General features: G+C 32.1%; 1 protein-coding gene and 1 long non-coding RNA gene across 2 annotated transcripts; one reads left to right on the forward strand and one right to left on the reverse strand.

Moving 5' to 3' along the window:
• The first annotated feature begins 8057 nt into the window (after positions 1-8057).
• LOC123657905 (neurotrimin-like) lies at positions 8058-48708 on the forward strand. The gene is made up of 11 exons (XM_045593395.1): positions 8058-8127; positions 31669-31728; positions 38374-38477; positions 40119-40326; positions 40875-41030; positions 41572-41700; positions 41966-42103; positions 47469-47633; positions 47707-47781; positions 47850-47933; positions 48537-48708. Exons 1-11 carry the CDS (start codon positions 8058-8060, stop codon positions 48653-48655), a joined length of 1308 nt encoding a protein of 435 aa, XP_045449351.1. The 3' UTR covers positions 48656-48708.
• A 20813-nt stretch (positions 48709-69521) lies between these two features.
• LOC123657906 lies at positions 69522-69709 on the reverse strand. Its single transcript, XR_006743799.1, has 2 exons — positions 69623-69709; positions 69522-69592 (listed from the first exon to the last, which is right to left on the reverse strand). It is a non-coding gene; the product is annotated as an uncharacterized LOC123657906 (long non-coding RNA).
• Between the last annotated feature and the right edge of the window lie 2380 nt (positions 69710-72089).

The following is a 72089-nucleotide window of genomic DNA, read 5'->3' on the forward strand; positions in this document are numbered from 1 at the left end:
AAGGAAGAGAGATAAACAAGACTTCTATAGTTAAAATTTTTATTTTTTTATTTAATTGATGATGATGAATGATCAATCCACGCAGATGACGTAGCTGCAATAATAATATCAACATAAATAAATCAACTCGATTCATGAAACCTAAAAATAAGATTACAATGTACGAGTATTGTTTATAAGAATTAAATGATAGGAATAATAAAGTACCAGATAAATATCAATAGATATTGCGACCCATACATAATATACTTGAGTCGAGTGACTGAGTAAGAGTAGAATTCATAGCTTCCAAGACAAGCTAGTAAAATAAGTTTGTTACAAACAGTCCCGGCGTCGCTATGTCTGCTTTCGTAACGACACTTTATTGATAATGAAATTCGACATAGAAAGAAGCTATTTAATTACGTCGAGGGGTATTGATCGAACCTCCTTTACGTGTTTACTGAGCTGCACTATCATGATTAAACATACTGATGTGGCATTATATAACTGTTATATTAAATATTTTTATTACGAATTCCAAAAATAATATATTAACATAAAATAATATATTCATCACACCTAAACAACCGTTCTAAACTTAAATTGAGCGTAAAATACAAACAATTTTGTAAATGTTACAAGAAGAAAAACAGATCAATGATTTAGAAGATTGCATTAGAGTGCGAAAACTCGCATTTTTCGCAGTAAATCCAAACAACACAGAACACGCAGTTAGTGTCCGTGACGAGTGTGAATGAATGACGACGCATTTTTCTCGCTAACACCGCGTCGCCTCCGCAATAAAACATTCATGAATTCTGAATGTTATTCCTCACTATGGAGATAGGATAGGGGCACGATGCTTTTCAAATCTGACTATGGTATACACATATCTTTATATATATATTTCTTGTGTGCGTGTGTATGTCACTGAACTCCTCCTAGACGGCTGGACGGATTTTGATGAAATTTTTTTTGAGTTCAAAGGTATTCGAGGATGCTTTAGATTCATAATTTGGTCCACTGGAAAATGTTTATTTAACTAATTTTTCATTTGTAAGTAGTTGTTAATTTTGGAATGTTACGAATTTGTAACAAAAAGTTAAAATAAAATCAGTAACCCTAAAATTCACTTTTACAGACTATTTCTGCTCCATAAGACCACAGAAAAAACTATCTAAAAAGAATCATAATTTCAAAAACTATAGGCGTAAAATAAATATCTTAAACATTACTGTTGAAATTTAAAAACGTAAATATAGCCTATATTTTCCGAACACCTGCAACAGGATTACTCAGATTCAACGCCAGTTAAATGCAGCGAACTATGCACGCCTCGAGGATGGAATGCGGACAATTTCACAAAAGACCATCGAGTGAGACATTCTATTGTGATAAGCGTAAAGTAAGCTAATAAAACTACACGCTCAACAGAATGCGCAAACATTATTAAATATCTGCTAGTATTTATATAAATTGTAATAATAGCATTACATATAAAATTTTAAAATGACAATTAAAGTAAATGAACTAGAGTTTGAAAATAAACTCCTAAACGTTTGAACGCAAACATGTTTAGACGTCAGATTTATGTTTTCTGATCCATCTGCCATGCTGTCTCGCATAATATTGCGGTCGGACTTGGAAAATAATAAAGGCAGAGATATAAGATTTTCGTCAGTTGAAAGAAACGTTGAAATTGACTTGGGACAACTTTATTTTTCATTTTCTACAGTAATATTTCATAGAAATACGTTATATGCTACGTTTGTAGGACTGATGTTATAGAAATGTAGTTAATATTGTTATGACTATAAATGAATGAAAAGTCATTTATTTTAAATATAAAAGTTACGATATTTAAATATTAAAAAATACTATAAAACGAATTCATTGATTCCACAAGACGATTAAATCAAAATAATTCAATTATAAAATTCAATTATAATCGAAAAAAAAAAATCGACTTCAATTACATCGACAAGTAATACAACGTAGGTAGACGAAAAAATAGTCAAGTAAATACGCGTTATCACAGATTACTCAAAAAATTGTTATCAGATCTCGATGGAATTTAAATGTGACCACATGATAAACATCAGCTTTTGATTAAATTAAAAATCATCAAAATCGGTAAACTCATTAAAAAGTTATGCGGTATAATACGACGTAGGTCGACGAAAAAATAGTCAGGTAAAAACGCATTATAGTTGTTAGATCTTAAATAAATTTAAATGGGACCAAATGAAACACCACCTTTCGATAAAGAAAGTTTTTTGTCAAAATCGGTCCACCCAGGCATAAGTTCTGAAGTAACGTACATAAAAAAATGTAGTCGAATTGAGAACCTCCTCCTTTTTTGGAAGCCGGTTAAAAAACCATTCATATCTTATGCACATGATATCATTATCACTAAACTAATGAACCTATAAGACTATTTGTCACTAACTTAAATAGATATGTAAAAATCATTATTACTCCAACAAATTGGAAGAGATCTTCATATTATTTATTTGGTATTATTGTATATTGAAAGTTTCTTTTATTCCGTCGAACGGATACAGCTATCATCCACGACAATATTGGGCCAGAGATTAAAACATCCATAACATGTGTGATAACCTATGTGAAACGAAATAATAAAAATAGGTTTTAGTGTAGCAAGTTTCTTCGTGCAGTGGAGCGGCAAGAGGAACCAATTTCTGAGCCAATGCGAATCGTTTTGTTGGAAATAGCTTTCCTTCAATCTGCATTTTCTTGCTGATTTACCAACTTTCATAGAGAACTTTCACGAGTTATATTCTGAGCAGACAGAACTCCGGACGAGTCGACACATTAAATTATTATTAAACTTATCTGGCAACACTGAAATTCTCAAATTATCCAGAGCTAACTTTACTAAGCCAACATTTCAAATGAGCAAAACAATGTAGGCACTGGTTATGATCTGGACATTAAAAAGTAATTAGCTTAATTGTTATCAAAATCTCTATATTTTATACTGCAATGAGAGAATTTCGTACTGATAATTATCCAGATTGAATAACAATTCGGAAAAGTATAGCTAAAAACCAACAAATATGTATAGCTAAAAACAAACACAAAGTTTCTTTACACTTAAGGTAAAGTGACGACGCGTTGGCGTAACGGTGACAGCACTGGTTTGTGGCTGTTTCGCTGGCGATTTCAGGTTCGATCCCCGCACATGACTAACAAATATTGCCGTGGTGTGGGTATTTGTGCATTTCTTGTGGGTCTCCCCACCGTTCGGAGAGCACATTAAGGCGTCGGTCCCGGTTGTTATCGTGTACACCTGATAACGATCTTTACTCTAAGTAGGGAATACATCTGCATTGGAGCAGCGTGGTGAATTAAGTTCTGATCCTTCTCCTATATCGGGAAAGAGGCCTATGCCCAGCAGTGGAATATTACAGGCTGAAGCGTACAGTAAATTACTTGCAGTATTTATGAAAGACGAAATTCCTTTAGTAGCCTCTTCTCGAATCAACCAATGGAGTGTACGTGATCAGAATTATTGTTACTTCTTAAAACACGGCTACTATGAAAATTAGCTTTGTAGCGCCAAATTATTCTTAGTTAATATTCAACAAGTACGTAGAACTGTTAATTTTTGTTCTCTCTTATGGATTTTAATTAAACGAGATTTTTAGCACACAGATTAAAAATATTTAAAGTGACGAAATGTATAAATAATTCAAATTTTATGTTGAATATGTTGTATTGGTTCGTATCTTCGCACTAGGGTACTATGGCTTAACGCGGTATTAAATTAATTATTTTATAATTTGATAGTTATTGCCTTACACACAATTAAACACGAAGTATTTAAATACCTAACCAAAGAAAAATTTATTTTATTAATCTCAATAATAAATTTTAAAACTATTTTATACTATTACAATGCGTATAGTAAGATTTAGATAAAGATATAAAAATAATTAAAATTTAAAATCAGTTAAGAGTTGATGTGTCCTCCAAATTCGGACTAAAATTGTACTGTCCTTTGTATTTCAAAAGATGTTCATGAAATATTGACTCGAAATTCCGTACTTAGTATGTTTTATAAATATTTAATAATTTTACAATTTATATGTATTTGTATAAAAATAATTCTATAAAATCTGTGAATGTTGCACGTCACTTGTTATGTTTATTACGTTTATTTGATATGTTTGACTCATATTAAATATACTATTCTTAGACCCGTAAAAAATAAAATACACAAAGTAAATCGTGGCAAGCATAAAGCATTTTCACGTCAATGCAGTGCTTTTATTCCGTTCATAGTGTAAAGAGAACAAGTATTGTTACTTATACAAAACAAGAAAACAATTTGTGCTACTAATTACAACATTAAGAAACGATTTTACATGAACACGCACAACTGAAATATACAAAGACAATAGCGGGCATCATATTCAGTTTAAAACATACATTGTAACATGATAACTAGCAATTATTTAATACACATCAAGTTCTAGAAAAGTACGTTAAAGGAATGGCGGTGGTCGTAACAAACGTCGTTATCCTACATTTTGGGGTCAATAGACGTCGAAGCGGCAGCGACGCGACAGTAAGGCGGCGACCCGCCGGCTCACTTCAAGCCATTACTTAATCAAGGCACAAAAAAGAAGTAGTTCATAAATTTTCTTGTCTTGTCCTATATCCTAGTCACTAAATGACTTGATATAGATGGAGGGTCTATATGTTTGCTTAGTCGTTCTGTAGGTATTGACACTGATCCAAGTCAAATTATTGATCTACAATGACGAAAACTTTGTGAGTTCCTAGTTTTAACTCAGGTAGGGCATAGCAGAAAATATCCTGTTTAAAATCTGGAGCAGCCCGTCTGGGCAAATACTTCGACCTTACAGAAGATCACAGCTAAATAACATTGCTCTCAAGCTGTAGTATTCCCATGGTGAGTAAGGTGACCAAAGTTCCTGGGCCGATTGTAATAAGGTCGAAATCGCTTCTGGTGTTGCAGGTGTCTATAAATTATGATGATCGCTTACCATCAGGTGAGCTGTACGTTTGTTTGTCGATCTAGTTGTAAAAAAATATTTTGATGTTACTTTCATTATTGTTTGATATAGGTAAGAGAAACAATACTTTCGTCAATTTACTTATTACGTTTATTTCTAAGTAGATATCTCAAATAATTTTTAACATTATCTGGAATGTACGGCTCTTCTAGGAATAGGACTGCCTTTGTACATGTATTTTTTTTAATTTTTTTAATACGCTTCAGCCTGTAATATCCCACTACTGGGCATAGGCCTCTTTCCCCATGTAAGAGAAGGATCAGAGCTTAATCCACCACGATGCTCCAATGCGGGTTGGCGGATATATTCCTTACTATGAGTGACGATCGCTATTAGGTGTATATGATAACAACCGGGACCGACGGCTTAACGTGCTCTCCGAGGCACGGTGGGGAGACCCACAAGGACTACACAAACACCCAGACCACGGCAAACACCTGTATGGCCAATGTGTGTTGTGTTGAAAAAAAAATGTTTGTCATGTGCGGGGATCGAACCCGCAACCGCCAGCGCAATAGGTACAATCCATGGCTGTAACCGTTGCGCCAACGCGGCGGCGTTTTTTAATAATAAGTATATTACTAAGAGTGGGTACGATTATTGCATCATTAAATAGATATGTAATTTTTCACTAAGACGACACTAACTTCATTCATAGAAGTGCTACAAATACTACTGAACTACTGAATGAGTTTATTTTTACATATCTAAGAGCAAGATATTGGTAAACACTTCGCTGAAGCTGATAACCTTCATGTTTTCCTACTCTTCGATAATAGTGCTCGGGCAGTGTAAGGAACACTTACACTTTAAGAACATTATTGCTATGTCGCGACGGTTTCACAACAGAGATCGCCTCTAGTGAAAAGAGCTGTTGACTACATAGAACAGTAATAATCCTGCACATAAGACCTTGCCACTTGCTTTGGTTACGGTTTACACAATTGTAGAACAATATTTTATTTAGAAATTTATTTTACAAGTTAAACTGAACAAAACAAAACTTAATCTAATAATAACTTTTTTTTTATATTACAATTATATACACACAACAATGATGCATGTCCGTTGTCGGCGACGACTAAATACCGACGGTCGCGGGTTCGAATACCGCTCGGAGTAGATATTTGTGTTTATACAAATATTTATTTCCGGTCTGGTCCTTTTGGGCCTCTCTACCGTGTTTCGGAGAGCACGTTAAGCTGTCGGTCTCGGCTGTTATCGTGTACACCAGATAACGATCGTTACTCATTTAGGCAACATACTCGCTAACCCGGCAGAAGCGTAGCGTAGTAGAGAGAGTAGTAAGCATAAATAGACACGGAATTAGCGCATTGGTCTTCATATCTGGCTGAATTGCTAATCGATTGGTTTATAAAAAACGTTCCTATAATTGTGTTATACAAAAAGTATATTGCAGTCAATACGCTTATGTTTAAATCACATAGCTTCTTGAACGTATCCTAGAACTCTTTCTTATACGGTCTATTAGGTTATCATCTACTATTAAAGCTTCTTATTATACAGAACAAGTTTTTTTTAACCCTTGTAAGATCACAGAAAAAAGATCCCAGTCTCACACTACATAAGTAGAAATAGTTTTATGATTAACATTTACACATATATTTCAACATGAAAACGCGCCTCTGTATGTTACCTGTAGAGCCGCTGAGATAATGAATATAAATCTATGAGAGCAATTTTAAGTTTTGATATTTAAAAAATTTGAAAATATTTATTTCAAACATAAAAAATGACAACTTTTACCATAAAATATTGTTAAAAATCAACCAGATATTCTAGCTACAAAAATGGCGTAACATTCCATTCGTAAATATTTTTTTACGTACAATCTAACAGAATTCAATTTATGACGGATGTTTTTGTATCACTAGTGATGTATTTTTGAAAATACTATTTTACTCATTAAGGAATATCCTATATCTGTGCGTGTTTAAATTTAGTTAATACATATATTACGTATACATATAAACATTACACACACTCTTAATTATGTAATATAAATTATGTTTAACACACTGCTTTTTATTTTAATTTTTCACAAAGCTACCTGATTTTTTTTTCTAAATGTATGTCTACATTTTCTATATTTTCTTGAAGTAAAATTTCTTCTTACTTATTAACATGGATTTCAAATAAAATTGAAGTGCATAATAATACGTATTTTCATTTTTCAAAATTTCATTTTCCTTTCCATCACTGCGATAAACTCTGGAAAAACGCGTATTTAAATTAATCAAACACGTTGCGCGTGTCATTTCCCGCGTATTCCGAAAATTCCGACTGATGAATTCGAAATTTAACAAGAGTTTCATATTCGCTATTAATGATTAGCTATCTGTGAATTAAGGCAAAATTATTATTGTGAGAATTACAATTTCTTTGTAAGATACATATTTATTTACGTATTACACCGATTCTTGTAGAATATTATAAAACCAAATCTTTTTAAAATCAAAAAAGAATCGAAACCGTAAACTACTATAAATATTTATTGCCTTTTGTTCAAACACATTTATCTAACACATAGAATTCTCGTTATATTGGCTTTACAAATAAAATTAACTACACTAACAATGCATTTTTATCTGTCAGAATAAATCGCGCGCAGTGTATTTTACTCAACTTAATCCAACAATCGTTTATTGTTTGGATTATGCATATTTGACAGCGAACAATCTAGAGCAATGGATCGCTAGCCTGTTATTCGTCTTTTGTTTTATTTTATTGTACCATTATTCTATACCGACTATAAAGGCTAGCTAGACAGTTTGTCTGCTTGTTCCCGGTTTCCTCGGCCTTGTTTATCTGGCTGGGGTAGTTAGCGCGGAGTGGCGGCTTGCACCCCGCGGCAGTGCTTCCGCAGACCGCCTAGCGATGGCACGCGCGTTCCTCGCTGTAGTATACCCCACACGCTTTCGCGAACTACATAGCTGAACTTTGACTTCACTCGCATATTCACGAAATATAACTTTTATATTATTAAAAATGACTCTTTTTATATATTTATATTGTGTGATATGGATAACGCTTTTGACGGTCTGCTGCACTACGACAGGTGAGTGGTGAATGCAATTAGCATTTTTATTAAGTTGATAGCAACTTATAAAAAAGTTTTTGTTATTGATAGGTAAAATAATAACACTGGCGTGCTTAATTTATTGCTGTATTTTTCTTTGGAATATGATAGAAGAGTATCTTAGTACTTATTCTCTGAGTGATAGAGATTTGCTTTTAATACGATTATTTAAGTAAACGTATACGATTTAAACAATTTATTCGTTTATTTAATAACAAATAAAAACAGATATAACAAAAATTTAAAAAAATCAGAAATAATTTTAAAAGCTAGTTTTGTTCAAAGCCTCTCGCATTAAGTCGAGTCGGTTATTTTAATTAGAGACCGCAAAATTTAATTTGATAAGCGTTACGAGGGTAAAATAGAGATGGTCTAAATTATAAGCACGAGATGATGATTCCACTCAGAAACGAAAAATTCGTCAAAAGTAAGATTTATTCAGAGGGTTCGAGATAAGAAGCTCTTGTATTTCTTAAACATAATTCAGTTAACAAGGGGAAGAATCACAAACAAAACGGACGGGGGTCGATCTGTGAGTCATCCGCGGATATCCGCTGGCATCTCGTACAGTTATGGATGTTATCCATTACTGCAATAAATAAAATAAAGCTGAGTAATGCCATGTAACTCTTCGTTGTTGTGACGTCAGCTATGTTTGCTTTGAATATGTAATGTTATTACGTAATATAACATGTTTGAAAAAAAAATCGACTATGAAAAAGTATTTGTAATCAGTATTGAGGATTTTATTTTAGTCTTGAAACAGAAATAAGTAAAAAGGATGTCACGAATATAAACAGCATATAGATCTATATATAATGTAACAACATTACAAAAAATATATAATATTTTTGATTTTTCTTTACTAGTTTTTGTCTACATTTGACTGCTTTTCCGGTCATACTTTTAAAAACCTAACTTTGATTATATCTATATTATTTTTCTAACCTAAATTTTGATGGATTTTCAATATGGTACTTCACTTAGAAGCGGAGTAATAAATTGCGTCAGTCTATAATAACACAAACAATAACAGATAACAAAAATACTGAAGTGGGTATACAGGTGACCGGCGAAAGCTCTCAAGATTTACTTTTATATCAGAAGGATGGATTTATAAATATAATATTGAAAAGCACATATAAAACAGAAAACGACAAAGAAAATAAATAAACGAAAATAAAATTATGATTGTACAACAAATCGTCTCTATCGCTCAATGGAGATAGTTCATATAACCTTAGGGTTAGAATTTATTTTTAAATGTGTATAAAGGAGAGAAGTATTTGTATGAACCTTTGTTATTTATATATTTTATCATGTACAATTCAACTACACACAGGACTAGGGAAGCTATGACAACACATAATACAACAGAACTGTCAAACATAAATTTTGCAATGCTTAGGTTTTGATGAAAGCTAGTTGCAATACTGATTGTAGCAATCAAAACAAATGACGCAACATACATGTGTACAACATACATGTTTTCACACAAAAATATTCCAACGATATCGCTGTATTCCTGTGATTAATTTTAGTTTATACCATTCATCAATGATATATATTTATTTATTTATTGCTACTTTATTCCGCAATACATTAAAGAATTGTACAAAAGGCGGGCTTAATTCTAAAGGCATTCTCTACCAGCCGACCTTAGTACAAGAGCGGATGTTTTAAGGTGTGCAGAATTGGGTATTACTAAAATTTACATAAAGAGGAAAAAAAGGGAGGAAAAATAAATGTAGCTATGTTTGTTCAAAAAAACCGACTTCAATTTAAATCGACAAGAAATACAACGTATTTGAAAAAATAATCAATTAAATACTTATTATAAACGGTAACTCAAAAAATACTTGTCGGATCTGATCTGACAAGCACCAGCTTTCGTTTAAAACAGTAATCATCAAAATCAGTACCCACTCCTATTCATTTTTTTTTAGGTAACACTTAAAAAATACAATCGAATTGAGAACATCCTTCTTTTTTTAAGTCAGTAACTTAATTTACATTATGAAGTAAAAAGATGAGATTTTATTAATTATTATTATTTTTTTTTTCTTTGTTAAACCGTTTTGTTAATTCTTTCAACAGACGGATTCTACGTTATAACTGAGTGACATAGACTATTTAAGCTCGTGAGCGAAGCCGCGGTAGAAAGCTAGTATATTACAATATTTATATAATTATTACTCACTATCCTCCATAGTATACTCCATAGTAAACATTCTTTTGCATTTCTATTATATTATGATGAAGCGAAAGTTTTCTTGTGTAATTACAGATAAAGGAAAGTAATTTGATATTAATGGCTATTTGTTTATTGCATTCTCCATTTTTTTTAATATTATTATTTATTTTATATTATATTTATAATATTTTAATAATATTCTGTTTAATTATTCAAAGTAAAAACGATTAAAACAATAAAACTCTAAACTAAAATTACAAAAATTACGCTTGTTATTAGTATAGGTAATGCTGGTATGTTTACATATTGCTACAGCTAAAAGCGCTGTAAATCGTCACTTTCCAACATCACTCTTAGCGTCACTGCTGTTTCATTGTTTCACTCCTCATATTTTTTCATACCGCGTGACTTATATCGTTTTTGTAGAAGTAAATAACAAAAAAATCAATAGTAACTTCAGAAAGAAGCACCAGCAAACAAATGTATCACACTACACTACCATACTGTAATTTATATATGTTTAGTATAGAAATACTATCAGGAAATGATTAACAAAAAACAGCAGTCCTAAATACGAAATTCCAATATTCAACGTCTAATCGTAAGGAAGTTTGCAAGATAAACATGTACACACTGAACAGTTAAAGTTACTCCGAAGTAAGTCAAATTAGGTACAGAGACGGTTTAATTTTTTTTAAGCGACTTCCAAAAAAGGAGGATGTTCTCAATTCGACTGTATTTTTTTATGTATGTTAGTTCAGAAAATTTGAGTGGGTGGACCGATTTCGACAATTTTTTTTTAATCAAACGGCGATGCGTGTCATTTTGTTCCATTAAAATTTATTTAAGATCTAATAACTACTTTTCGAGTTATACTCGTATCTACTAATGCGTTTTTACTTGGCTATTTTTTCGTCGACCAACGTTGTATTATATAAAATAACTTTTTACGGGGTGTACCGATTTTGATGATTTTTAATTTAATCGAAACCTGACGCTTATCATGTGGTCACATTTAAATTTTATCGAGATCTGATCACAACTTTTTGAGTAATCTTTTATAACGCGTATTTACTTGACTATTTTTTTCGTCTACCTACGTTGTATTACTTGTCGATGATTGAAGTCGGTTTTTTTTTTTCGTTTTTAGCAAATACAATTTTTTTTTGTAGAACTAGTTCGCAAACAAGCGTATGGCTATATGGCCTGTATGGTAGCTTATAAGCGCCTGCAACACCAGAAGTATCGCAAGCGCTTTGCCTATCATAACCCCAATCTTCCTAGGAACACTAGTCACTACTATCTACAGGAACACACAACTACTTGAAAGCAGTATTATTATCGTACTATGTCTGTGATCTTCTGTAAGGTTGAGGTACTTCCTCAATCGGACTGCTTCAGATTTTGAGCAGCATATATCCTGCTGTGTCCTACCTCAGTTAAATGAATAGGTATTTTTATTTAAATAGTAATAGTACAAGAATTGGAATTTCAAACATGAACAAATTTTCATTACCTAATACAATCTTCATATATTTATATAATGACGTCAACTATTATCGAAAGGTGAACATATGTTAACACGTGTTTTCTGTTCATATCTCGTTACAGATAACTGGAAATGATTTAATAATATTTATAAATCCGATGCGCATATATGTAACTATATTTTTAAATGTTATTTAATTGTATAATGTGTATCGTATATCTTTCAATTATTATCATGAAATTAACTGATACCAGATATCTTCTTTTGTATTATTCGAACGTCTAGGTGGCCAAAGGTATCTTCTCTAATAATCTACCTGAGTAGAAATTTTTTCATGTTCCTTGGAAGGACCGGACCGGGCTCCTGGATCTGGATCTCCTCCGGGATCTGGATCGGATAAGGTATGTAACGCAGAAGATTTGTCTGGACCTGATCAGGATAAGATGATATTTCCTGATCGGGTCCGGATCAATCATATCTGCGTTACATACCTTGCCTGGTCCGGGTCGAGTATGCCCAGTCCGGTACTTTTAAAAAACACAAATGTATATTCTTGAAAAAATTGTTTATTACATTATAAATATGTTACTTAACATAATTATTATTATATTGTCTGGACCAGACCTGGTCTTGATAAGGCTTGCCGGATCTGGCATACCTCATTCTATCCTGATCCAGTCCAGATACATGATCTGGTTGAGCCTCATTTTTTTTCTAGTCGCGTAATAAGAGGAGCGTTGTCAACAATCCTTTGATTAAACAATAATTTCAATTTTGTAATATAAATTAACTAAGATATTTTCTTGTAATGTATGTACAAAAAAAAGGCATAATATATTATTATACACATTTATACGATATATTTACTTTATGCAAATTAATAAAAGCCTATCGAGAAATAGATATTTTGTTTTATTTTGTATAGACTATCATATTTTTATATGAAACATGGTTACTGAGAAAAGTGGACGAAGAAAAAATTACTCACTTACAAAGTAAAATCGAAAAAACTATGCTTGGTATAAAAATATCAGATAAGGTTAGCAACTTCAGCGTCAGGAATAAAACAAAAATAATAGATGTAAGGAAAAGAACAAGCCTCCTCAAGTGACATTGGGCAATACACATCTGTAGAATGAATAATAAACGATAGACATAATTGTGTTTGCTGGCAAACGAAAAAAAAAACCGACTTCAATTACATCGACAAGTAATACAACGTAGGTAGACGAAAAAATAGTCAAGTAAATACGCATTATCAAACATTACTCCAAAAGTTGTGATCAGATCTCAACGAAATTTAAATCTGATCACATGATAAATATCGGCTTTCGATTAAATTAAAATTCACCAAAATCGGTACACCCTGTAAAAAGTTATTAAGGATTTTCGAGGTTTTCCATCGATTTTTTTGAGATTCCATCATCAGATCCTGGTTTTCTTATCATCGTACCACACTTAGGATATCTTCTTTCCAACAAAAAAAGAATTGTCAAAATCGGTTTATAAATGACGTAGTTATCCCCGAACATACATAATATATAACCTCCTCCATTTTTGAAGTCTGTTAAAAAACGCCTAACAGAACCAAGAAAAAGGTCAAGGAGAAAAGGGAGACCAATTAAAAGGTGGAGAGATATCTTCTACCAGAGATGTGGACCGCTATGGATACGGAAAGCGCAGGAATGGGATGCCTGGAAAAGTTTAAGAGAGGCCTACGCCGCAGAGGCGACTATTATTAATATTAATTAAGTTATGTTAAAAATTGATTATATAGAACCAATAATCATATACATAGTTTAATATATACATATGTTTATACTTTACAATACTTACGCTGGTGTTAATTGAAAATAAAAAAAATAGAATTAAGGCTATTTTTATTTTTTATTGTATGACAGTTTTATGTGTGGATGAAATAAAATATTTTCCGAAACGCTTAATCTTATCGATCACGTAAATTCAAACTAGACGATCCGTGGGAACTCCAACGCGTGTTAACTTTACTCTACTTCAATTATCGAGTACTAAGAATTAGTATTTAAAAGTCGTGCTTAGAAACAGTTTTGCTTAAATTGTATCGAACTTATAATGATAGCTAACTAATTATTTAAACACACACACACACACATACAGACATACAATCACGAACACGCACACACAAAATATCGTGTGCGCTTTTTTTTGCATTTTGATCATGCAATTAAACTGATAAAATTTAAATAGCAAATGGATTTAGAAAAGTGACACCTTTAAAACCGCAACACTTTTTTATCCCAATAAATAAAAATGATAATTTTCATAATTTTAGATTAAAAGTATTGTTCTCAATATATCTTTCTTCAATTTCCATAATTATATTACTACACGAAACAGCTGAGACTTATATTAATTTTTATTGTTCCACTTATATATTATTGCAAAATATTTTTACAACCTAATGTTTTCTAATGTTTAAAATATAGCATCAGTAAGTTTTAAAATCGGTCTAATTGTTTTTTTTTCTGTAACATAGTAAACTAATGAACTAATGAAAAAGGGAAGAGAAAACATTTTTTTTTAATAATTATATAAATCGTTACTCCAAAACATAAACTTTGCTACTTATAAAAACACAAAAGGCGTTAAACTAATTTTTTTTTTCACCGAATGGGGCATTACACTAATTTTTCTTAATGACAAAGTTTCTTCTGGTCCAGATGGGATCTCAGGTCGAATATGGGTAAAATTCTTAGATGTTGACGTCATTAAACCTAGACTGAGACGATTTACTGCCCGCATAATTCAGGGTCATTTTCCTGGTGCATGGACGTCAGAGCAGCTCGTTCTTATTCGTAAGGAGAGACATAGTCTTTCAGCATATCGGCTTATTGTGCTACTCGACGAGGTAGGCTCTTGTGGCAGCTCGCATTGTCAAGTATCTAAATCCGGTGGGTCCACCTCTGACTAACAATCAATTTGGTTTTTGACGAGAACGATCAACACAAGATTATTTAGTTTCTTTGAGACCGCGAACGGTAAAATCGGTTGCTTGGGGTCGGTTTATTGTGGTGGTGTCTTTAGGTGTAGTCAACTAGTCAACGTTTTAATATTGTTCCGTTGGAGTGTATAGTAAGAGTCTTGAGATCCCACAGGATTCCGCTTTGTTTTTATCGTCTCGTTGAATCGTACCTTGCAAATCGCTCAGTGTTATTCAACTCACAACAGATGGAAATAACACTTTATAATGTGTTTTGTCTCTCAAGATTCTGTCCAGGACCCACTGTTTTGGAAAATCGGAAACGACTGGGTGGTGAGAGATAACAGAATAAGTAAAATGTAGTTGCTGTGCCATTCCGATGATAAGTTGACCCAAGGTTGTGATTTTAGAATAGTTCCTACTGTTTCCACCGAGGGAGTGAACCAGATAATTAACTCCCGCAATTTAGATGAAAGATGATGGAAATTCGAGGCTAAAGAATTGATATTTGACAAATGGAAGGAACAAGTCACTCAACTTTCTAATGGTAATTCAATAATCAAAGCGATTTTGCTTGATTTTGAAGCTGTTTTGAAGGAGTGTGTTGAATATAAAAAGCCGTAAATCTTCCTGTTGGTCCTTTTAGGGCATGGTTGCTTTGGGAAGTATCTTTAGAAAACCGCTAAAAGGAATCGACACCGCAATGTGATCTGTGTGGTGCTAATGAAGATACTGCTCTGCGCATTCTTCAGTATGGTCAATCATCAGAAGACCAATGGCAAACATCGATTGCCTTTGTGAGTTCCGATCTCTCGCTATCGGTTTTAATTTTTATTAAATCTAATGTTCGAAACAAGAGATCTTGCCAAGGTATGATGCTCGCTTACTGTGAGACTGCTATGTGAAAGAAGTTGGAGACAGAAAGACTTACAGTACGATGTCTCGGCCGTGCCTATTTGTCGCAAGAGTGTAAAGCCCTGACGGCTTGATAAAGCAAATTTAAGCAAAAGGATGCGTCCTCATTACGGGACCATGAGAAGAAAAAATGACAATCTAATTTTAGTTGACATGACCTTCGATATAGAAAGAGTCTGGGGAGTGAGGAGTTCAATTTCAAACGACACCAGGTGGGACTGTGGGAGAGTAGGAAAGCGTATCCACAATCCCGCTAATTGCGCTGTGACGGTACACCATAGGGTTTTAGCAATCTAAGACTGACATAACTCTCTTTTTTTTTCAAGCAGAGAGTATCCATGAGAATTTCACCATGATAAAAAAGGCACGAAAAAACTTAGGAGGCCTTGTAGTAAATAAAGTTGTAACCGTTACAGCAGAAACTCAAAGAGAATGTGATGCACCCAAAACAAACAAATATACGAGGATACTAACAGTAGTAAAGGTTAATAAAATAAGAGTTGAAATTTAAGAGAACTAGAATATTTATATATATATTTTAATTTGTCTAAAAAAGCGTAAATAAAAGAGTAAAATATTTTCACAAAAATTTAGGTTACATTAAAATTAAGTTCTTTCGTTTCTGCAAAAAATATACCTACTGGGTATATGTTTTTATAGGTTTGAATAATTTTATTTTTGTTTTGCCTTTCAGACTTGGTAAAAAAACAGATGGAGCCTTGTTTTAAATAAATAGCCCGATTGCTAGATACTTTTCTTATATTAAATGTATTTCATTGAAATTTTACAGCGCTAAATTCAGGTAGGTAAGTATGTTTTTGAATTCAACAATATTGAGCGAATATATTTAGTTTCATTTATGTGTAGTCACAATTATAGTAATGGTCAAACACTCAACTATTTGTCTTTGTTCATTGACACTACGGTTTAATGTTTGCATTCAGACATTTCAAACTCTCGTTGCAGGTATCTCAAAAGGCATCCATTATCCCTTTGTTTGTCGTTCACTGTCTATGACTTTACTAAGATTCATTGGTGGAATGTTACTAATGTGACCCGAGTAAGTTTATCTGTACCTACTAGTCAATATAAGCTGCCAAGTAATATACTCACATGAATGATTTCGTACCAATATATTGTTTGCCTTTTTATAAAAAGAGCTATATGTGAAAAAAACGTGGGAATAATACAAATTTTGTAGTAATTAGAAGTGTTACATATTACATTTTTAAGATAGCTCTGTGACGATTGATTTTGATCAACGTGCTAGACAGGACTCTTACCAAAACAAACTTATTTATTTAGTGTTATTCCTTGTGTCATTTGAACAAATACACAACGTTAAAATAAATCTAATTAAGACTTCATAATTATTATACTTATATATACTTAATATATTAATAATTACGAAGTAAGTATAATAATAGAAAGTTGTATAATAATAGAAGAAAGTAGAAGAATAATTATGAAGTAATTATAAAATATAAATAAGAAGTAAGCATGATAATTACGAAGATATACTCCACTTTAGATGTTACAAAGCTTATCTAATTTTGTTATGAATAAAATAATCAGTATCCATAAAAAGAGACGTAATTATGTTGTAATGGTGTCCATAGTTATAAAAAAGAATCGTGTTACTCGATAGTATACAAAATCCGTGTACACTAAGAACTTTATCATTGCTATTTTATGAAAGTAGCTCCAAGGTAGAGTATCTTGCCAGAGAGCCAGCGCCAGTGCTAGTTATCTCTATTTAATGATTCATTATTTAATTGACTATATTTCCATTTTTTTTTTATATCTAACCTCAGAACTTGACTGGATGGACCGATGCATTGTTTTTAAACGAGATGTGATACGTGCCATGTAGTTTCCATTTCAATTTAATTAAGATCTGACAAGAACTTTTTGAGTTATCGCTAATAATGCGTATTTACTTGACTATTTTACGTTGATCTACGTTGTATATCATCACTTTTTACTGGATGTAATGATTTCAACATAATTATTTAAAATATTATTCTTTTTATGATTGACCAAAAATATTTTAAAATCTTAAATCAGATGAGTTGATGATTACATGAGATGGTATATTTTTGATTTTTTATCCGCATTATATATACAGCCTAAGCCATCTCGCAAAATTAAAAATATATTTGTGTGTTTATATAACTATATCGGCAAAGAAGCGTACGGCTCACCTGATGGCAAGCGATTGCCATAGCTTTTAGACGTCTGCAATACTAGCAGCATCGCAAACGCGTTGCTGACCCTATCCCCAATTCCCCCTCAGGAGTTCTGGTCACAGTATTATTCAGCTGTTATCTTCTGTATGGTTGAGGTACTAACCCAGTCAGGCTTTTCTATATTTTGAACAGGAAATTTCCTGATGTAACCTACCTAGGTCAAAAAAGCATCATTCAAACTACTGCTTCTATCTAACCGGTTTTTTTTTGTCTGTAACCTAACAAATGTTGTTTGGTGGAATATCTGTCATTAGTATGATATAACTATATGTTTTAAAATATATGTTTTATATATTATATTAAATATATAATATAGTGAACATTAAATGTAAAATAACGTCACATAAATATAAAAAAAGACGTGTGGCACTCGGGGACTGCCGCGGTAAAGCTATTGCATAGCACTTTGTATCAACTTATGCAATTATAATTATTTATTTATTTTATATATGCAGTATTACTTTTTCTTTGATATTAATTCAAGTTACACTTTTTGAGCGTGGTGTCCGATAAGAAAACGAATTTTTTTCTTTTATTAAATAAATAAAAAGTTAATATTGCTTAAAATATTTTTATTAAAATTATATATTATATTATATAATAAATAAATATTATTTTACAATACATGTGGGTTTTATTATCTTACAGTAGCTGTTGGTTATTCAGGAATATTTATCATTGAAACTATAGGTTAATGATAACTGAAATAAGAAACATAAGTTTGCGACTTAATATCCTCATAAACAGCTGCTTATGTATTCGTCCGATTTCGGAGCAGCTCGTCTCGATTCGTGCGAGTTTCGTAGAGTCGTACAATAGGTACGTCTAATCGCACGCACACAACGCCGTGTCGAAGACTGCCGAACTGAAACGACGTTAGACGATGCACGGCCTTCAAGCCACACCTCCGTGCCCGTCGGAGTGGGGAGCGTGAGGTTTTTTCGTTACGGAATTTCTGGATTCGGTCCCCGCGCTCAAGGCCCGCGATAGAAGCTATGCAATAGCTTAACAACGAAATTGTTAAAGAGAAAACCGATATTTCATTTATGTAACGACCTTATGATAACAATGCTTCGAAACTAACCCTAGGCATGTAAAATTTGCTAATTCAAATACATAGGACTCACAGCAGTAGTATTTGAAAATATCTTGTCTCGAGTCATTTAAAATATATTTTTGTATATTACGAAAATGGTTTTTATAAATAAATAATAAATAAACAGATATCTTATAACATATACACACGGTCGTCTGTTCCTATGGTAAGCAACTTAATGCTTGTGTTACAGGTAACAGCCGACTGTTATAACATTTTTTTTGATAAATATACATAGAAATAATACATATATATAAATATAAATAGAAATATCGCACCCAGACTCAGGCGGGAATCGAAACCGAAACCCAGAAAGCGCGCCTGCGCCAACTGCGCCAACGGTCTAGTCATTATGTATTAAAAACCGCTCTGGTGTAGTGGTGCGTATAGTAATGGCCTAAAACACTGACGGCTTGTTGGTTCAATTTCCGCTCTAGATTGATATTTGTATTTGTAAAAATATTTATTTCCGGTTTGGGTGTCTGTCCTTATGGGTCTCCCCATCGTGCCTCTGAGAGCACGATAAGCCATCGGTCTCGGTTGGTATCATAAATACCTTTTTTTTTATCGCTGGAAAATGCATTTACGCACTGACCCCGCCACCCGCAGGCGACGGGAGTGTGAGGCTCCCGGCGGAAGGTGCAATGCCAGACTACTCACTAAAAACCAGCGGTGCCCTCGTCGTCGTCGTTGGCGTTGCTAACGCACGCAACCGTGAAGTATCATAAATACCTGACATTCAATCGATACACATAATAGGTAACATCCGCCAACCCGCAGTGGAGCAACGTGGTGGATTAAGTTCTTCTCCCAACACTTCTCCAACATGAAGAACCCTTGCCCAACAATAAGATTTTATACTCTGAATCGAGCTATGTATTAAATATAACGCGTCATCAAAATTTTATTTTTAGCCACCTAACATATTTCATATGCCTTATTTATGATAGCATATAATATAATGCTTGCTGAATGTATTTAAATAATCCTTAAAAAAACAATATGAAGTTCCTTGAAACGATTAACATTTTCTTGAAACTTGGGAAAAGTTTCTTCATAATAGTTTTGGTAGCGTTTTAATTATTTTTAGTCTTAATATCTCGGTGCTGAATTTTAACAAGATTTTAGATGACGTTATTAGCAAACGTTATGAGATCTTTAAATTACAATGCTAGGAATGTTTTATAATAATGCAGTAAATAATCCATACTAATATTACAATGGCGAGCTGTGTCTGTCTTTTACGCTTTCACGCCTAAACCACTAAAAGGATTTTGATGAAATTTAGTACAAAGATAGAGTAAACCTTGTGATTGGACATAAACTACCTTTTATTGCTTAAAAAAGCTTAAAAGAGTTAAATAGGCGATAAAAAATCGTGTGCTTTAACTACTAATGAAATGCTGACAACATCGCGGGTACCAGCTAGTGTTTTTATATTTCAAAAGTGAATTAGTTTTTAAACACTTGTGGATTTTATCATTACTAAAGAAAATCTGTTATTCTAGTTGAATAATTAATCTACTTAAATGAACATAAATAAAGTATAAAATGACGCTCAAACGTGCAAATTGTTATTTAATAATATTCGATTGCCTTTTTTTATAGACAAAATTCACACAGACTAGTGGCTTACATTGTCAATGTACCTATTCGTAAAGCATTTATCGTTAAATATCAGTGAAGCTTTTTTCTTTGTTTTGAAATTATGTCTAATCTACGTTAAGATACATATATTAACAAATTATATTGAAAAGCAAAATTACAATATAATTTTACAAAAATTATATAGATTATTCTAAAGTTATATCGATAAAATCTTATCATAACAACCTGTCGAATTGTTTCAATAAATCTACTAAAGTAAATACAACCCCTAAAATTTCGTATTACTGAATAAAAGCCTGCTCCTCTTTTAAGATGATGGATTTGAAGCTCGATCTGACCCGTCGCTTTATTGCGTGTTGCTGAATAATGAATTGAACTTTGAAATATAATTTGAGTACAAAATTATACAAGTATGTATACGTTTGTTAAATTAATTAATTTCGTTTTAAATCTCATTTAATATTTTTTACTATAGTCATACGCCGCGTTGGCGCAACGGTTACAGCCATGGATTGTACCTGTTGCGCTGGCGGTTGCAGGTTCGATTCAGGTGTTTGCCGTGGTCCGGGTGTTTGTGCAGTCCTTGTGAGTTTCCCCACCATGCCTCGGAGAGCACGTTAAGCCGTCGGTTCCGGTCGTTATCATGTACACCTGATAGCGATCGTTACTCATAGTAGGGAATATATCCACCAACCCGCATTGGAGCAGCGTGGTGGATTAAGCTCAAATCCTTCTCCTACATGGGGAAAGAGGCCTATGTCCAGTAGTGGAATATTACAGGCTGAAGCGTACTATACTCATAAACTATATTTTCTTATTATTGTTATTTATGTATGTATTAATTGATAAAAAAATCGTTATACGTATTAAACAAAATTATTTTTATTTAATATGATTGTAACATTATGTATTTTGATTAACCGAAATTAATATCATTATTATTGGAAATAAAATATGTTTTTATTGTAAAGTTGAAACACCAAATAAATGATTTGACTGACGTTAATACTGCGGTTACTTACTTGCAGCAATAATTCAAAACAGTGTTATGTGTCATTGTTGTCTATTGGGCCAACTGTTAATATCATATATTTATCATATTTTATCATATATTATTTATATGTATTATTTTCATGTCATCTGTTTTTTAGGGCTCCGTACCCAAAGGGTAAAACGGGAACCTATTACTAAGACTCCACTGTCTATCCGTCCGTCCGTCCGTCTGTCAACTGGCTGTATCTCATGAACCTTAATAATTAAACTGATGAAATTTTCACAGATGGTGTATTTCTGTTGCCGCTATAACAACAAATACTAAAAAACAGAATAAAGGTGCGCCCATATGTGATTTTTTTCCTAGATATTGATAGCGGTAACAGGTAGATGCTTGAAATATTCAAATAATATTTAGCTATATATTCACTTTAAAAATAAATAATTAGATCGAAATGAAACAAATATGTAAGGGCTCCTATACAACAGACATGGTTTTTGCCGTTGTTGTAGATAATGGTAGGGAAAATGCACGAGTCCAACTTGCACTTGACCGGTATCGTTTATGTTTTATTAATCAAATCTAGACTTTATTCTAACTGCCAGTTATTTATCGTGTGATGAATAGCGTAATATTTACTCATTTCTTCAGTAATATTGTATAGTATTTTTTAATTCCTTATTTGCCTGACGATGTAAACGCCTGAGGAGAAAAATTGTGACGTATTAATAAAAAAAATAATTTATTAAAAAATTCTTGTCTCATGAAATACCTGGTCAATTCAAAATTAAAATATCAATGTATTAGCAAATAATTGTTTGTTTATCAGCAAATTTGTGCATGGGTGAATAGCGAGACTTCTAGTACCTAACATTTCTTAAATATTGATGTCAATACAGTTTTGTTTAAACTTAATTTTATAATTTTAATAATAATATAATTTCAGACAAGTTCCATACAATGAAAAAACAGCATACACGATAATCAGCACATAAAAAAGAAAAACAGAAATAATAAAGCAACAAAATAATTACACAGATTAAATTAAATATACTTTTAATGTCAATTATTAAGAAATACCATTTTACTTTCGCTTTTATAAATTATTTATTACACTAAATTTTAATTAGACAAAGATGTATATTTCATTATTTTCTAAATATACAATTGTGTTTGACAGGAGTAAATGAAAATTTTATTTAGCCTTTATAATCACTTTTAGAGCCTTATTATGAAAATTTTATTGCGAACCAGAATGTTCTTTAAAATACTCACATCATCATCACATCAGCCTATCGCAATCCACTACTGGACATAGGCCTTCACAAGTTCGAACCAAAAGTGGCGTGAACTAATGTGTTTTGCCCATAGTCACCCCGCTGGGCAGGCGGGTTGGTGACTGCAAGACTGGCTTTATCGCACCGAAGACGCTGCTGCCTGTCTTCGGCCTATGTATTTAAAGCCAGTAGTTGGATGGTTATCCCGCCATCGGTCGGCTTTTTAGGTTCCAAGGTGGTAGTGGACTTGTGTTATCCCTTAGTCGCCTCTTACGACGCCCACGGGAAGAGAGGGGGTGGCTATATTCTTTAATACCGTAACCACACAGCATTAAAATAATATGGATAAGAATTTGGTTCCTTAAAATCATGTGTACTCCTTTAGTGTGCGAGAAATTCTGTTGTTAGATAGTTTCTAACCACAATATTTGTAGCACCCATATAATCAATGTCACAGAGCGCTTTTGCAAACGCGGACACAACAAAATTTATGTCAGACTTTTAAAGTCGCAACTTGCGATTTTCAACTGTAATCGTATTTACTTGAAGGGCAGAAATTTTCGAAAAATCTTTCAATAGACATCGGGCCATAGAAAATCAGGATCACCAGATTTTTTAAATTAATAACTCTACAAAAAAGTCACATATTTGAATTCGTAGCAAAGCGTACTTTGACAAAAAAAAAAAAAACGATGAATTAGTCTAAAACACGTTCATGATATGTTTTTGTCTCTTTAGATGTTAATCAAAATATTCTTAGAGCTAGATATTCATAATATATTTTAGCAAAATAAAATTTAGTCATAACCTCCTAAATATAAATTACATATACTATAATATTATAGAAAATATTACTAGCTGTGCCCATGACTTCGTTCGCGTGGAATTTTTTAATTTTTGTTCACTTCGCAGAGTTATAAAATAAATAAATTTCTAAAATAAAAGTAGCCTAAGTTACTCCTCACTATATCAGCTCCAGCCGTTTCAGAGATTAGCCTTAACAGACAGACAGACAAAAATTGTAAAAAAAAGTTCATTTGGTATATGTATCGTGTATCCATATGCATTTAGTAATATGTGGTTATTTTAATATTATAAACAGACACTCCAATTTTATTTATTAGTATAGATATAGATGTATAGATATTTTAAAATTGTGAATGTATAGTTTTTTAGTCTATTTTATCTTTTAGAAACGAACAAAAATCAAACAGAGTTAGTACACGTGTTTATTTTATGAACGATCCAACTATTAACAACAACTATTAACTCTGACTATGCTCCTATAATTTCATACATCGTAAAATATTTAGCACTACAACATGCATAAAAATGTTAATTTATTTTCAAACAAAATATTTTTAAATCGTAAACATACTTTGGCAAATTAGTAATTTTTCATATAGGTATTCTTATTACTTTTTCATATAGAAAATATCAGTTTTCCAAATACGCCTTGCAGGCATGGATTTAGACAATTTTTGATTGTTCCTTTTTCTCCGTTAAAATATAGCCTATGTAATGTGACTCAGTGATAACGTAGTATTTTTAAATCCGGTCTAGCTGTTTATAATTTTATCTACCACAAATAAACAATAATACAAAACATATAATATTAGTATAAATGTATTAGTAATGTAATGTAACATTAATGTACATGTGTAACATTGACGACGCGTTGGTGCAACGGTCACAGCACTGATTTGTGGTTGTTGCGCTGCCGGTTGCGGGTTCGATCCCCATAAATGAAAAACATTTGTATTGGCCATACACATATTTTTCTGTGCTGACCTCGTGGGTCTCCCAAACGTGCCTTGAAGAGCACGTTAAGCTATCGGTCCCGGTTGTTATCATGTGCATCTGATAGCGAACGTTACTCACAGAGAATATGTCCGCCAACCCGCATTAGAGTAGCGTGGTGGATATTACAGGCTGGAGGGAGCGAGCGATGTGTAATGACAATACTACATTATACTTTGTAAGTATTACAGAATGACTATCGGTATCTGTTAGTCAATTTTCCTTTAAGTATAAACCACTTTTCGAGTATTACTTGCGAAATCAATTGCATTATGTTTGCACCACATGAAATTCAATTAATTAGGTTAAAAGTTGTTGGGGAGAATACACGTAATGAAATGAAAGGGGGATTATACTAAGCTTGTTAATACATACTCATAAATTTATGTACCATTTTATTAGGTTCTAGAAATAAAACTATATAAATAAAAATAAAGTGTAAAAAGATATAGACATACATAAATTTCAAATAACTGCAACAGATCGGATAACTCTTTTTTTTTTGCTGCATTCGTTATTGTCAGGATAAGGTTTTGTATAGAGGATAATTAAACTAAAATCGATATACTTACATTTCGAAAAAAAAATATAGCGGTACGAATTTAGCCGGGAATTCTAGTAAAAAACAAAAACAAAGAACCAACATCAAAAACAGTTTTTTTTTTTTATTTAGTCATAAAACGGAACCATCATTCTTACGATCGCTTGTAAGAATACAATCGATAATCAAATGCCAGACGATTTCTATAAATTTGTATTAAATATTCTATCCCTATTGAGAGGTAAATTAAAATGAATTGAGTTTTAATTTACTACATAAAAATTACGACTTTTCCACTCTAGCTTACTTTGTACAATTTAGCGTCTCTCTCTATAAAAACTCTCTTAATCAAGATCCATAAAAGACGGTTCTTGGTTAAGAAAGTTTTTAAAGTCAAGATTTTGAAATCGCTAAAATGGTACCAAAATCTTAATATCATAGAAATAATGGGTAGATATAATGATCATTTTATAGGAAAGGCAAGGCGAGAATATTGTATAGTTTTTTTACTGTAAAGACTAATGTTTAGACACGCTGTAGTTTTGTGTTACTCGTATCAATATAAAACAAAACATACATTCGTCGATTAAAAAGCTAGTATCCATTGAAGAGCAAGGCCATTGACTAAAATATCCTCTCATAAATAAATATAATGATATTCTAAATCGTCGGTCCAACGGGCCGAACGACGTCCCACACTGCGTTTGCCAAGACGCGGTCTCTGCTCCAACGGCCATCGGTCCTGCAACACAGATGACCAGCCCACTTCGACTTGCTAATTCTGTGGGCTATGTCGCTTACTTTCGTTCTCTCGCGGATAGTCTCATTTCTAATCCTATCTTTAAGAGAAACTCCAAGCATAGCCCGTTCCATATCACGTTGAACGACTTTAAACTTGTGGACCAGTCCCTTCATCAGTGTCCACGTCTCGGCTACATATGTTAACATACGCAGGTAGCATTGCTCTAAGACTTTTGTCTTCAAGCATTGTGGAATCTTCGACAGTCACAGAGTACACAATCGATACAAATTATATATAAATACATCTATTCATATTTACTCTACCTAAAGAAAACTATTTATATTATCTACTTAACATTTATTATGTATTTATTTTTTTGTTGCTTAGCAAAAATCAAATAAAACAATTACTACACTATAAACTCGTATAAATAATTACAATACTTTACTATTACATCGGTACTGAAGATGGTGGCTATTGAAATTATGGATAGATTTAATTTAATTTTATACAATCGAGTAGATAATGCTTAAAAAACAAAATAACTATATGATAGTAATTAATATCAATTATTATTACTAACAATAAAAATTACATTACCAAAATGCATAACATTTCATACTTCACGCCATAAATATATCATAAGTAACATAAAATAGTAAGACCACGAAAGACGTAAAGTATACAGTAGAGTTTAAATTTAAAACTTAAAAGTTGTTCTGCATCCAGGGATCATAGTGTCGTCAATTATTCATCTGCGCCGATAATGGAACCTTGTCGTTAGAAGTGTGGCTGTCAGCGCTTTACGTAATGTACCTATATATTATGTTTACACATACGTACCCCTCAACAACAACCAATCCTAGCTAATGTGCCGATGAGATCGAAGAGCCAATTACGGATTAATTTAAAACCGGTGTGATGTGTTCGCTAATTAACTTTGCCGCTTACGTTGTTATAGTTTGTGTTGTAATAAAGTATTAATTACGAGAACAATTTTGCAAATTAATGTATTGTAATTTGTTACTCTCGTTTCAATATTCCCTGATTACCAACTTTTATGTGCAGGTATTATTGAATTCGGATTATAGCAACACTGAAATATTAATTACGTTTTACATATATTACTATTTTAAACAATAATAATTTAAATAATAACTTTGTAAATGTTATTGATAAAAATACTAAATATATAATAGGTAATAACTAGGTATTAAATCACAAACTGTCGCTATAAATAAGTGTTGCCCTTAGGTCCATGATATAATAACACACATAATAAACAGAAATATTATTGATTTTAGAATGTGATACAATGTTAAGTATATATTTAGAACCAAATATTTTTAACAATTATTTACATTTAAAACTTACAAGTGAACAACCATCGGATTTTATTGACATATTACATACATAAGAGTGCGTACAAACAGTGACCGCCCGCAGCTAACTCGAAGGTCAACCTGTGTTTGTAATGTTTTATTTCATTTACCAATTAAAGTTTACAACAGCTCTGGTATTGTTGTAACTGTGCTATATAGGTACCTAAACATCGGTAGTCACAGGTTCGATTGTCACTCACTATGGATATTTGTATTCGTTCTGTGTCTGTTCTTGTGGATCTCCTCCTACCATATCTAGGAGAGCACGTTAAGCTGTTATTCCAAGTTGTTATCTTAGATACACGATATCCGCCAATCCGGTTTAGGCTAGTGAGTCGTATTTTGCTCCATATCATATCCTATATATAAGAAGGGACCTTCTTCTAGTATGGAGATATTAATAAAAAAATATATTTGAACATATTTAATTTCTCTAATTAATCTAACAATCTAATAATCTTCTTCTTTTCATCTGCGAGAGAAAACAATTTAACTTTAACAATACATTTCTAACGAAAAGCTTTATTTTTTTACTTTTTTAACCTAGAAAATTCTTCATCTCATTATATTTCAAAATAAATAAACAATCTTTTAAATTTTGTTAAAAAATTTGAACAGTTTTGAAAAGTTTTCATTTTAAAAATATTCATGCCGTTATACAACCAAAATAGTACTCAAAATTTGTTAGCTTAACTCTATAATAGTAATTACTATATAGGTATTTTATTTTTATAACAGTCCAAATTATATTTTGGCAAAAAAAAAAGAAAATCATTTTTGGATACTTAATAACTTTGGGAATACCAAAAATTTGATTTTATGAGCATCATAAGTCACATACGTGAGTGTCATATGTATTCGTAAATCCCAAGTAAATCTGGAGTGAAATAGTTGAAAAAATTAATTAGGTTTGATAAGTATAGTTAATATTTAATGTATATAAATGTGATACCTACGTAAAAACGAAACAATCTTCATTAGTCTTAAAATATTGATCAGATGACATAACATAAAAATACGCGATATATTTCTGTTATTCAGTGTGTTAGTTTTATTCATGTACGTTTTTATTTTTACTCGTTAGTGAATAGTGGAGTTGTGCACAGTTTGATAAATAAAATTTAGAATTCTACAAGCGTTTCAGTTAGAGCAGCTGCCCACGCTGAAAGTGTAAAATTGTACCTATATGGGCCTATAAAACTTCGATTTGTTTCAACCGACTTTCGAAAAACAAGATCTGTAACTAATAATAAATAAGTAGTTGTCTTGACAAAAACTTAAGGGTCCTTAACGAATCTTCTAGTAACCAGAACCTTAGTCTCTTGAAAGCATCAAGAACATTTAATTATTCGAATTAATGGCTTCCAATAGAGCAGATGATTTCGGTAATATTACGTAGAATGAAGAAGACAGGAAGGATATTAACCATCTATAACACGTACTTTGACTGGAATCTCTAATTTTGACAAATGAGTTCAGTTATGAAATAATAACAGACATACCGTAGTATGCTTAGTCAAATAGTTTTCAAATACTAAAAAACCGAATAAAGATGTATCTGCGTGTAAATCTACACTAATATTATAAAGCTGAAGAGTGTATTTGTTTGTTTGTTTGTTAGAACGCGCTAATATCAGGAACTACTGATTCAAATTGAAAAATTATTTTTGTGTTGATTAGTACATTAACCGTGGAAGACTACTGGCTACATAATATTTTAGTACGTTTTTCCAGAACCTTGTAACAAAAACAAGGTAAATAAAAGTGTCGTGATATTGTTAACTGTTAGGAAAATGGATCCACACTTCAAACTGTGACACTCACTGTGTGAATAATCAATATCGCGTCCATTAACAAGCATTTAAAAATTGAGAGATAATCATACTTTACGATAAAAGATAAAGTGGATATTGAGTTCATGAAAAATAATATAATGGAAAGTTTGAGAAAACAAAATAATTAATTTCTGATTTGACTCCGCTGTGTGCGCGTCGATTCCGTTGAAAGAAGCGTTTGGAAGTAAAAGTATTTCCAAACGCTTCTTCGTCATTTTTAACCGACTTCCAAAAAAGGAGGAGGTTCTCAATTCGACTGTATTTTTTTTTTTTTTTTTTTTTTTTTTTTTTTATGTATGTTACATCAGAACTTTTGCCCGTGTGGACCGATTTCGACAAATTTTGTTTTAATCGAAAGGTGGTGTGTGCCAATTGGTCCCATTTAAATTTATTTGAGATCTAACAACTACTTTTTGAGTTATATCTAATAATGTGTTTTTACTTGACGCTTTTTTCGTCGACCTACGTTGTATTATACCGCATAACTTTCTACTGGATATACCGATTTTGATAATTCTTTTTTTGTTGGAAAGGGGATATCCCTAGTTTGGTACCGTGATAAGGAAACTAGGATCTGATGATGGGATCCCAGAGGAATCGAGGGAAACTCTCGAAAATCCGTAATAACTTTTTACTGGGTGTACCCATTTTGATAATTTTTAATTTAATCGAAAGCCGATGTTTATCATGTGGTCACATATAAATTTTATCGAGATCTGATAACTACTTTTTGAGTAATCTTTAATAACGCGTAGTTGCTTGACTATTTTTTCGTCGATCTACGTTGTATTACTTGTCGATATAATTGAAGTCGGTTTTTTTTTCGTTTGCGAGCAAACACAATTATAATATATCGCCTTTTTTTTGCACCGCAAAATGAAAATTATGTTGTGCGTTATGTTAGAGATTTTTCGTAGATGTAAATAGCTTGATTTAGTGTGTACTAGTAATTTAGGAGTAATATCTCGTACACTGAAAAATAGTACAAATATCTAAAAGCGCATATTGACACAAATACCTTGTATTGTAGTAAAAATAAAGATATACTTGAAGATATATTTTTATGAACATTATTAAGAAAACCTTACGAGACATTCATGAAAAATCGTTTTAAGTAAAAAAATGCAATTTACGTTAAGTCCCTAAAGAAAGAGGATCAAATGTATCTTAGCAAGTATGAACCCCCTAAATTTAACGGAGATTTGATAAGATTATACTGGACACTTCCTTTCCTATTTTAACTTAATTAATGGTAGTTTCTTTTATACAGTAACACCAAAGTAAAAAAATGAAAGATATGTACGTACGATATCTACTTGACCTAGTCTACATTTCGCTGCAATGATAAACCCACCCAAAATGCTTTGAAGTATGAAATGTGTTCTATTTTTAATTAAAATTGTTTTCAATCATAATTAATGTCTTCAATTCTAAGCATTGTAAGTACGTGATAACAGTAAATCGTTAACACTCGTTGCAATTATTCGATATGGAGTGTACAACCACAACCGTTCCCCAGAGCCGTAGCGCTAACGTTTTAATACAGTCCCTATCCATCATATCCATAAAGTTAGTGGTGCCGATAACAAAGTTATTTAACGACTGATTTTTAACTTTATTTTTATGATGCTATACACAACGACAACAGGGAAGACTAGTTTCTGTTAGACAATAACAATAAAATTTAAAGGATGTCTTGATGTCTTGATGATGTGATAAAAACAAAACAATTATGTTACTTAATATAAAACGATTCTATACTCAGTACAAATGTAATTATATTTATAATAAAATAGTGCACTGTACCTTTTAATGTGAAAAGAACTAAATTCATATTTATACATTTAAGTAAATTAACTAATAAAATGAATCAAACACGCAGGTTAAATTTAAAATTACCTCACTTTAATTGAGGGATTTAGTATTTCTTATTACCATATTTATATGTATTAGTGCATGCAGTAACATAAAATGGAAAAATATCCAGTGTGCACTTCCCTTATTACGACTCGGTAACGGTAATTAAACAGTGAAAACTTTTAACGACGCAGTAAACTTTTACATGTTATTATTGTACGCAAATAACAGTTTATACCGCTAAGTGGATGATATTTTAATGTAATAATGATCCATTTATTCTTTGGGAAAGTTAGCGTTCTAACTAAGCGAAGCAGTTATTGTATCTTACTAAACTTCGTTCTTATTATTAATTAAAAAGTTGTAATGTGTAATTCGAATACTACATCTTGATAGTGTTTAAAGATTAATTATTTTTACCCTTACATATGAAGATACACATATACGAGTACATATACTGTACGTGTACTGAAACGGACTTGTTAATTCCTTTTCAAAATGCTGTTTAATTGAGGTAAAATTAAAAGGAAAAAAGAGAAGAAAGTTTGCACGTAAAAAGTTTTTATTTTTATTTTTTTTCAGGTCAGGGAATGCCCAACGGAGTAAATGTAGTATCCGTTGCTCCTATAGAGGTTCCCAATGGTAAGTGATCTTATTTATTTTATTTTTTTCTTATTTATTTTATTTTTTTATTTATTTCCGTATTTACACAACATATTCAAGTAACAAGTGACAAAAAAGGAACAATCAGTTTCTAGGTGTAATTTGAAAGCAATTACTATTATGATCTCTACTTCTCCTAGCCAGGTAGCTGAGCTATCTGTATTAAGGAGAAGCGATTTTCCTCCCAAGAATTCTACAATTTTTACTTTTCATTAGTTTGCCACGAGTTGTTCAGAGTTCTAAGTTACATTATAGATTATAAAGTTACATTACATTCTACAAAAGATTACATACATAATTTTTAACATTAAGTAAGTTAAGAGTGAAATAATAAAAAACAAACAAAAACAAAAAAAAAATGAAATAAAATAGTAATTTTGTTACAGATATGTCTGCATGATTTCAACTAAGGGTTACCAATATGTATTTGTGTGTGCGTGTATGTAAGTGTATGTTGGTATATGTGTATGTTTGTGTTTCTGTGTATGTTTGTGTGTGTGCAAGTATGCTGATATGTCTTTTATCAGGAAATTTGGTGGATGCACTACATAGTGACCGAATTAAGCAATCAGTTTTAGGAGTTCTTCAGTTTCATCATAAGTTTTAGAAAGAAGAAAGGAATGGTGTGAAAGTGATCTTGTCGTCTTCTTTCTATATCTACTTCTATAAAAAAAAAAAAAATTTTTTTTTATCCAAAAGACTATTTATTGATTTAAATACACTTTACAACACAAAGCATCTAAATACATAATGAACTGTCTATAAGAAATATTTCTGCAAAACGAAAGTCAGGAATATGGAAAAGTCACAGATAAAACAAATAAAAAAAACATAATTTACGTAGTTCGTGTTTGTTTCGGTATTAACACGCAAAAGGATTAAAAACGGTTTTCAAAGTTGTGTTTCTCATGATTTTATTTGAATCCTAGCGCGTATTTCATTTTTATGTATTATGTAACAATGTAAGTGGTATTTATTAATCCATTATATATTTATCAAGTCCTAACAAATTCCTTTTTATACGCTGATATATCCCTAATAATATAATATTATACATTTAAATGTAATGTTCGCTTTCACACAAAAACTACTAAATCGATCATCATGAAACTATGTACACATATTCTTAGAGGTAGAGGTAGAAGTAGAATAGGATACTTTTTGTTTAATTCAATGCGAGCAAAGCCTCGGAAAGGATCGATTGATACAAACAATTAAAGAGAAATGTTTGTCTATTCTTCTGTTTGTTTCCCTATACGCGCATCGTACAAAAGTAAAGGTTAGTAATCATTTAAGTTAAACTAAGAATAACAGTATATAAGTTGATACGAGATTAAATATTAACAATCCACATTCAGAAAGATTGAACGGTACTCTTCGAATAGTGAAATAAATTGAAGCTGCTGGATTAATCAATCATTTTTACATCGAGTTGACGATATACACGTCTCTAGCGTATAAATAAATTATGTTCAAAGGCTTTCAACGAATTAAAACATTAAAAAACACCCAAAATTTTCTCTCTGTAAATCTCAACGTGAGTAAAGTAAAAAAGGAGACTATTTTTATTAGTTTTATTTTGAGAACAATATGAGTCAAAGACTAAATTTGAATTAAGTTTTAAAATTTGGTACGTTTTATCTCAGTACACCGGCTAACATAAGAGAAGTTACTAATGTAATAAATTAAGTAACTAATTCCGACTGAAAGTCTCCTTCAGGTTCCAGTAAGCAGGACATGGTACGAGTAATAAAAATTTATGAAAAACTTACAAGTTTGTTGCCTGTAATTGTCTTTCATTAGGCTACTTGCTTAACTTTAATGAGCCAGCTATCGGACATATGTTTTTTTTCCCATATTAATAATTTCAATGAGTATATATTACTATAATACATCTGTTTGCTTCTTCAGCCAATTTATTATTAAACCAGCTAATACCCCCGATCCAAAAATATTAAATAGTGTATTATTTCTATTATATATTTTTACAAGCAAAGAACTTGAAACATATTTCTGTTCTCTTTTGAGCACGTTCGCGAAATATCGCTTAAAATCCTTTCGGCAGTTTTGTGAGACGTCGTTAAAATTTTACTACAAATGTTCTAAACATAATTGTTTTCCTGTCGTAAGCACGTGTTGCGAAGAAAAAGTCTAAAAATGTATAAAGGAACAAAATGGTTTCCTTTCCATGTATAAGTAGACATAGTATTTGATATACCAGAAAAAGGATTTAATATCCTTTTGTGTAAAACTTGTCAAACAATTCATTTATTTCATCTCTCCTTGAACATTATTGTATATTTTTTTCATTTCTGCGATTACGTTCAGCGTGATTATTATCAGACCTCTAAAAATATTTCTAACATTTGTGACGTCTCCGCCCTAGTTTTTATATGTTAACTAGCTGTGCCCGCGACTTCGTCCATGTGCAATTTAACAATAGTTATTGTACAGTTCGCAGAGTTATGAAATAAATCAATTTCTAAAATAAAAGTAGCCTGCGTTACTCCTTATTCTATCAGCTATCTGCCAGTGGAAGTCCCATCAAAATCGGTCCAGCCGCTTCAGAGATTAGCCAGAACAAACAGACAGACAGACAGATGAACAAAAATTGTAAATAAACGTTATTTTGGTATATGAATCGTTTGTACATACAAATGCATTTAGTAAAAAGCTGTTATTTTAATATTACAAACAGACACTCCAATTTTATTTATTTGTATAGATATAAAACAATATGTATTGTAAATGTACAAATTAATTCGCATATAAGGATATATGATTTGCCAACTCATATGGTAAAAGTCTGAAAGGATAATGTTATCCTCGTCAATTTCGATTTTACTAAGCTTTCACGGGAATATTTTAAACGCTACGTCACAGATATTGCAATGGTGAAGTTTTGTCACCACTTTCTGTTACAATTCTGTCTTTAATGAATTTGGAAATTAGATTCTTGAATCTATTATTCCAATGCGAGGACGTTACATATTCCGCTGAGCCGAGGAAATTACAATGTCTAATTATTGACATAGTAGATATAAGTGGAGTCAGTGAAGTCACATTATTGATAATAATTATACAGCATTATTTGATTTATTACTCAGTTACTGAATAACATCGAAAATTTCGTAGACAAAACGCCACGTTGTCTTGATACGACTAGAATACTTCTGTATACATCAAAAAACCTCAGAAAAGCAGTTCATCTTGTGTTGTTAACAAAAAGTCACAAAAATTGTAAGAACTTGAGACACCCTAATGGTTCGGGTTGAAAATGTATGCGCACCTTTACATAACACTAAAAATCTCCGACAGCCTTCAGACCCATAATAATAAATTTTGCGGCTATACTTGTCAACAACTGTATTTTTTACCAGAATTTTATATAACATTTTTATAATATTCATTTTTATTAAGTTTTTTTTTTTTTTTTGATCTAAAAATATCCATAACTACTAAACGAGAAAGAGAATTTTTTCATAAATTTTTATAGAGTAGATAACGTTGTGTAGCGCCATTCAATAAATAAAAATAACAACTTGAAAAAAAACCCTTTATTCTGGTGTTAGACATGTCAGATTGTTTTAGGTGTCGATATTTTAACGTCTATGAAAATTAACACCACCTATGGGTTTTACAATACAGAGAATATTATTACTGAAAACAAAGCTGTTTTATAGTCGGATTTTATTTTTTGACACTTGTGTATATTGTGTTTTTTTTTTATTACTAAAAATGGAACAATATACTTATATAAAGAAAAGTTCTCATATTGCATTCTTGATTCTCATGTTTGCTCATTAGTTTTCGATCGAACCATCATAAATATACACAAATACTCACTGACACAAATACTGGCATATTTATTACCCTTTGTCACAAGAATAATCGTTTCTTGATGTAAATAAAAACTTTATAGCAGAGTACGATATCCTATAATAGAGCAACATTTTTGTTATCGCAAAGAGTCACCCAGTACAAATAAAGTTGTATTTGGTTAAATTAGATTAAATGTAAAAAAATAAAATGTAATCGATGAAATGGCATATATTATTAATGTAAGAAACATTTCAGTGCAGAATATTTTCTGAGAGAGTTTTCGATACAAAGCATCAAATATCAACAAAAACATCGCCTAATCAATATAATATAGTTCAATACAAAATTGCGTATAGTATAAATTCAATTTCATTCGACAAAGATATAAAAAAAAAAATAAACGCCTCACACTCAACGGCCATTCACTCTTTTATTGGGGGTCCTGAAACACACACAATACACAAACACAACCTGGAAAACACTTGTATGGCTTATGCTTAAATGCCTATACAAATGTTTGCCAAGTGCGGAGATCGAAATCGCGACCATCAGCGCAACCGACCCACGACGCTGTATCCGATGTGTCAACGCCGCAAAAATCACAAGATCTATGTACGCTAAAGACTATTCGAATGTCATTTAATCGTGTCAAAATTCAAGGTATAAACTATGTAATAAAGAAAAAAGATTGTGAGGTCGAAACCGTAATCTAAAGTAATGTATAGTAACAAAGGTCGTCAATTAGCAGATTATGATTTAGTAGGCGAACCATTTATCTTTTCCCATTTTCTTACCCAACATTTCAATATCTATATCTTCTTGCTACTACGTATCTCTATATTCTATGGCATAGATGAAAAAGTAGTATATATATCTTTATTGTTGTGTTTAAGGTAATCTCAATAATATCTTCTTATCTATAATATAAAAATGAGTCGCTGAATGTGTTGCTAAGCGCAAAACTCGAGAACGGTTGGACCGATTTCGCTAATTCTTTCTTTAAAATAATCCTTGAAGTACGAGGATGGTTCTTACGGAGAGAAAAATTCTAAAAAAAAAAATGAATAAAATTAAAGAATCGACTGTTAGGCGATACGAAGTTCGCCGGGTCAGCTAGTCTATAATATAAAAATGAGTCGCTGAATGTGTTGCTAAGCACAAAACTCGAGAACGGTTGGACCGATTTCGCTAATTCTTTTTTTAAAATATTCCTTGAAGTACGAGGATGATTCTTACGGAGAGAAAAATTCTAAAACAAAAAAAAATTAAATTTCCTGAAAAAGAAAAACCAACACTTTTCTATACTCCCATACAAAAGATTTGTGATAATACTTAAAAGTCAATTTGAACTTTAATACCATACGATAAAGTTTGTGTTAGGCGATACGAAGTTCGCCGGGTCAGCTAGTGTAATATATAAATACTGCTAAATGAAACGACATTAGATATCAAGTTCTGGTGATGACAGATATTGTAATTGATGTGGGTCCGTACATTGGACGTTTATAAGAAAAACTATTAGTTACATGACAGCAATAGTAACCAAAAAAATAGTTTACATTTGTTTGTATCAGTAGTAACACGAAATTTAATGTAGTACACCATTTTTAAAGATGAAATTTATAATAGATCTTATACTTATTATAAGATACTATAAAATAAATAAATTAAGTTTTACGTACAAATCTACCGATATCGATCGCCTAGTAATGTTCATTATTAATGGAATATGTTTGTTTACCTTTTATTAGAAGTCATTCGTCATGTTTATATTACATTTATTGTACGTGTGATACGCTTATTGAATTTGTAAGGTGTTTCTGTAAAAAATATAGATAATAATAAAATAATATAATATCAGAAAATTAACGCTGGCTATATAAATTCTACGTAAAAATAAGATTGAGCAGCACGTTTCGAGTAAAAATAAAGGTTTTCCAATTGATCCGTTCAGAAACATTCGTTTTCTTTAGGTGATTATGATGTTACGTGATCGAACGAGTAATCTTCCAATTTATTCTGACTTGAACATCTAAAAAGTTTTTAGGGTCACGTTTATTAAGAATGTTTAAGATTATTATGCCACTCATATCGGCGAATTCTTTCATAGTAAAAGAATGATATAACGACGAACCGCTATTTGTCGTGGCGCGCTGGGCATAAATCACGCGCCCCTCGGCGGCGGCAGACACGGCGGCACCCACTGCCATGTCCTTAAGCCCGTGAACACGACATGAGCGGACGCGACTCCAATTCATTATAACAATCGTATTCCATTCTATTTTTTCTTTTTCTTTATTACAAAATACTTGGTCATAGTATGACTATTACTAGAATAACTAAACTTATCTTTGAGACGAATTTCATATCTATCCTTACAGTACCAAAAGTTTTGATAATTGTTACGATTTTTATGGACCTATGTTTGATCGTGTCACTCCACGAAATACTTTTTATGAAAATATTTATGATCTAACTTTTTCGGAAAAATAATTCTCGGTTAAAATTTTTTAATTCAATATTAAAAAATATAAAATAGCTTAGATGGTTATTGCAAGGATCAGTTTTACTTTGTTTATTTCTTTGATTTATATTCATAATAATTTGCTATAAATTCTCCAAAGTAGCGCTACATTTTCACCTCCATTATCATAAATAACGCAAGACATTGAAAAGCTGTTTTGTTACGTAACTACGTATATAACATACGTAACTATATTCGTAGTACAGTTTGTAAAACAAAACAATTTTGCTGATGTTTTACTGTCTGCTGAAAATATTTTAATGAACGTCTCATTTCAGAGTCAATGTACCCGAGATTCGCTGAGCCGATCCCCAACGTGACAGTAACAGTCGGTAGAGATGCTTTACTGGCGTGTGTTGTGGATAACTTAAGAGGGTTCAAGGTATTTTTTATTTCAAATTCATAAAATCGTCACTGTAAATGATTGACCATTTGCTGATTACTTTTAGTTTTAATAGTACTTACTACTATTATTACTGCTACTACTAGTTGTGTAATCTTACCCTGTCATTTTAAATAATTATATTACATCAATAGATACCTAACTTACTTTCTTTATCTCCATTAGTGTGCCCTTTTTAAATGTACGTATGCACACAAAAACTATTTTTTTCAAATATTTATAATATTATTTCATTAAATTTTAACACGGGCGATTTTCTTATCTTAGTTCTAGTTATATCAAATAATGACCCTTTAATAAAATATAATAAATAGTTAGCATTAAAAAATATGCATTGCTTGACTATTACAAGTTTTTGTTATAAAAAAACTAGTTCTTTTTATAAGAAAAACACATGATAATATGTTACCTAAATGACTAATCACATACTTAATACAAGTTATGACGAAGTGACTTTATACATAGTATAGCGCATATCACTGGTACGAATAACGTCTAGCAGTTTCTAAAAAAGTCCAACAGCCCGCGAAGGCCAGACCTTAGTCATTTCATAAAAACTGAAAGTTTTTCAGAGCAAGCTTCCAACACCGGCTGATGCAATGGCCCAATATAAAGTTATACTCATAATAACAATGACAGAAACCCGGTATCAAAGGTGTACAAATAAACTTTGAGCATGCGCTGAGCAAATTTTCACCTTCTATGAAATGACTTAAGTCTGGCCCTCACGGGATCTATAAAGTCGACAAAAGGTTCAAATCAAAGAGTTTATTACTTTGAAAAACAATTTGAATGCCTGAATTGATCTCGAAATGAATTAGTGAAGTTATTATGATATAAAACAAAACATTTACTCTATTTGCACTTAGAAGTGCGTTACCATTGCTCTAGAAATAGTACTACAATATTAGGAATTCAGAATGATAAACAACAAATACAGTAAAAATCCCATTTTATGTTATATAAGTATTATTACCTAGAGAAAATTTTAATATAATAATAATATATATAATAATATAATAAAATAATATAAAAATAAAATTTTGAATTATTACTAATTTGAGTATATTTTGTGGTCGTCATTTTTTTATACAACAAGGTCGGCAAACAAGCGTACGGCTCACCAGATGGTAAGCCATTACCGAGGCCTATAGACGCCTGCAATACTACAATAACTTTGCCGACCCTATCCCTAATCCCCCAAGAGCTATAGTCACCTTACTCACTACAGGAACACAACAGTGCTCGAAAGCAGTATTATTTAGCTGTGATCTTCTGTAAGGTCGAGATACTTCAACAGTCTGTCTGCTCCAGATTTAGAGCAGGCTATTTCCTGCTGTGCTCTACCTCAGTTAAATCACGATTCCCAAATAAATCAGTAAATACAACATTATTGTTAGCAAACTGAAATATTGAAATATCACTGTAGGCGTGCGGATAGTTTGGCATAATAACACAAGTGCTACAGTACCAGGACCCAAAAGTCCATTGGATCGGATTTATCTATCTACCATTAAAAGATATTATTTGATATCTCCACACTATTGCCTACACAACACAAACACAAAATGTTACATACTAATTCGAATGTATGCTCTAACGAATTCTTGTAAATACTAGGTTGCCTGGGTCCGTATGGATACACAAACAATCCTGAGCATCCACCACAACATAATAACTCAGAATCCTCGCATCAGCCTGTCGTACAACGACCACCGCTCGTGGTACCTGCACATAAAGAACGTGCAGGAGGTGGACCGCGGCTGGTACATGTGTCAGGTCAACACTGACCCGATGCGCTCGAGAAAAGGATACCTCCAAGTTGTAGGTTTGTATATTGTTATAAAAATAGTAAGTATTATTATATTTGACACAAGAGATTTTTTCATAAAATATTTATAAATAAGATTTTCTATCATTGACAATAATTAAATTTCTTTTACCAAATTTAGACGTTCGTTTATAATTAAAACGCAAAATCCAGACATTTAATTTCAGTTTAGTGAGATTCCTTTTAATGCTAAAAGCACAATGAACCTAGTATGAAAGCTAGACGTGCTCTGTCTTACAAACTCAAGTATTACCATAGAAATCACTACAATAGTATATAATGAAATGGTATTTTTTCATACAGTCCTTACAAAAGAATTTAGACAAAATAGCTAAAAAAATTCTAATTATATATTATATGTCACATAATATAATATAAAAAAAAAAAACATTTTCATTATGATATTGTTATTTGGTACGAAACAACAAAGCATCTATCAACATAACTATCACCCAACTCATAATTTAATATGAAAGTTATATCATGAAATATTAGCGGTGGCGTCCTAGAAATATGAGTGAGTAATTACTTATCGACATCTACAGTGCCGCCATCGATCATTGACAATATGACATCCACGGACATGGTAGTGAGGGAAGGTACGGATGTGACCTTGGTGTGTCAGGCGTCAGGCTACCCGGAGCCCTATGTTATGTGGAGGCGCGAAGACGGGCAGGATTTTAACTATAACGGAGAATCTGGTAAGACACGATACTTGCTCTGTAAGACCTTAAAATAAAAGACATTGTTATTAGGAGATGATAAACAAAAATATTTAAATAATAACCATTTAATCATATTATAGTACATCTAGAAAGCTAAAATGCTAGAATCTTGATCATCTTTTGATTTCATTTTGAGTCGATTGTGATTAAATTAATTGTAAAATGTTCAATTTTTTTATTGTAACTAATACAATTTAAAACATACAATTTAAAAAATGCAAATAATATTATTTTGTTCACCAGTTCCTCCTCTTTTTGTCTACTAATTCGAACTTAGTTACTTTAGTTTGCAAACTTTTGAACTCTTTTAAATTTAAAATTTATTTGAAAATATTAATATATTCATATCAAATTTTTAAAAATAATATTCATTGTAAAAAATCAATATAATATTTCACAATTTTAAAATTAAATTATTATATTAATAATATTAAACTTAAAGCTTTATTTAAAAATAATAATGTATTGCCTTTAGAAAACTATGTAGTTCATATCTCACATTATTGTTTGATGACAGTGGGTGTAGTCGACGGTGAAACTTTAACAATAACGAAAGTGTCACGGCTGCACATGGGCGCTTACCTGTGTATAGCATCAAACGGTGTTCCTCCGTCAATTAGCAAACGCATCATGCTCATGGTACAATGTGAGTATCATTTATTCAATACCTAACAGTCGGATCTAACTTTGTATACATGAATTAACTAATATTTATGGAAATGGAAGTTTACAATCATTATTTTATAATTGAAATGAGTTTTGTAGTAGAATTCAAAACATTAAAAAAAAATACAATTTTTTCGAAATATATTTATTTCCCATGGGGAAAAATTAATAACATGACAAATGTTAAACTAAAGTTAAATATTATATAAAAATATATTTTTATAAAATTATTATTTATATGGCAGTTCCGCCTATGCTCTCAATCCCAAATCAGTTGGAAGGGGCGTACATCGGTCAGGACGTGACGTTGGAATGTCACACTGAGGCATTCCCCTCCTCAATCAACTACTGGACAACAGACCGTGGAGATATGATCATTTCCGGTGAGATTTATCAAAATATATTAGAATGCTTATATTTTTATCTTAGCTCATTAGAATCCCAAATAGAGTCATATTAAATTTAAACAATAGATATAATGAAATAAAAATAATTTTTATACATTTTTAAAGTAATTTAGTGTAACGTTCGTAAATACAAGTATAATATGTTATTATGCAGACCCATGTAGAAGCACTTTGCAAATACCAAGTAAAAGCAAGAGAGAGCAAAACTGAAATAATTATGCCTGCAGACAGATCTTTCATGTGAATCCGCATAAACTAAATGTCGTAAAGTTTTAATTAGCAATTAAATTTATTATTTTTTGCCACTGTAAGCCTTATATTATGATATTGGCTCTGTACAAAATATTTAGCATACCACGTAGTTGACTGATTGGTAAACATTGAAGAAACTTGATTACCTAAAACAAAAACTATTGTGTTTGCCATTGCTATCTTCTTTACTAAACCTTAAAACTCCTGAATGTCAGTTTAAGATAAGCCGTACTTTGTAATTCATAAGGTTTATAAACATTCTAGGCATTACAATAATTATAATTTGTGAACTCGATTATAGTGTCATCAAACATTTTTTAATATCATATCAAAAATCGACCGTTCCAGCGGGCATCGAACCTGCATCTCCGACTGACCGTGTCGGTGCTCTAGCCAATTAAGTTATGAATCTCAATTTATATTATCTTCAGAATCGACAATTGTTATGGATATTTGTGCCTGAAAAATAGACTTTAATTTTAGCGTTAAAAAGTTACATAAATTTAAAAAATAAAAATAAAAAGTTTAAAAATTTGTTTTTCGATTTCAAAAAAAAATGTTTATTTATCATCCTAAGTTAAATTTGAATATTAATATTATGATCCCGCTTAGTAAATAATATTAGGAAAGAAATTGATTAAACAGCAGTTGTCTTTTTTTTTACCTAATAGCGCAGCGTCGATATGTTTGTGTCACATTGGATCACGTCTGATAATGAAACAGGGCTCTGATCACCTTACTCATCACAGGAACATAACATTGCTTAACAGTAGTATTATTTAGCTGTGATCTTCTGTCGAAAGTCGAGGTGCAGTAGGGCTGCTAGAAGTTATATGTAAGATATATCCTGTTGTGTCTTACCTCACTTTATGATATTTGTTTATGTATGTATAATTTCTATATTTCTGTATATAATTGGCTCTTACTACTCTTACTTATAACACTATCATTAAGTTGCTTATCTTAGGAACAGACGACCATGCGTATGTGCTTAAGATAAAGATATAAGAAAAGGATCTGCCGTCGTTGCATGTACATTAAGCGTTTAAATTTTGTATACAAGAGACAAAAAGCAAATAATAATTAAGATAACGTCAATGCAAAGTTGGGTATAAAACATCATTGCAATAAAATATAAACAATACCTACCCATATTATTTATATATTATTATTTATGCTTCATGATATTGATATACTCAAACGATTACTTAAAATTATCTTAATTTACATTTTGCACTATTTGTATGACCTCAGAACTATTTTAATTTATCAAACTACCCACATCGCAACATATTTAAATGAGGTGAAAAATAGAAATCAGTTATTACGTCTTCGCTTTAATGTTCAAAGAAGCAATACAACTAGACGGAGATATAAATAAGTTGCACACAAATTTGTTAAAATGGCTTCTAGACTATTTTTACTAAGGAAAAATAATTTATATAGGTACTTAGTAAATTGTACAGGTACTACAAAAGCAAAATTCATCAAATTCAAATTATTTAAGAATCACAAATCAAACTTAACAAATATCTTATTATAGCTCTATTAATAAGGTCAAATAAACCCTAAAAAACAACCCACAAAAAGACGTTTACAACGTTTTTGAAAACCAAATGTCTTGCTGATCTATTTTCGGTGATTGGTTACTTTGTTCCTAGGTGTAAGTTTTAAATTTAACCAGTTGAATTTTTTTTTAGGGACGATTTGAGTTTTAATAATGATTTGATGCTATTTAAAAAAATGGTATATAATAGCTTACAAATAGATTTTATGGATCTCCATTATTTTTGTTTGTTTTTTTTTTTAATAAAAATAAAAACCGTTGTGTATCGAAAGAATCTTCGCAAGTTTTATTTTATTTTATTGTCAAAGGTCAAGATTTTATTCTTCGCTCGTTTATGGAACATAATATTTCAGCTATCGTCTAAGGCTTAATCATACTTATAGCTTTGGATCGTAGTAGTCTGTTGTAGATATTCACGTAGAATATTTATGAAGTTTCCTCCCAACAAATTAGGATCTTCACATTAGAGCAATAAAGTAAGGTTTTTGTTAGTAAGAAAATGGTACATCTTTATCGGACATAATAAAAACTGTAATTATTATCTTTTATACGACTTTTAATTTGAGATATATAAGAATAAAACTTTCACAAATCGACGTGCACTTATCATGCATGTTCTAAATTGTCTATCAAATTCTCAACGCCTTGTAGTAGTCCATTATAGTTATATATATAAGTTAGCATTGTATTTATCTTTCTTGGCTTTAAACCATTATTTTCTACAGAAAATTTACACAAGTTTTATTCACATTTTCTAAACGACAAACGTGATTTTTTACATTCTCCTCCGGCATTTTAAGGCAGAGCCTATCGACCAAAAACGTCATAGATTTTGTTTTTGTTAGAAGAAATCATCTGCTCAACATGAACGTTTGTGAACGTTGTAATGTTTCTAAGTCATAACATAAGCATCTGAACAAGACTTTTCATAAATCATTTCTTAAGAATTATTAATATTTTATGTACTATTAGACTTCAAGAATTTCTGATTTGCAAGCGAACTAAATTCCGAGGCTTACCATATTTATTCACACCAATATTACATAAATATGGTGCGGCATGTTATAAAACCAAAGTACAAAATTTAATCTTAGGCTTACTTCAAAATATAATTCCTCTTATATTGCTTAGGATAGAACACATAATAAAAATAGAAAAAGTGTTTTCAATAAACTGTTTTAGGTGTACCACTATATTTATATATTTTTTTTTAATTTTAAGTACATTTTTTAATAAAAAATTTAGAAGACTTCATTCGTTTGCAAATACTAACTATAGTTACTAAAAGTTACGTGACACCTTAATAAGTTATGTGTTATTTTTCTATAGAGTAGGCTAAAAAAATTATATCTAATAAGTGGCTGAGATATTAAGCTTAATCTCCCTTCTATTGAATCGTAAAAATTACGATACGCTCTATTTACAAATTGCGCTTCCACGGCTACACAGTGCAATGTAAAAAACATTTTTGACGATGATACCAAACTACTATTAAAAAGACTCAAAATACAGAAAATTGTAAAGTACACTTGTTCCACTAATAATTCTTGAGAAAGTAGATATATCTTTTAAAGCATAAGAAATTCACATAACTGAATATATTCCAACGACAATATATCAACTCATCTACTTATATTTAAATCTGAACTTCTGTTCTAATCGGTGAAAGTTGGTACACAATAGAACTGTCACAGCAATACATTCATCATGTCGGCTTAAATAACATGTGTCTCTGTCAAATATAATACCGCACAATTCATCATTGATTTATGAGCTGATAATGAAAATAGTTTATGTCGGAGCGGAGGAAGTATATGGCACGGTCGGTAGGCTTTGGCAAGGAAAACGTGTAAAATTAAATACATTCGGATTTTACTAATTTATAAAAAAAAAACACGGTATAAAAATAATTGTATCGTAATACATTTTTTGTTTTCCTTTTTACGACTCGCTCAATTTATGATTACTTATTTATTACATAATCCAATCTTAGGCATATAAACTAAAATGAATTACCGAAATGTATGTACGTGTATAACGGCTGTATTAAAGTTGATAATATATTTTACCCGTCTGAAAATCAAAAATTAATCGTTAAGTTGAAAATTTCAAAAAATCAATATATACAATAAAAACTAATATGGTGGTACGAAGCTCGCCAGACAAACTAGTAATATGTATTTTATATAGTGTGAAATTCGAACAAGGTTTGATAAAAAAGTCGATGCCTAGTTTCTTACACTGCCTCTAAATGACACTAAAGCAGTTTTCGCAAAGAGCTATTGCTATCTGACCTTTGTAACCCATTAAGAGTAAACTAGTAAAGTTGGCTTGGATTAATCAACTCCCTAAGGTGTTAGCGATTACGATCTCTGTTTTGTTGGTTCACGAAACCGAGACGAAAGTCTTAACAAGATACCTTACAATAGAGTTATGAAAGCTAACCACAATTATTCTCAAAGCTAATGCTCACAAAAAATTAAGCAGTACTACAAAATAACGATCACGTTGCTTTCGTAAATAAATATTATGATATAAGAAATAAATATTAAATAATATAGATAGAATAAGCTTCAAACGCTACAATACGTGTATTGTAAAATAACATTTGTTATCCAAAACCGAATTTACACAGGGCTATAGTTTCGGCGCATGTCTGCCGGCAAACTTTTCACTTTACTACGGCGACGGCATTCTGCGTTTGCAAGGGAAATTAACTTCCACAAAGTCCGCTTGTTTTTCTTAACTTCCTCTAACATCTTATTTTCCTAGAATACCTACGTTCAATATTCAACGCAACATTGTTGTGATGTCTATATAATTTACATGGATTAGAAATTTAATCTATACAAATAAATAAAATTAGAGTTCTGTTTGTAATAATAAAAGAACCGCTTTTTACTAAATGCATATGGTTGTATACACGGTACATATACCAAAAAAACGTTTTTTTTTATTTTTGTCTGTCTGTCTGTCGGTCTGTTTGTTCTGGCTAACCTCTGAAACAGCTGGACCAATTTTGACGGGACTTTTACTGGCAGATAGCTGATGTAATATGGAGTAACATAGGCTACTTTTATTCTAGTTTTTTTTTTTTATAACTCTGTAAACTGAACAATAACTTTTTTGTTAAATTCCACGCGGACGAAGTCGCGAACACAGTGTTTTAATAAAATAGAAATAAATCACGAATAAGAAGCTTACGTTTGTCTCTACAGAATCAAATGCTAGGAGTAGTAGTAGACTTAGGATGTCAGGCAATGTGAATTTCAAGTTAACCAGCCCGGCGCCATTACGGCTTAAATGTATCCCCAGTATAATAAATCTAAAGACAGTAAATTTGAATGAGCATATAACTACATTTTAAGACCACAGACGACCCCTTTACGAGATTCGTACCCCAGTTCGTATTACATGATCACACACCATTTATTCCTTAACAGTCCATTTATCTCATAACTATCAAACACGCTCATTGCACTTATATCTAGGAATAGGAACGCAGGTTTTATATTTAAGCAGAAATGGAAATTGTAGGTGGCAAGTACGAGGCGTTTCCCGTGGATAGCGGCTACAACAAATTTATGATGCTCAAGATTCGCAATATAACCAAAGAAGATTTCGGCAGTTATAAATGTATCGCGAAGAACTCGTTGGGCGAAACGGACGGCATCATCAAACTCGATGGTACTCAACCTTCCTTTTTAACTGGAAATTCATTTTAAATTGACAGCGTACTTAAATTTGTGTTTATTTTTAGAAATACCAGTACCGCCGTCGGCTCTCACAACTACGCAAAAATCAATACTGGATAATCAAACGATCAAAAAAAAAGGTTGGTTTCCCGACGTCAATCGTAAAGCAAAATTTAAAACGAAATACGACTAACTTTGTTTTTTACAGGTCAACTTCAAATTGTACGAACGAATGACGCGGTCAGTTCCACCTTCCAAGGTGTAGCTTTCGGTGAACAAATAAGAGATTTTGGTAACGTACAATACTATTCCTTTTCAGTAAAAAATAGCTTAGGTGCATAGTATTACTAATAAAAAGTCAAATTTAGCTCAAATACTGACACCATCTAATTTTTCAAAATTCATTTATTAGTATTTGTGGAATGGTGTCGGAAACGAGGGGTAATAAATCGATAACAAAGAACCGCAGGTTAGCTCACCGTAACGAGTTTCCAGAACTAAACAACACTTTAAGGTTTCATTGATCAAATATTTGTGGAGTAATTGTAACATATAGATTAACGTAATAAATAATGATTTAATTAAATGAACGTCATCGTATATCTTAACGCAAATAGGTAACGGTTGTTATGACATCGTGCTTTTACAAAATTAATTATAACAAGTTGAAAATTTTTTTATCACTGTCATTATAATATAAACACGTTATATTTACCTGCTCCAGAACAAAATAGCTAATATTTTTGTCTTAGGCTCAACCCTACATCTCATTAAGATGACTAATTAGCGCGCGACGCAGATTTAAAATTTAGGGCGAGTTTGCATTAATGCTCCGTAATCAGAAATTCATAATCCTTTAATTCTAGGAATACACATATATTTTTTTCTTTTTCAGATTTATATGAAGAAGAAAACAGTGCAGTTACACCGAAAATAGAAAAATTAATATACGTCTTACTATTATTACCTTATATTTATCATGTTATAAGTGTTTCGTTACAATTACAATCTTGATAACTAGTGTAAGTAGAATATCTTAAGATATTATACATTTATAAGTTTCTCTTGTAGTGAATTTCATTTCGTGCTGAACTGACAATAAACTTTTCTTCCAGATCAACATTCCAGATTGTAATATCTTACACATTACGCAAATAAGTATGCTACTTTTTACGAAGAAATATTTATTTGTACTGCGTGTACACATTTATATGTAGAAAAAATTTCAGACGCTTATTCGCTCCTTTAAGTAATCACATTAATATAATGAATGTTGATCTAATAAAAAACTGTTAATGTAAAAACCCAAACTATTTAGTGCAATTTTAAGATACTGCTAACAATAGTTGCATAATTTTGTCAATTTAAACTACATACCTAATTTTAAAATTATTTTAAACAATTTTAATACTTTACGTAAATTAACTATGAATACATTGTCAATGTTACCAAGCAATCTGTATATAGCAGTATAATTACGTGTAGTATTTGTTATTTCGCTAGCTAAGTAACAAAAAATATAATTTATTCTTGTAACTCTTGCTTTTTTAAAATATTTTAAAAAGTAATTGATATTAGGCTCTTAAAATATTTTGTACGTTTATAATACGCAGGTGTATATATCTGTAATTTCTATATTGCTTTAATCTAGATTTCTATAAAGTTAATAAGCGTTAACCATAAACCAATAATAAAATAATGCAAGTTGGTTTTTCTTATTAACGAAACAATGGAAATGTAATTTTATTACAATCTATTTACATTATCATTTGTATAAAATATGAATACAATAGTGATGAAAAGTAAATTCACACGAGCATTCAGTTATTATTATATTGAATTACGCTATAAATTAAGCTTTTCGTTACTAAGACTATTTTTTACCTTACTAAAATACTTGATATTTCCAACAAAATCACAGCGTAATAATTATAGTATCCTAACCGACCCCCATATTTTGTTACGCATTTCTCTAGGGATTCGCGACCCACAGTTTAAGAAGCCCCGGTATAAAACGGATCTTGCCCTTGTTATGTAATGACAAATTGCATGGTTTATGCTGAATTTAATATATTTACTTTGGTTTAGTCACATCAGCAGTTGTAAAATATTTATGTACTTCTTAAAAATAGATTTTTTTTTTAAATTGCACAATTTTTAAGCACAGTTATCCGTCTAATTATTAAAAAATATGATTATTTGATTAATATTTAACAACGAATAGTCGTGATATTTGTAACAACACAAGTTGTATCTGCTCCAAGGAAATAATTTATTTGGTAAAATGTAATTAAAAACGTCCATTACGTCAATGACTATATATCAACGAAACAAAATGTATGAATATTCATTAAAACCTATTGTTGTATATTTTAATTAGTATGTTTAGCATCTAATAATTATAATATAATAATTTTGTTATACTTTCCTCAAACTGTCATTGAAATTTTTAATTAAGTTTTTCAAAAATAATACACATTTAATTCATATAAATAAAAAATACTAAAAAAGATATTCATTGATCATATTTTAATTTATAAAATCATCCTGATTTAAGGTCATTAATTTACACGTTAGAAATGTAAATGTTAGTTTAGACGATACCGACCTTATAGATATAAAATAAAATGTTTTGTAATAGCTACGAAATGGAACTGCCAAATTCATGTATATAAAATAAAGCCATGCTTAATAAAAAGCTGTTTTACTTGACTTCACCTCATATGTTTTACCAAAAAATATATATATAGCCGTGCTCCGCGGTTTCACTAACTTAATTTGAAGAAAATACGAGCAAAAATATTATATACCTTAATAAAATAATTAAAATATTATAAAGCCTTACCCAGTAAATGGACTGTCTAACACAAAAATATTTTTTTTAAAGCAATAGTTCCTGAGATTAGTGCGTTCATACAAACACTTTAGCTTTATAATATTAGTATAGATTTGAACTATATGGTATATACATTTCTTATAAAAACACATACCTACCTATTATTCGATATGACAGTAAAACTTTTTTTTAGAAGTTGACATATTGTTTTATAGTGCGTTAATATAAATTAAAATTAACATTTATCACTTAATTTCCATTTATTGGCTATCTTACAAAAAACAATACTCAACAACATATCTTGCCCACTTGACTCTCTATAAGGAGTCTCCGGTAATAGTCGTAATGAACCCCATAAATATACACGAGGAACTAATATTTATGTCGCATGAGAAAATAGTTTGTAAGAGTTGTATTCATGGAAGATATTTCGGCTCCTTATGTGATATTTGTGTGTGTCGATGGTTCTTTGACACATTCATAAAGGCAAGGTCAACTTTCCTACATCACGAATTTCGTGTCATTACGTTTTCCGGCCTCAAAAGATTACTGATCAGTCGCTCGGTTTTTTTGCGTATAAATGTATACTGAAAACGGCTATGTTTTACCTAAAAAAAAAAAAAAAAAAAAAAACGTTCGAAAGGATAACGATGTTAAGTTACGATGTACGAGTATCGCTTATACTATAGCTTATATTATAGTGATCCTATCTTTCTCCTTTGTTGTATGAGACTGAGATAATAAAGATAATGCTCGTAACAAACGCACCTCAACAAAGGAAAAGATGTGGCTTCTTACTACATTTGGGTCAGACCAGGACCAATCAGCCGATGAAATCGATGTTCAGGAAGTTAATAGGCATGCAGCAACAAAATAGAATGCACTCACGTATCTTAGACAATCGATGATGACTTATACTATCAATTGGGCACACCAGCTGGTTGGATTCTGCACATCACATCAAAAGTCTTTTTTTTTTATACTATACCTCCGACATGGGGGTCGGAGCACGTTTTGTGCTATTACTTTTTCATTTCAGTTCTCGCTTTCATGCCTCTCGTACTTTCATGCCGCATACTTGTTCTTTCTTTCATTCATCTGTTTCTTACTCGGGGTGGGTGCTCCACTACTGTTTGGCCTATTTTATCTATTGGCTACTTACTATTTTATTTCTATAAACACGGGTAAATAATTGTACAATTTTTTTTAAATGGCTTTGGTTTTACAGGGCTATAATTTTTGCCTTAGTGATGGCTATAATCTCCAGTACAAACTGTTTGAATTTTTAATAATTCTTGTGAATACATTTTTGTTCTATATTATATATTATACACATGTTTACTTAAGAACTACCAAATTATTTATTTTTATAATCTTAAATTTATATTTTATTATTGCTAACAAGAATGTTTAAACCTTATGCTAAATGCTAAGATTTGTTTACAACATCTGATAACTTATTTTAATGCTAATATTAAACTTTATAGAATGCTAATGCTAATTACAAATCTGATGACTTACTCTAATCCTAATTTACAACTTAACCTATGCTATTTAACTATATACTTATTATATAATAATAGCATAGTTGCCTGCCTCATTAATGAAGAGCAACTCATTTATATGCCCCCTTGTAGTACTAGGATCAGGACTCGCCACCAAATTCGCAGGCCCTTTGTGGTTTAAAGCTGCCCTGTTCAACCAGACGCAGAAGTCCTGTGCGGTAGTCGGTGGCCGCGTGATCTCCTCTTGCTCTGCGCGGGTCTTGTTCCGCAACAAACCTATAAGTTTCTTCCGAAGCCAGGACCCACGCAGACTGTTCCGCGTGTATCTCGCCAGGGAGCTTGAGACTACTCGTTCGCGTGCCACCGCGTCGACCATCGCACCCTCATGAATATGCGACCGTCAATCGCGCCAGGTCATCCCACCTCTTCCTTACTGGGCAGTCGTTGCTGAACGCGTTGTGTTCAACGCTGTCCAGCTTCGCCCGCCTGCAGTTCCTACACGAGGATGGGACGGCCGCCGCCCAGTCCACGCAGTCAGTCTTGAGGTGCGGGCCGCCATAGTGACTGCACACGTCCGCCAACTCCACACAGAACCTCTTACTGTGGCCATAACCCATCTCGCACGCTGGACCAGCGGTGACTGGTCCTTAGCCCTAATACTTTGGAGATCGATATGCACGTATCCTCTATGGATAATCCTGTTCCAAAGGGTGGGCAAGGTTTCCAGCACCACATGGCCCGCATGCGGGTTCCTGGCCTTTTTGCGGAATGGACCCTATTTGCCTCTTGGTCGAGGCAGTCAAACAGCTCCCGGTTCTGGTTCTTTAGGGCCTTTAACACATCCTCGTCAGTGTTAAAGAAGCGGGTCCCTGTTTCTGATCTCCTCGACCAAGAGGCCCTTACCTTTCTCTTCCACACTTCCTCTCACCTTGCTTCGCTCTTCCTTTGTACTGAAGACCATGACAACTTTTTTATCTTTGGCCTTGCGCACCCTTTCCACTTTGGTCCAGCCATCCTTCGCCTGGACCGCTTCCCTAAGTTGGAGAGTACGTCGTCCGTGGACGAGACGACCAACGAGTGCAGAGCGGCCTGTCATCTCGGTGGAGATCTAGCCGCAGCATATGACCTCTGCGCGGAGACCACCTGCTCCTGCTTCGTAAGCTTCTCCTGCAGGTCTTTTAGGCGCTGCCCGTTCTCGAGCAGGAGGCGGGTGTGCCCCTCGAGCTTCTGGCTCAGCAAGGGGTCCAGGGCCATTGCAGGCGCGGGGCCGGCATCCGTGGATGCCGGCTCCACCCGAACGGCAGTCCCCTCAAACACGCGAGCCCTCAGCCTCTTGAGCTCCGCCTCGCTCGCCTCGAGCCGTTCATAGGGGCCGTCTATGGCCTGACCTATCATTTGCTTATATTCCTTTTTCAGGTTTTTTGAGTTGGTCGTGGCCGTCGCGCAGAGGTGCACCAACTCTTCAGCCGCTTCCATCCTGGAACAACTCCTACTATCCTCTATGGATTTGCGGGAAAGACGGTGAGGACTGCAGAGTATGGCCTCTTTCGGCAACTCTGGAGCCCCCACCGTCCCCGCCTTGTCCTTACTTGTCCTTACAGTAGGTGTCGGCCCTTTGCTGGGGCTTGTCCGGATGGAAGCCTTGCTGCTGTCCCCTCTGTCTACTTCTTTGTAGCCTTCGCAGGCTGGACCAGTCCAGCCTTGTTCTTTGGGGGGGGAGGGGTGCACAAGCCAAACATGTCGGAGGCGCGTCACAAATGAAACGAAAAGTCTTGGAGTTGAGAAGATGCTAAGAGTTCATGGTATTTCACGATAACACGTCCGCATAAGAAGCCCGCGTGGCGGTCGTGTCAGGTTAGGCGATGTGCGTTCGCGGCGCGATCATATAAGTAACTCCTAATTATTGAAACTACCCTCAAGTTTTGGTCAAAAATCTCAACTCGCGGGTAGTAACCGCATAACAGCTTTACAAGGCTGCGTTTTGTTGCTACATAAATCTACTTACACAGAACATCTGTTATAACGTTAAAACTACGATTTACTACGAAATAGTACGATGACGGAACAATGCTATTTATAGTGAAGACACGTAATAGTAGTTACACGTTTATAGAAAGAATATAATAAATTTACATGTTTAAAAATATATTACTTAAATCCTGTCAATAACAGTTTAACTATTTTATTGTCAAGATATATTTTTAGGCCACTTTGTAAATTGACATTTTTGAACCCAAGAAAATTCGCACACACAGATTGAAGTGAGTGGCGAATAAGACGTCGTGAAAAAACCTGCATATCACAAATGTAATTCTATAAACAAATAATTTTAATCGCCAATTATTAATGGAACGCTGTAGTAGGCTAAGATCTAACATTTTTACATACTTAATTGAAGAAGAACTTTACTCAGCAGTATCACATTTATTTATTCTGATATATATCTATCATACGTAGTACAGTAAATTAAAATTTAATTTCTATGTGGGTCAGAATGAACATTTATTTAACATAATGGTGTGTTAAATTAATGTTTAATTTGAATTGTATTATCAGCAGGTATTATTTGATTGTTAATAATACCGTTTCATATCACTGTCATGATTATAGCTGTTGGAAAAGAGTAGGTGAATTACCGGCTGCATTTTGTATCGCATTTAATGGAAGCGATTACATTCGTTGCTGTAATTAATTTACTTAATAACGGTATGTTTAAATAAGAATGGTTTTGAATTAAAACGTGATTTTTGTTCACAGTTTGTTTAATTCTAATTGAAATAACGTCAAATTTAATCAAACTTTTAATTTTGATTGCTTTGGTTTTCATTTTGTTTACATAAAACTATGTTTCTACAAAATCAACATTCCTCGCTGTAGTATATTTAGACAGAAGGAACTTATACAATTTTCGTATTCTAAATTAAACGTATACCGTTCAATCGACTATTTGTATTGATAAAATGCAGTTCAGACTTTATGAATAGCTGCGTCAAATGTGGGCATTTCTTTATTTTTATAATTAAATATTTTCGTTACTAATGTGTTTGGTGCACGAGATCTTATTTCAGTCAGCTGTTTTTAATATCTAAGATTTTATTTTTGTGTTACCCACATTAGACACACCCGACACGGTACGTCGGAGACGCGGGTTCGAACCCCGCTGGAGCGGTCAATTTTTGATATGATATTCAAAAATGTTCAGCTGTTTTTAATAGAAGAAATTCGAATTTCTTAACATTTATCATACTAGGCTAGACGACAAGTGTGATCTTACTGTTAATTGTTTTAGCTCGGGGGATACGTTTGGCATAATCTATTACATTTGTTCTTTATTTTTGTGCTAAATTTATAACTGACTGAATATATATTTTTTTATTCTCGTTCTCCATTAATTGAATTTCAAACAGCTATCCTAACAAATATTATGCTTTCAATAAATGATGAATAATTTAACCAACTTTATTTATAAAGATAATATGAGACGATAACGCAATTAGAGAGCAAACCAATCCAAAGTGCAATTTTTCACGTATCATTAAGATAACTACGTACGTATTTTTCAGTTTGTCTTACGTGAAATTCCTCTTAACTAGTTATTTTATTTTATCTTCTTTATTATTAGGTAATACAAAGTAATTTTATACGGATACGAAATTTGCATTGTCAATTTTTTAAATGAAACTTCTTTAACATTTAAATTGACTAGCTCCACCTCGGAGCAATTTAGCTCGTTGCTCTTCTTGAAATGGTCCCTGCGGCCTGTAATAGGTTTCTTAAAAGGAAATCGAGTTAAACAGGCGTGATTGACTTAATTGTACTAAGGTTTATTTCCCAAGATTAAAAGAATTTAATTTGAAGCTGAGATAACTGGATTTCTTTCTACGCAAAAAAATCTCAAGTAATTCAATCGATGCTTGTGATTACTTTTGGTATTTTTCTCTAATTGATATCTATTGAAATCGGCGCCAAGCTTTTTATTTAATGATCGGAATTTACTAATTGAATATCATAATAACTGCAATATTAAACAAATAAGAAATCATGGACAGCCCTAGAACTCGCAATTATGTAGAAGCACCTTTGATGCCTTAGATTCCCTTGAGATTAAACGACTCCCTTCGATAATTCTTCCCCTTTGTTTACTCTCCTTAATATAGTCATTTAACTTTATTTGTCGAAAATAAATGCGAAAAATCAATACATTAATGCTCTCTATCGCTATTATATAAATCGTTATTATATAAAAAAATTAAAGTGAGTTATAGATCTGAACAAAATAATTAGTTTTTTAAATTATAGAAACAGATGTAATCCCTTTATATATTACGCAATCTTGAAATTAGTTTATAAATGAAAGCTAATATATGAAACCCAATATTGCACCTTTTGTAAGGATCAGTTCTCCCAAGTACCGTAAGCTCGAACACGAACAAGAACCGCTATTTCCATTAATATGTAACGAAGACCAATCTCAGTGCAGTGGCCTTTATTGTCTCGACCGAATCGATATCACGCTAAGCTATTTATCACTACAATTTTACAACAGTTTTTGCTATTCCATCCCATTGTACAGCACTAATTCTAATTAAAAAATACAATGTTTAACTACATAGCTTTGAAAAATGTGTACCTTTTTATTAATAAAAATATTTAATATAAATCATCATTCATCATTACAGGCTATCACAGTCCACTGCTGGACATAGGCCTCCATAAGTTTACGCCAAAAATAGCGTGAACTCATGTGTTTTGCCCATAGTCACCACGCTGGGCAGGCGGGTTGGTGACCGAATTATTACTTTTATTATAACTTATTACTTTTAATATAAATGAAAATAAAAAAGTCGTCGGTAAAACGTTTTTCAACCACTGGTCGCAAGGGTTTTAAAAGCTGTTAAGCAAATTACTAACAGAACGTACATTAAAAACAAACGAGTTACCGCAGTTCATTAAAGTGTTTATGAAAGCTTTTTAAGCACTAATGGTATCGTTACTGTCAGATCGAACAAATGAGATTAGGGCGGTTCGGAAAATTAATATTTTACAAATCATTGTTAAAATGTTTATAATGATATTTCCGTTCCATTATTCGAAATTCAAATGTAAAGTAATACTAAATATGCGATAAATATCTGAACTAATGAGAGCAGTCCCATTAAGCGATTTTTTTTTATTCTCCGCATTCAAACACTGACACTTCGAAATCGCTTAATTGCACCAACACGAACCGGGAAAGAAATCACTGCCAAGTCTAAATTCCATTACATTGATGGAACTAAATACATATGGTATTTTTTTTAGTTTTTTTCCATTACAATACTAAGTTTAAAACTATTTAGAGGGATTTTTTAATCAAAAAATAAATAGTGCTAGATACGCGATCAGTATTAACGTGGGACAAACGTATAAGCTTACTAAAAATACTACCTGTTACAATGTTAAGATATCGGCGGCGACTGGCTATCAAGAGTAAGATGTACGCTCTACTTAGACCCTCCATGTAATAGAACCATATTACCACCATACCATATAACCATGATTAAGGATCTATTATATAATATCACGCTATACTTGTGTGAACTACAATTCGTAGAATAGAAGAATAGCTGTTTTCCCTAGTAAATTATTTGTTGTTTCGTTTATATAATTATATCTTTACCTAATTCCGAATGACGACCGCTCTGGTGTAATGGTGCGAGTGTCGTATCGGCAGCGCCTAAACACCGACGGTCGCGCGTTCGATTCCCGCTCGGAGTGGATATTTTATTTATACAAATATTTATTTCCGGTCTGGTTGTTAGTCCTTGTGGATCTTCCCACCGTGCCTCGAAGTGAATGTTAAGCACTCGATCTCGGTTGCTATCATGTACACCTGATAGCGATCATACTACTCATAGTAGGGAATACATCCACCAACCCGCATTGGGCCATCGTGGTGGATTAAGCTCCAATCCTTCTCCTGCATGAAAAAAGAGGCCTATGTCCAGCTGTGGGATATTACAGACTGAGCGAATAGCGAATTTCGAATATCACGTGTGCGAAGTCGTAGGAAATGCTAGTCTGATAATAAATTGTTAAGGCTATTTGCCGTGACAAAACAAATACTTGCAATTTTAGTTGGTAAGTTGTGGCTTGCTTAAAACAGTTTCTGCACTCGTCATACAATTAGTTTTAAAAGAAAGTTAGTCTAATTAGGCTTACTTATTGGCTTAATTGCATAATGCTTACTTACAATGAATTTTCGAATAAAAAATTTTTATTTCATTATATTTGGTGTCCATATTTTCAAATACGAACTCACAGTTTTCTTTCTTTATTCAACGCTCCATTTGATTCCTGTGCAACGGAAAATAGATTTCAAAGGCTTCATTTAACGGCTGGCACTTCGCAAATTGAATCGTTTAATCGCACCAGCCCAGAGTAAGTGAGAAATCATTGGCAGCCTTAACCCGTAATTATGTTGGAGCACCTTTGATGGGTGCTTCTAACTTTCATGAAGTTAAATATTTTTTCGATTAATTTTACCTTCGTTTAATTATATTTTTCTATGAGATTCTTAAGAATGGAAGATTGGAAAGTAAATTACTGTTACCTTTCAAAATAGGGAGTATTATTTAAAAACATATAACGTTTTGTAATATACATATATCTTATATGTTTGAGTGAGTATACATTTTTAGTACAGCACAAAAATGTTTAATGTTTTATGAAAGTTACTGCAAAAGCAATAATTCAGATTTCAAAGCTGCTTTATTTTCTTACCACAAAATATATTTTGATATAATGGTCCGACGTGACTGATTTATTCATACGTGAATGGACCGAGAAAATTGAAATTTTCATTAGCCGGTGAACGTTGAAAAGACTAATGTAAAGCGTACGAGGTAGTGCCATTCGCGACTTCAGGACCGAAAACTGCTGTAACATCAAATATCTAAAGCAGTTGGTAAGCACATCGTTATGAATTCGTGTTGTTAAAAATGTAATAACGCGACCACAATACCACTGCACCTTTTGTTGTTAATCGTAATATCGAATATTCTAGCTACCTGCGGTTACTGATATTGACCAGACATAATTTATATGAAATCAAAATATTTTCTCTTAAATAAAATAAAAATGACAGACAGTGCCGTCTGTCCGTGTGTATGGATACATAAAAATTTATAATTGTAACGTTGTCCATTGTATTAGCGCTATTACGTTGTTAAATAATCGATACGTATATGTGGTAGCTTGTTATTAGTTTTTTTATTCTGTATTAGTTATACCTAGTGAAAATAAGCTGTAAGCTATCCTAATAAAATAAATTAAATAAATAAAATAAATCTTATTTATCTTAAAGGAAGCCTTTGTCCTACAGTGAGATATAAATTAGGTGCTAGTTCTTAATAACTTTTCTCTGACAGAAAGCTATGCTGTTACAGCAGTTTAACAGTAAGTGTTTGTACCAATAATGTATGGTATATTCCTTAAAAAGCTCTCGTAATTCTTCCGGTAAAATGACGTCTAGACTTAAGAAGCATAATGATATAAAAAAATAACCAATAAACCCTTCGTTGCTCCTACATTAATAGTTCTCGGAATTTTTATCCGCTCAGTTTTATTTGCTTAGGCGAAAAGAAAAAATAAGTGTAATTCACGACATATTTCTAGAAGAGCCCGCGAGGGCCAGTCCTTCGTCTTTTCATAAAAACTGAAAGTTTCTCAGCGCATGCTTCTAACACAGATTCTAACACAAAACCTAATATGAAGTTAAACTCATAGTGCCTTTGTCAGATACTAAAGAATGCAAATGCGTACAAAGTGCTAACTAAATTTCGTCATTTCATAAAGCGTAATTTGGGAAGGCTATTTAAGTGCGTTAATACGCACTACGCTCGCCGCCGGAGGGTGGACGGGAGTGTGCAGCTCCCAGTCATCTGCCAGACAATCCACCAAAACCTGTTTTCTGGGTCATTTTTGAGTTTTTTTTCGCATTCTACCACGATGCTCCCGGTGTTGACCTCTCGGCCTGTCAGAAGGGCCGTTCACCCACTCCAAGTCAATCCCACCGCCGTCTACTAGAGGGGAACGAGGTCCGAGAGCGCACCAACGTCACAGGAGGCCAGGTAACTGAGAGCTCAGCTATCCTCCGCCGCCAGATCACACCGTGCGACCCCGTAGAAGCTGCAGGGAGCCCGGCACCACCCGGGTGACATTTGCTTGCGCGCCTTTAGGAGGAGAGGAAAATCCCCTCCGTACTCCTCTGCGCCTTTGTGGTGTCACCCCACCTCCGCACCTCCGTACCCACCACTCCTGCGATCACGGATTCTCTCTGATAGAACCAGAGTAGAACCTGGAGCGTACCTAGAGCGTACCGCGTTCTGGTTTTGGTCCGCGGGAGTCTGAAGACCCCCCACAAGGACGAATGATATTCTCCTATCCCGCACCCGGGGGACCGGGTTCCGTGGGAAATCACATAAACCGTTGCTCCAACCTTTTGTAACTTAACTTTTAAAAAAGTTGAATTTCATATATATTACTTGGATAGCTATTTTAAAAATATTTCCTCAGTATCCAGACAATTTTGTCAGTTTCTACCCCTGGCCAGACAAACAATTAGGTTGTCCATGCAAAATAAAATAATAAAATAAATAAATAAATGGATGCGAGCGCAAAGCAATATAACTAAAAACTTAATCTAAGTTTCATACTCAAAATAAAAAATTCTCGTTTAAAAAATAATAATATTATTTAAAAAAGTTCCGCTTACATTGTAATCTTTTTTATATCAAACGAATCTTCTTGATTATAAGCTAAGATCTAGCCAATTCATAACTCCAGAAGCTTAGCTTTTACAATTACGTAAATGCTGGTAAAATTTGTTATGAATATAATAAACGCGGATAATGGCGGCTTCTTCTGAAAATCAACTTGCTAAACATTAATTTTTCATCTCCGTTCTTAACGATTAAGTTTATATATAACCTGATTCTTAACACCAGTATTAAAATGAATTAAAGATTTTTACACTTATTTTCATTAGTAATTTATCATAAATAACTTTTTTATTTTATTTGTTTAATTTATCTGAAAACTCTCTAAGTTCTTAATAAGTTTAAGAAACAGTGATTGATACATTTAAAATATTACTAGCTGTGCCCGCGGCTTCGCCCGCGTTGAAATTAGTGTGTCACAATGTTTTTCCGGCAAACTTCCAGTGAAACTCTCATCAAAATCGGCTTAGTCGTTCCCCGTAAACCTTCCTCTTGCCAATGGTGGAGCCCTCTCCAATGGTAAAAGCGCATGAAAATTCGTTTAGTAGATTTTGAGCGATTCGATCACATACACTTTTGGGGACTTTGTTTTATAATACACTAACTTTTGCCCACGACTATGTTCGCGTGGTTATGAAGATATGCATTACTATTAAGATGTCTAACGCAAATTATTTTTTAATTTCAGTCACTTGAAATGCTTATCAAACTGAGTAACTTTTTAAAAGGCACAAATTAGTATAATTTAATAGTTATTTTTATAAAACCTCCTATACACCACATTTTTTGTTTTATTTTCAGACTGTATATGTTTCATACAAACTATCAACCCCAATTAAACCCCCTTAGCGGTGGAATATCGTAAAATCCGTTCTTAGCAGACGTCTGCTAACTATAATCTACCTCCCTGCCAAATTTTATCTTTGTCCAACCTGGATGGATAGACCATCCAACGGTTTTTGAGTTCTCGTGATGAGTGAGTTAGTGACCTTTCTCTTTTATATATATAGATTGCGATGCATTATTTGGACACATCCTCACCATCTATAGAGCATATATTTTAAATTTCAAGTCTCTTACTTCAAAAACATAAGACATCATATCATCATATCACATATATCATCATACAAACTTCCGTTTTGTCCCCTTAGGGGCGATTTTCGTAAAATCAGTTCTTAGCGGATGTCTACGCCATATAAGTAACCTACCTGCCAAATTTCAAGTTTGTAGCTGTTATTGTTTCGGAGATTTTGTCGTGAGGGAGTCAATCTACCATCCCCCGTTTTAACCCCAAAAGGGAGTTGCTTTCTAAACATACATTATTTGGACATCTTCTTACCATCTATAGAGCATACATTTTAAATTTCAAGTCTCTTACTTCAAGAACATAGGACTTTCATACAAACTTCTAACCCCCGTTTTACCCCCTTAGGGGTCGAATTTCGTAAAATCCGTTCTTAGCGGATGTCTACGCCTTATAAGGGGCCTATCTGCTAAATTTCAAGCACGTAGGTGTTATAGTTTTGGAGATTTCGTGATGAGTGAGTCAACCTACCATCCCCCGTTTTAACCCCAAAAGGGACTTGATTTCTAGAGATACATTATTTGAACACCTTTTCATCATTTATAGAGCATACATTTTAAATTTCAAGTCTGTTACTTCTAAAACATAGGACTTTCATACAAACTTCCAACCCCCGTTTTACCCCCTTACTGGTCGAGTTTCGTAAAATCCGTTCTTAACGGATGCCCACGTCTTTTATGGAGCCTACCTGCCAAATTTCAAGTTTGTAGGTGTTATAGTTTCGGAGATTTCGTGATGAGTGAGTGACCTTTCGCTTTTATATATATTATAGATTATAGATTTTAAAGTATTAACAAGTAAATATATATATTCTATACAAATAAATAGAATTCGATTGGCTTTTGTAATATTAAAATAACCGTTTTTTATTAAATACGTGTTGATGTTTACACGGTACATATACCGAAATATTTTTGACGTGAATTTCACTGCCAGATAGCTGATTTAATAATAAGTTAGGCTACTATTATTTTAGAAATTTATTTCCGTTATAACTCTGCCAACTGAACAATAATTTTTTTTGTTAAATTTCACGTGGACGAAGTCGCAGGCACAGCTAGTATACAATAAAAGAATCAAAATCCATCCAGCCGTTTTAGAAATTAGCTGGAACAAACACACAGACAGACAAAATTGTAAAAAAAAAATGTTATTTTGATATATGTACCGTGTATATATCCATATGCATTTAGTAAAAAACGATTATTTTAATATTAAAAAAACACTCCAGTTTTATTTATTTGTATAGTTTCATTATTTTGCTAGGGTAAATTATAAAATTTATAAGTAGAATCTCATATTGATTGAGACTTATAAAACTTTTTTCTGATAATCTACTTAATTTTATCTTTATCTACTTTAGTCCGTTTTCATTTGCAATAAACACAGAACGTTCGTTATATATTTAATTAACTAAATGGTGTCTGAAAGTGGTCGATTGCCCCACTTGGTCATCATTCTGTCGCTTTAAATTCTGAATAAGTTAATGTAATAAAATATATCCACTAAGCCCTTGTAATGCCTTGGATTTAACGTAGCTTACTGACGCTTATAACGGCTGCGAAATGCCTTTCATATGCCTACAATCACCGTTTCCCTCGTCGTATATTCAACACAAATAAAAACAAAAACCGTAACATGACAAAAAAAAATAATTATATTAAGAGTTATGAAACGGAATGTGATTGTAACATTACTTTTTCATAAAACACTTCTAAATATGTAGTGAAAAATGTATTACATAATTTTATAACATAATCTAACAAAAATATAAAGCATTTAAAACACAGAATGTGTCGTCGTTATATAAAAACATTTCCAGATCCTCCCGTGTTGCTGGCTTCAGAATTAAGCAGCATTACACAAAATATCAATAATAATAAGCGCTAGGAAGTAAGAAGCTGTGTGCGCTCGCCGTGGATTTGCCGCCCGCCCTAGTGTTGGTAACTAATGAACCGTGAACGATGCAGCAACTGGATATAGAGTATAGTTTAAAATAAAATGCTCTTCACAATACATACCGCATAAAATCATTTACATATAAATTTTGCGAACACCGTTTTTGAAAAATCGTACGCATTATCGTTAAGCTACAGTGTGTGCCTAATTTATAAGCTTCAAAATATTATCTTGATCGTACAGACAAGCTAATTAGATAGCGCAGATCGTTGATCAGAATTGATCGCATAACACTTAAGAACCTTAGTGAACCTTTAGTGCAGAGAAAGTTTGTCCATCTAGTTAGAAACATTAAGTAAAACTCCGAAGAAAAGTCTCGAGACTACGGGAAGTCATCCATCAAATAGTTCATCTAGGTACTTTAACAAGTCCACATTGTACTCGATTTTCTAACTATAAATATCAATTTAGAAACAAATAATATCAATTTAGTAACATAAGCGTGTGATTTTCAATCGAATAAAATCGAATAGAAATTCGATTATTATATCATAATAGAAAATCGACTAGAAAATCGATAGAAAATCGAATATAAAATTGATTATAAAATGGAATAGAAAATCGATGATAATAACGATTATAAAATCGATAAGATAATCGATTATAAAATCGATAAGAGCGTCGAGTATAAAATTGATAAAAAAATTAATTAGAAAATCAATTATAAAATCGATCAGATATTCGATTTTCAATCGAATAGAATCTAATATAAAATTGATTAGAAAATTGATAATTATATTGCAAAAAAAAACGATTATCAAGTTTATTACATAATCGATTATCATATCGAATAGAAAATCGTTTATGAAGTCGATTATAAAATTTGTTTTCTATTAAAATTAAATAACTTGAATTAATTTTTTATTTTCATTTAAGTAAATAAAAATAATCTTTAATTTAATCTTTGTTTCATAAAGCTAGATAAGGTACTATTCAAGATATTCAAGTTTTTCTGGCCAACCCTTTTTCTTTGCGGTCTAGTTTATTTAATTTGAAATATACAATAACAAGACCATTCATTAATTTCTAATTCTTAATTATTACTTATCCTACATGTTACAAGTACAAAAAAAAGTAAACGCAATTGGTATTGTAAACATTTCTATTGATCCCCTTGTTAGCTTGGGTTGGAGATGACTAGCTTGAAGGCTGACGTTTTGACTCCCTATCCATTGTGTGCGGGACGAGGGTACGTGATTTATAGCTGGACATCGACAACAAACAAACGGACGCGGTCTGTATGTCCAAACATATCCATGTTTAACGCAGATTACGTGTTATTAATGATGTTTAAATCAAACATTAAACGAGAATACTGTACGAGATTGAGATTATTTAAATTTATATGCTAAATAAATAAATAAACTAATGAGTTTAAATTTAGTCATGTATATATAATATACATATATAAATACATAGAAATACATAACATAATAGATAGGTAATTATAAACTTACATATTCACTAAGTAAATGATTGTAAATTGACTTGAGAAATAAAGTACTCCTTTAATTTACGTTTGCAGGAAACAACCTAAAGGAAAGAATTACCTACAATATTAAAATTTAAGTTAACGACGAACGACGATATGAGGCATTAATTATACTTTTTTGTTAAATCGTTAAAGAAATTTAAATTTTGATAATTTAAAACAGTCTCTTTCGAGTACAAACTCTCAAGGACCCTTTAATGTGCTATTTTAAATACATTATTAGCTGGTAAATATATTTTAAACTAAATTTTATAATTCATTAATTTTTATAGTAAACAAGCTTGTCGATTATATAAAAATCAAACCAGAATCGCAAGTCTAAAGTAATAATTTGATATTGCTATTACGAACATTACACGACTAACATTTTACGAAAAAGAAATTGGGTGTATCGAAGCGTTATTTTCCATATGAATGAAAAAATACGTGAAAGATATAAAACAACACTACTAAAAGGTAAAAATATCGTCTTCATATTAGTATATACGTGCATTGTATTATTGTGTTATTGTATGAAAAATGTAAGAGCAAGAAAATTTTTCGTTAAATTGAAAACTTTTAGTCTCGTGCTTTTCATTTTGACAATGAGTATACAACTAAATTGTGGTTAACTTTCTCGGTGTATTGTAGTTTTGTTACAAATTGGAGCTCACACACACACACTTTTTTTTGTATGGATTTTGAAGTTGATATCTCAAAGCGTTTTCCTGAAACATCAGGTGTTCTTGGAATAAAGTGCCAAAGACAATGTTGATGTCAAAATAAATAAGACGAATTTCATGGTTCTGAATACCTTTTGAGGACATTATCGATCACTTATCAATGAAAAATGTTTGACTAGGCATCCGAATAAATAAAGTCCGAAAAGAAATATTATAAAGAACGATATACGAAGTGAAATAACTTATCAGAAATATTCTACATAGTCATTTCTAATTGATAATTTAGAATTAAGGATAGATGTGGGTTATTTATCGTCTAGTCTTTTAATTAACTCATGGAAACCAAACACAAACGCCTTTTTTGTTTTCCAGGAGTGTAAGTTTCTATAGAACAACTCGGAGGGGTAAGCTTCATGTACGATTAGGTTATCGGATATAGATATTATCAGCCATGATAATATTCAGTTCCTTTAACTTTAATATCTGCTTTGTAATACCTTCTTTCTAGTTGTTGACTATTTCCTTTGTTCACAGATATTAAATATATAGTTGGATTAATATTTGGATTTTACTTAAATATAAAAAAAAATTATATAACAATATTTTAGTACTATAAAATAGATTTATTTGCGTTCTTTAAAATTTTTGTTATTAGTGCAAACTTAACTGGTTTATGCGATATCTTGTCATTTTTTAACGGACTTCAAAAAAAGAAGGAGGTTCTCAATTCGACTGTATTTTTTTTATGTTGTTACATCAGAACTTTTGACCGTGTGGACCGATTTCGACAATTTTTTTTTAATCGAAAGATAGTGTGTCAATTGGTTCCATTTAAATTTCTTTGAGATCTAACAACTACTTTTCGAGTTATATCTAATAATGCGTTTTTACTTGACGCTTTTTTCGTCGACCTACGTTGTATTATACCGCATAACTTTCTACTGGATGTACCGATTTTGATGATTCTTTTTTTGTTGAAAAGGAGATATCCCCAGTTTAGTACCATGATAAGGAAACTAGGATTTAATGATGGGATCCCAGAGAAATCGAGGGAAACTCTTGAAAATCTCTCTAAAAACTCTTAAAAAAAACTTTTTACTGGTTGTACCGATTTTGATAATTCTTTTTTTGTTGGAAAGAAGATATCCCTAGTTTAGTACCATGATAAGAAAACCAGGATCTGATGATGGGATCCTAGAGAAATCGAGGGAAGCTCTTGAAAATCCGCAATAACCTTTTACTGGGTGTACCGATTTTAATAATTTTTAATTTAATCGAAAGCTGATGTTTGTCATGTGGTCACATATAAATTTTATTGAGATCTGATATTTTTTCGTCGATCTACGTTGTATTACTCGTCGATGTAATTGAAGTCGGTTTTTTTTCGTTTGCGAGTAAATACAATTATTTTAATTTTGTGTTATTGTACTGTTTATTTCCCAAATACCAACATATAATATACATAAATAAGATAAGATAAATAAATAATATCGACTTTTAAATATGTTTAGAAATATCTGCTATATTTTTATACGATTAGGTCGGCAAACAAGCGTACGTCCCACCTCGCTTACCATAGCCTATAAATACACGCAACACCAGTATCCCCGACCCTGCCCAGGAGCTCTCGCAGCTAAACAGTGTATTTAGCTATGATCTTCTCGAAGGTTCAGGTACTTACAGACTGCTCCAGTTTTTGAGCAAAATGATTGTATCCTGTTGTACCTTAATAAAATATGTTATAAAATTGTCATCTAATTACACAAATAATTTCTTACCTATTCATATTTCATATTATCAGTCGTTATACTCTACAAAGCAAGGTAATGAGTAATCATTGCTACTTACCGCATTTATATTTGTTCAATAACTCAAAAGGAGCTTTAGTATACTGAAAATTTATTGAAGTAGTTTTCAATAGCTTCGCAACTAATGAAGCTCTGATTAGCGCCGGTATCTCTTAGCTATTTGAACAGCGAAACGTATGTTTGTTGCTTGCCTTTGATTACACTCATTTATTTATATTTAGTTTTGGTAATATCAAAGCCTTCTGAAAATAGCAGTAATATTTTTCTCGTGCATCGATTTAGTTTTTTTTTTATGATACCAGTGTACTTTAACTTATATGTACAATAACGTAAGTCAAATCACAAAGATAGTTGCGTGTAATATTAATACTACAGTGAATTTTTTCATTGTTGTATTTGCACTTTAATTTTTGAGTAATAATAACAACTGTAAGTATCGAAATACGAGTTATGGTATGACGCGTATTCATTCATATTCATTTCGCGGTTTTTTAAATAATTACTGGGAGGCGTGTCACCGAATTAATTCCAGTCATGTCCAGTTAAGGACCTTTAGTATGTTAACGGGTTGGAGATAAATGTTGAATTTCACTCATAGGTCTGTCTCTATAGAATTTGTAGAATTATTTCGAAATGGTAATCCCCGAAGCAACTTCATCAATAAGTTGCACCGAATTTTATCGTTAGTAGAGTGTGCATTGACCATCTTTTACAAATTAGATCACATAAGTATGAAGTGACATAAATTTAAAAAATTGAAATTTGGAGATAAAACCTCTCACAGGGAGATATCATCATTTTAGGCTATCACAGTTCGCTGCTGGATATAGGCCTTCACAAGTTTGCGCCAAAAATGTCATGTGTGTTCTGCCCATAGTCACCACGCTGGGCAGGCGAGTTGGGTACCGCTGGGCTTACTTTGTTGCACCGAAGACGCTGCTGTTCGTCTTCGGCCTGTATATTTCAAAGCCAGCAGTTTATCCCGCCATCTTTCGGCTTTTTAAGTTTCTAAGTGATAGTGGAACTATTTTATCCCTTAGTCGCCTCTAACGACACCAACGGGAAGACAGGAGGTGGCTATATTATATACTTCCGTAGCCACACAGTAGATATTGTCATGTGATAAAAAAAATCCTTGATGATTTACATACACAACTAAAGTGTATGATACTCTCTAAAATGATGGAACGTATAATCATAAAATACTGTCGACTTAAATATCTAGTAGAAAATATCATATAATCATTAGGCTCTATGATTTTATAATTACCACAATGAAATTGCTATTGAAACTTTCAAGTAGCTATGTTGTGGCAATAGGCCTGATCATACTAATAGACTTTGGGATTGCAGGAAGAAATGATTTTTCAATGACTTCCGTTAAGAAAAACAAGCATAATTCGAATAAAAAAATATATTTTTGTGTTGGATAGTCTATTTCCCGAGGAAGGCTACAGACTATATAATATTTCAGTATCTCTTTTTTCCAATTGACGCAAAACGATAACAAATTACACCAATTTACTCGTAGATATCAAAGGGTAACAAATGTTTTGAATTTGACCGCAAACTAATTATTAAAGTCAGTTTTATTCGCTATTAGTTCAGACTTTAATCTATTAGTCATAAGAACCAAAAAAAATTATAGTGTACTTAAATAGTATTGAAAACTAAAATCTGATTCTTAATCATCAATATACCCAATAAATATTGAGTTTATTAGTTGACCTCGCAGTGATAACTATTCGAAGTAGTGTCACAATATACAAGAAGGATTGTTGGTTTGTTAACAATTTAATGTACATGTAAAACTCGGCAATACTTCTGATAATTCAGGACTACCATACTATGTTGGTTTACTACATAAATTATGCACAAATAATCTCAGAAACATATATTAATTCACGGACAACTAAAAGACGTGCGTTTAATACAACCACATGAAGAAGAAGACACTGCTTTGACGTTACAATAGATTATTATCTTAAATGTCAGTAGTGAACGATTGAATTATTAATAGAAATATTGACCTTTTAACACGAATGTGACTGTCGAAGCACCCCTTAAGAGTTATGTAACGAATTACTACAAGTAAAAAAAAGTATACATATCAATCTATATGTGAGTAGACATTTATATATTACAGTTTTTGGAACGAAGTTTTGGAACGAAGTTCCTTACGGCAGGCTTGACATTTGGCTGGGCGGCCGAACTGAAAAAAATGTGATACTAAAACCGTAAGAAAAATATATAACGGATGTGACGTTTGTAAAAATAAAATATTACCAGTAAACTTTTTTAAAATTATTTATATAATTTTATACTAAATAAAAACACATGTTTTTTTATTTCACTTAATAGTTTGAATTATTATAAATATTATCTTTGATTTTATTTTACGGTATTTGTTATTTTCTGAAATATTAAATTTCCTAAATACTTTTATGTACTTAAATAAAAACCAATCAACAAAATTAAAAAAAAAATCAAGAACTAGAAAATATATATAAAATTCAACATTTTTTTTTTTCAAATTATGTTGCTTCTATACTATCCGAAGGAACTTTGTTCCTACCTGGTGTCCCATGACAACACATTTTTTTTTTTCAAATATTGCACTAAAGAACTCTACAGTAATGTCATAATATTTTAAAACTAATAACATTTCATTAAATCGATTGAAAATTCTTCATAAATAAAATCAATTACTATTTCAAATCGAATTGGTAACGTGCGAGGGAGTCACTAATTTAAAATTTTCTTGAACTGACAAAAAGACAATAAACGCATGGAGGGTATAATTAATATTTCTTCCGATTGACAACATTATTGTCTAATTGTATACAAATAATTTTGATATTGTGCGAGTCCGCTATAGTTTTATACTATAAGTAGTTAGTTAAAATAAAATACAATTTGCGTATAAATGTAAATATTTTAGTTATACACAACACCTATGTAATGTCTCACTTAAAAGTACCGCTGCTTTCGGAATTAGATTATACGTGCCTCAGTAGCGAACATATAATTAGGTACTACTTGCTTAAAGAAGTAAAAGAAGCATTTCTTATTAATTATACTTAATATTAATTAGTTTGCAACATTGTTGCTTTTTTATCATCAACTAGCACTGATCCTGATATCTCTTTATGATTCATTAGTTCAATCACTTAATCACTTAGTCTATGTGTAATAGACATTAATTTTTAATAAATACTTACCACCATAAAATAGTTCTCCTGCATCAATATATTTATGTTAAAACATATTAAGAGTTTTTATATCGCTGTGAAAATAAACAGCGTCAAGCAATTAACATCCAAAAAAATTAGGCAATCTTAAACTCAATCGTTTCAACTTTTGCAAAACAGAGCTTAAACAACTTTTATTAATTATACGGATCTTGTCCGTAGAAACACTTGTATTTATTTTCCTAAGGATTATAAAAGTGTACTTTTTTCTATTTTGTAAAAGTTAATATTAAAAGATAATAATAATACTCGATTATAACGTTATTGAGGTGTGTTTGGTGAGTTAATTATATATATAGCATAGAATAAGCAAGTGGAAATGACAGTGGGCTCGTCACGTGTGTCACAAGACCAATTTCTGCAGAAGCCGACTTGAGTCTTGAGGAGTGGAGACTGCGGAAACCTGATATGTATGGCCTATGTCCAGCAGTGGACTGCGATAAGCTGAAGGAAATTAATGTGCTTCGTTAATCTAGATTCAAAGAACAAAAATTATGCTTACGACAAAATTGTCAATTACTTACATATTTTATTTCCTTTCCTATTGATAAGATTCCTAACTAGAATTTGTGTTTCTGTACATTAAATCTAAAAAAAATATTTTTTCCATTCCATAGATATGTTGGTACAATTTTACATTGATGTTCACAATAATGACTCAACAGTCCGAAGTAAATAAATTTCATAATTCTATACTTCATTTACGATAAAATTTTACTCACTGAAAGGTATTATTTGAAATTAAAACATCTGCACTCAGATTTCATTCAGGAAATACAATATTTATACATTAAAAATAATTTATTTTCTTTTCAAAAGAATCGCAAAGTATGATTTCAGTGAATGTATCGCGTATTTCAAATATGGAAATGTACTAATTATAAAAAAAATATTCATATCTTTGTTTAGGCATGTTATTTAAAATTGAGCAGTCACATTTCATTTCAGTGATTTTTTCTCTTTACGCTCCTTCGAATCGGACTTCTCTTTAATTTTCTGCTACAATTAATGTTTTACGAAAAGTTTTATAAGATACTTTTTCTAACTCAATTCATTCTTCAAAGACTTAATGTTGTTTCATGTTCTCTTTAA

Source organism: Melitaea cinxia, chromosome 11, assembly GCF_905220565.1.
Source record: "Melitaea cinxia chromosome 11, ilMelCinx1.1, whole genome shotgun sequence".
NCBI classification, from domain to species: Eukaryota; Metazoa; Arthropoda; class Insecta; order Lepidoptera; family Nymphalidae; genus Melitaea; species Melitaea cinxia.

Excerpts from the sequence above, each read along its gene's own strand:
- LOC123657905 (XM_045593395.1), top strand. The coding sequence starts at position 8,058 with ATGACTCTTTTTATATATTTATATTGTGTGATATGGATAACGCTTTTG. Across the intron at positions 8,128-31,668 it reads GGTCTGCTGCACTACGACAG|GTCAGGGAATGCCCAACGGA; the intron begins GTGAGTGGTGAA and ends ATTTTTTTTCAG. Across the intron at positions 41,031-41,571 it reads TAACTATAACGGAGAATCTG|TGGGTGTAGTCGACGGTGAA; the intron begins GTAAGACACGAT and ends GTTTGATGACAG.